The sequence below is a fragment of the Salmo trutta genome, chromosome 32 (genome assembly GCF_901001165.1).
Source record: "Salmo trutta chromosome 32, fSalTru1.1, whole genome shotgun sequence".
Taxonomy (NCBI): domain Eukaryota; kingdom Metazoa; phylum Chordata; class Actinopteri; order Salmoniformes; family Salmonidae; genus Salmo; species Salmo trutta.
The window spans coordinates 19,661,293-19,732,447 of NC_042988.1; the positions used below are offsets into that span (position 1 = coordinate 19,661,293).

Consider the following 71,155-nt stretch of genomic DNA (forward strand, 5'->3'; position numbering starts at 1 on the left):
TCGCTTAGCCTAATCCTACCCTGTACAATATCAAGTCCATACCATTAAGTCTCTCTCTTAATCCATTTAGTTCCGCTACAACAAATGAACAATGGGTAGGGTTAGGGTTGCCAAGTGGTGATGATGGGCTCGCTTTATGAAATTACTAAAGAGAGGCGCGAAATTATGATTTATCGTCAACAGGTTTATTGCAATTGTAGTGATCACATGACCAATACGACGCGCGCCCCTCACTTGCGCTCTGCTACCCTCACTGTTCAGTTGCCCCCTCGAGCAACGAGCATCAGACCGTTTTTATACAGTTGATTGACGACCAGTCACGCACAAAAGAGCTCTCAGCAAGGGAGGAGTGGCGTAGGATAGCATTAATTTTCTCAGAGTAAGAAAATGTCAGGTATTTTTTGTTGTTGTTGTGGTTTATAGATATTTCGCCTGGATTTAAACTGGAAAGGATAAGGTAGGCTACGTAAGCGGGAGGCTATGTTATGTAGACATAACGGTTCTTGTTCATAACCCGATTATAGGCTTGACGATGCAATGCATGGAAATAATAGCCTAATAATAATGTATAATTTCGAGAGTGAGTGAAAAATGTAATGATGTCCATTTAGTATTATTTCTGTAGCTGGCATGTTCTCCAATTACATGGGGTAGAATGTCAGATGAACCAGTCAACGTCAGCCTTCAAACTACACAACATAGTTGAAAGGTGGACCCGGTTAACGTAACTTCTTGCTCTTTGGGAACATGGACTAAAGAAGAGAATGATAGGCCTACAATGTTTATTTTGTCGATGCTCTCGCTCACCTGGGCAGAGACAAACGCCCGTTAACTCTCCGTACAGTTAGTTCACTGTCGTTTTAAAGTGCTGAGGGTATTCGCCAATGTTGTCCTGCTCTTTGACCTCAAATAACTCCAAACGGACAGGAACTGATTTGATGGTGTCGTAGATCACTAAAATGATTTGATAGTGAAGAATTGATCAGCTACATTGAAGAAGACGTTGTCATCTCACCGCTGTGGTAGCCTGTGTGATTGATACACAAGACACCAGATGGCTAACAACGACTCGATGCAAGTAAGTTTTCCAAGTTAGCATTGGACAGGGGTTTTCCTTGATGTAACATATTATGTTAGTCTGTGTTTGTCCTATTCGAAGTGATGCGTGCATGTCATATTTGTAGGCTATTTCTTCTAATTGGGTTCGTGGTGACGTCTTTGCACGACAGGGACTGATGGTAGACAGGTACCCTACTAGTACATCGGGCCAAAGTACTATGGTGGTTTTAGACAGGTAGTAGCCCACTATAACCTACTGAGCCTTTAGTCCACACCCACACCATCACCTTGAAACTTTAGGTCTGTGTTTTCTGTCCCTCATGTTTGCAATGCTCAAACAGGGCATAATAATGGCAGGTGCTTACAGTGTGTTACCAAAGCAGTCTGACATATTTGTGCGGGTGTAGACACAAGTAATGACGTATTGATGATGTGTAGACCAACAAATACTGTACACACACATGTGTACTTTTTATACCTCACCCGCCATATGGACGAGAAATCACCGGTATGGAGCATTAGAGGGCCATTTCTTGTGGTACACAGTTGTTCCACTCAGGTGAGTTCCAGTGGAGGGAGTCAGAGTCAAGGACCTAATTAAACAGGTCATGTTACCTTATGCTGCTTACACAGGTGTCATCTCAGTTCAGGAAACTGCATATGAGGGAATTGTTACAAATTAGAGGCCAGGTTGAACTCACGCCAGAACCCAACATTAATATCTGTCTGCTGCAGCCTTGCAGGTAACCCACTGAGTTTGGGTCAGACCAAAGTCAGTGGTCCAGTACAAAGTTCAAATAATAAGATACATAAAATGCAGCCTTTTTTCTTCTAAACTAAATTGAAATAGAAAAAAACTTTGTGTTTACTCATGTATTTGTTTGAAAAAAACAACAAATTAAAAGGGTGTAATGGTGCCAATATATTTCACCACATCTGTTACTACAAGGCATTTGTGCCTTTTGAGGGCCTTAAGCAAAATTATGTTGGTCCCCACCTCACGGAAAAACATTTTAATGGCCCGCCTTTTGACAGTGTAAAGAAAAACGTTTTAGAGATAATTTCCTGCAATTTGACAAATGTTGCCATGGGGAAACATGTTTGCATGCATTTTTTACATTTTGCCATGGAGAGGAGAGAACATTTGGCAATTTTCTAACAAATTTCATGCAATTCTACTAATTTGCCATGGGGCGGAGGGAAAAATGTCCAGTTTTACAGCTAATTTCTTGAAATTCAAAAAATGTTACCATAGGGTGGAAGGACATTTTTGCAGTTTTAAAGCTAATATCCTGCAACTCTACACATTTTTCATGACTTATACCATGTTAATATGATATCTGAGTGAGAGTGACTAATAAAATCAATGGGGGCCCCTGGAGGTCAGGGCCCCTGGGCACGTGCCCTTTGTGCCTGGTCTGTAATTTGACCATGATTACTACAAGTTTAGATAGCTGGCTAGACATGGCTAATTGAGTGACTGTCAGTGATTGACATAGCAAGAGAAAAACTGCTGATGCAGAACAACATTTCTAAAATGCACCATGTGAATTATACTATTCTAACTCACAACAATAAGTTGAGACCCTGACTGAGTTTAAAAAAAAAAAAATGTTTTTGGCCGGGGCCCCTTAGCGGCCGGAGGCCCTAAGCGACCACTTATGTTGCTAATGCCCAGGGCGGGCCGGTGCAACATCATGTGAAGTATGACCTACTGAACACTGAGTCAGCAAGTAGCCTAAGCCTATATCACTAGGTGTCAGTGTCAGGTAAGCATCCGGTATCAAGGACACGTAAGCTACAGTAAGTTCCTTCCAGTGGTGCCACTATCAGACTTCTTTCCTCCAGAAACTTTAGATCAATCGTTTGTTTTAAATGTACTCAATAAAATGGCATGTACATAATAATGCTTATGACTATAAAATTGGGGAGGGCCTCTTGACTGCCCTAGGCCAAGTTAGTGTTTCCATGAAAGAGAAGGTTTCCTGATTCCTGGAAAGCTAGCACTGACTGTGGACAACACATCAGAGGAGGGAAACAGGGCCTAAATGTTCATTGTTCCTGTTTTGTATTCTCTTGTTCTACCTCTAGGCCTAGATTCTTCTCTTCTTTTTCTGTTATGTTTAGCTCGTTTTTCAATGAGAGAGAAAATATTGCTTTGGATGGAAAAGATACATGCATTGACTTTGTGGAAATAATAATAGGCCCTGCAGGACTTTCATATCTTTTAGGGATCTTTACTGCCCTTTCAGTTTATTGAAAAACACCCACAAGCATTTCAATGGGGTTTAATTTATCCAGCAAACAATCCTCAATTTCTGTTTTTACACTGGTTAAAAATATTAACGCAACATTCACCGATTTCAAAGATTTTACTGAGTTACAGTTCATACAAGGAAATCAGTCAATTGAAAAAAATGCATTAGGCCCAGATCTATGGAATTCACATGACTGGGAATACAGATAAGCATCTGTTGGTCACAGATACCTTTAAAAAAAAGATAGGGTCGTGGATCAGAAAACCAGTCAGTATCTGGTGTGACCATTTGCCCCATGCAGCACAACACATTTCCTTGGCATAGAGTTGATCAGACTGTTGATTGTAGCCTGTGAAATCTTGTCCCACTCCTCTTCAATGGCTGTGTGAAGTTGCTGGATATTGGCGGGAACTGGAAAACGCTGTTGTACATGTCGATCCAGAGTATCCCAAACATGCTCAATGGGTGACATGGCTGGTGAGTATGCAGGCCATAGAAGAACTGGGACATTTTCAGCTTCCAGGAATTGTGTACAGATCCTTGCGACATGAGGTGATTGCGGCAGATTAATGGCACATCAATGAGTCTCAGGATCTCGTCACGGTGTGTCTGTGCATTCAAATTGCCATCAATAAGATGCAATTGTGTCCGTTGTCCATAGCTTATGCCTGCCTGCCCATACCATAACTCCACCACCACCATGGGGCACTCTGTTCACAATGTTGACATCAGCAAACCATTCGCCCACACGCTGTCATGTCTGCCATCTGCCCGGTACAGTTGAAACCGGGATTCATCCGTGAAGAGCACACTTTTCCAGCGGGCCAGTGGCCATAAAAAGATGACAATTTGCCCACGTTACGCCGCTAAACTGCAATCAGGTCAAGACCCTGGTGAGGACAACAAGCACGCAGATGAGCTTCCCTAAGATGGTTTCTGACAGTTTGTGCCGAAATTCTTTGGTTGTACAAACCCACAGTTTCATCAGCATGAGAGTATGGCTGATCTCAGACGATCTTGCAGGTGAAGAAGCCGGATGTGGAGGTCCTGGGCTGGCATGGTTACATGTGGTCTACGGTTGTGAGGCCGGTTGGACATACTGCCAAATTATCTAAAACAACGTTGGAGGCGGCTTATGGTAGAGAAATGAACCTTAAATTCTCTGGCAACAGCTCTGGTGGACATTCCTGCAGTCGACATGCCAATTGCATTCTCCTTCCTTCCTTCAATACCATCTGTGGTATTGTGTTGTGTGACAAAACTGCACATTTGTAATGATCATGCTGTTTAATCAGCTTCTTGATATGTCGAACCTGTCAGATGGATGGATTATCTTGGCAAAGGAGAAATGCTCACTAACAGGGATGTTAACCCATTTTTGCACAATATTTGAGAGAAATAAGCTTTTTGTGCGAATGGAACATTTCTGGGATCTGGGATTTCAGCTAATGAAACATGGGACTAACACTTTACATGTTGCGTTTCTATTTTTGTTCAGTGTAGATTGTAGCATGTTATCTCCAGGAGCAGTAGATTGGCTACACATAGATACTGAGAGATTGCTGATTCAGATCAAGCAGACACGTTGGCAATGACAGACATCCCTGTCGGAGCAGACCTATACTCTGCATAGTGACTGGGCTTGATTGTTCTATTTCCTCTCAATACCTCATCAAGGCTTTACTGGGGGGCAGAATGTTTTTTGTTGTTGAAAGGGACACATTATCCATATTATCCAGTGCACATAATAGGGCTTAGTCCATCAGGGTGTATTGGTCTCTCTCTCTCTCCCACTTAGTCGTCCGCCGTCTCTCTCTCTCTCTCTCTCTCTCAATTCAATTCAATTCAATTCGCTTTATTGGCATGACGTAACAATGTACATATTGCCAAAGCTTACTTTGGATATTTACAATATAAAAAATACATAAAAAAGAGAATCAAAAATTGTCAACGGGACAACAGTAACAACAATAACCAACGGTCAATATAACCATACATTCAACAATAACAATAATCATACAGTTGAGGACATGTGCAGGTTTATTGGTCTGTCAGACACTGTCCCTCAACTTATGGCAGGCAGCAATGTAGTGCGCTGCCAACCCACAGCTCTCTGCGTCCTCCCCCAACAGGATGGGTAGCCTATCCTCATCAGAGAGGTCTTTAAAACCTTGAATAAGGATTTCAAATTTGGGGAAATGACACTCTCTAATTGTTTTATATTTTTGACATTTTGTCAGGAAATGCAGCTCCGTCTCAGGTTCTGCTGTTGTGCAGTGGTTACACAGCCTTTCCTCTACAGGGAGCCAGGTTTTCCTGTGTCTACCCTTCTCAATGGCAAGGCTGTGCTCACTGAGCCTGTACTTTGTCAAGGTTTTTCTAAGGTTTTGATCAGTAACCATGGTCAAATATTTAGCCATAGTGTACTGTCGATTTAGGGCCAGATAGCACTGCATTTTGCTTTGTGTTTGTGCTTGTGTTTCCCAATAAGCAATGTAGTTTTGTTTTGACTGTGTTGTAATTTGGTTTATTCTGATTGATTGGATGTTCTGGTCCTGAGGCTTCAGTGTGTTAGTAGAACAGGTTTGTGAACTCAGCCCCAGGACCAGCTGGATGAGGGGACTCTTTTCTTTGCTCAGCTCTTGGCATTGCAGGGCTTGGTAATGATATGAGAGGGGGTCACTGTATTTTAGATGTTTCCAAAACTTAATTGCTCTTTTTTGAGTTTTTATTATTAGTGGATATTGGCCTAATTCTGCCCTGCATGCATTGTTTGTAGTTTTCCTCTGGACACGTAGGAGAATCTTACAGAACTCTGCATGTAGGGTTTCAATGGGGTGTTTGTCCCATTTGATGAAATCTTGTTTTGCAAGTGGACCCCACACCTCGCTGCCATAAAGTGCAATTGGTTCAATGACATATTCAATTAGTTTTAGCCAAATTTTAATAGGTATTTCAATTTGAATTTGCTTTTTAATGGCGTAGAATGCCCTGCGTGCTTTCTCTCTCAGTTCATTCACTGCCTCATTAAGGTGTCCAGTTGAGCTTATTTTTAAACCTAAGTAATTGTAGTGTGTACAGTACTCTATATATTTTGTACCAATTGAGAACTTTGGTCTAATTCCCTGAGATCTGGATCTTCTCTGGAAAATCATTATTTTAGTCTTTTTGGGGTTTACTGCCAGGGCCCAGGTCTGGCAGTACTGCTCTAGCAGGTCCAGGCTCTGCTGTAGGCCAGGTGCTGTGGGTGACAGCAGGCATAGGTCATCTGCGAAGAGTAGGCATTTAACTTCTGAATTGTGGAGACTAACACCAGGGGCTGAGGATTTTTCTAGAATAGTGGCCAATTCGTTAATGTAAATATTGAAGAGTGCAGGGCTCAGATTGCAACCCTGACGAAGGCCCCGCCCCTGGTTAAATAATTCTGTCCTTTTCTTACCAATTTTAATGCTGCATGTATTGCCAGTATACATTGATTTAATTATGTCATATGTTTTACCCCCTACACCACTTTCAATAACTTTGTAGAACAGTCCTGTATGCCAAATAGAATCAAATGCTTTTTGGAAGTCGATAAAGCAAGTGTATATTTTGGTATTATTTTGGTGGACATGTTTATCTATCAGGGTGTGTAAGGTGTAAATATGATCAGTTGTGCGATGTTTTGGTATAAATCCAATTTGGCTTTACTCAAGACATTGTGCTTATTAAGGAAGTTTAGAACTCTTACATTGATGATACTACAGAAAACCTTCCCCAGGTTACTGTTCACACAAATGCCTCTGTAATTGTCTCTCTCTCTCTCTCTCTCTCTCTCTCTCTCTCTCACTCCCACTTAGTCGTCCTTCGTCTCTCTCTCTCTCTCCCACTTAGTCGTCTGCTGTCTGTCTGTCTCTCTCTCTCTCTCTCTCTCTCTCTCTCTCTCTCTCTCTCTCTCTCTCTCTCTCTCACTCCCACTTAGTCGTCCTTCGTCTCTCTCTCTCTCTCCCACTTAGTCGTCTGCTGTCTGTCTGTCTGTCTCTCTCTCTCTCTCTCTCTCTCTCTCTCTCTCTCTCTCTCTCTCTCTCTCTCTCTCTCGCGCTACTCCCACTTAGTCGTCTCCGTCTCTCTCTCTCGGCTCGCTCTCTCTCTCTCTCTCTCTCCCTTAGTTCGACCTCTCATCTCTCTCATCTCTCTCTCTCTCTCTCTCTCTCATCTCTCCTCGTCTCTCTCGCTCTCCTCTCTCTCTCTCTCTCTCCCCTCTCTCTCCCTTTATTCGTCCTCCACTCCTCTCTCTCTCTCTCTCTCTCTCTCTCTCTCTCCCACTTAGTCGTCCTCCGTCTCTCTCGCTCTCTCTCTCTCTCTCTCTCTCTCTCTCTCTCTCCCTCTCTCTCCCACTTAGTCGTCCTCCATCTCTCTCTCTCTCTCTCTCTCTCTCTCTCTCTCCCACTCCTCCTCCATCGCTCTCTCTCTCTCCCTCTCTCTCTCTCTCTCTCTCTCTCTCCCACTTAGTCGTCCTCCATCGCTCTCTCTCTCTCTCTCTCTCTCTCGCTCTCTCCCTCTCTCTCCCTTAGTCGTCCTCCATCTCTCTCTCTCTCTCTCTCTCTCTCTCTCTCTCTCTCTCTCTCTCTCTCTCTCTCTCTCTCTCCCACTTAGTCATCCTCCATCTCTCTCTCTCTCTCTCTCTCTCTCTCTCTCTCTCTCTCTCTCTCCCACTTAGTTGTCCTCCATCTCTCTCTCTCTCTCTCTCTCTCTCTCTCTCATGTATTGATTTGATGTTTGTTTATTTGCTTACTCCCTGCTCTCCAGACAGTTTCACTGAGTGTACAGCAAGAATCCCCCTGGGTATTTGGGTCTTGTGCATTGATAACACACCACTCTTATAGATGTACATTGCAGCCATACTCTCATGCATTTTTTATATCTTTTGGTTTTCTGCCGTCCTTATCAAAGCTGAAGAAGATCTCTGTGAGTGGTTGCAGCCAGCTGGTCATTATGTATGTTCAACGATTCTCTGCCTTTTTTTGCTTTTTGCCAAATGGCTTTTTATTGATCACGCCGAAGAGTGGAAACATTTCCTTTGTCAGTACATTTCTTTAATGGCATCAAAGACTTCCTCCACACTCAGGCTACTGAGCCCCAGACACCTGTTGCTCTGTATATTAAAAAGAGAAAAAAACACTATGGTTCTTCTTTAGAAGGGCCAGCTCCTCATCACGCAAACAAAACCTGTTTTGGCTCCAGCTGTCGTTGCTGATAGCTCCATTGATAGGATTAGGAGACCCTGGACATTTCTGTCTTGGCCCACTCCCATGGTGGCATTACATACTAGTTTTTCATTTTGATGATTGTTAGTTCTCAAAGATGATCTTATTTCAAATATATAGATCCATTATCTTTTTTGCATACATTATATCTGGTTTTAGTCGTTGAATTTTACACTGAAAATGTTTTACCATCGCGAAAAGTATTATTTTATATAAATACTGAACAAAAATATAAACGCAACATTCAACAATTTCAACGTTTTTACTGAGTTACAGTTCATATAAGGAAATCAGACAATTTAAATAAATTCATCATGCCCTAATCTATGTATTTCACATGACTGGGCAGGGGCGCACACATGCATGGGCCTGGGAGGGCATAGGCCCACCCACTTGGGAGCCAGGCCCACCCACTGGGGAGCCAGGCCCAGCCAATCAGAATTAGTTTTTTCCCCACAAAAGGGCTTTATTACAGACAGAAATACTCCTCAGTTTCATCAGCTAATCAGTTGGCTGGTCTCAGACGATCCCGCAGGTGAAGAAGCCGGATGTGCAGGTCCTGGGCTGACGTGGCTACACTTGGTGTGAGGACGGTTGGACGTACTGCCAAATTCTTTAAAATGACATTGGAGGCGGCTTATGGTAGAGAATTAAACATTCAATTCTCTGGCAACCTCTCTGGTGGACATTCCTGCAGTCAGCATGCTAATTTCACACTCCCTCAAAACTTCAGACATCTGTGGCATTGTGTTGTGACAAAACTGCACATTTTAGAGTGGCCTTTATTGTCCCTAGCCCAATGTGCACCTGTGTAAAAATCATGCTGTTTAATCAGCTTCTTGATATGCCACACCTGTCAGGTGGATGGATTATCTTGGCAAAGGAGAAATGCTCACTAACAGGGATGTTAACAAATTTGTGCACAGAATTTGAGAGAAATAAGCTTTTTGTGCACATGGAACATTTCTGGGATCTTTTATTTCAGCTAATGAAACATGTGACCAACATTTTACATGTTGTGTTTATATTTTTGTTCAGTATATAACTGTTTGTACTTAGGTGGCCCTAAACAAAAACCCTGGAGTGGTTATGTTAAGCTAGTATACATGATCCCAACCCATGTCCCCATGGGCATGTCACAAAGCCAAACCTACCTTGCCCATCCAGTCAGTCTTAACAAGAGCTGTTCCTTTGTCAGTCCAGCTATAGTTCTGCTCTGTTCTGCCATGCTGGCTAAACACCCACTGGCTTGCCTCACAGGATTAGTTATGATTACTGCCAACCCACCCTGATCATGGATGGATCATGAAAGACTGTCCTCCACGGTGGTATGGGGCAGCCACACCTGTTGTTTGTGACTATACTGCTCAGTGCAGTTGTGATGGATGTTGTGCAGGTTATTGTGAATGACGTTTTGAGTGTTTTGAGGCCTGGGGTCTCATGGGATTGCAGTGGTGTTATAGGATTGAGGAATGTGTTACAACGAAGAAAGGCCTGAAACAATGTTATGTGGGGGCATCATATTTCACTCCAATTGGCCAAGCATAAGCACCATTTTAGAGTGAGTGGGAAATTAGGTTGCTGATTGGAGTCATGTAGGAGCCAAAGTTTTATCTCTGCAGAAATGGGCAGTATTCAGTGGCTTTGTAATCCCAGCCAGAGACAGCATTCTGACTGACTGACTGGCTGACTGGCTGACTGACTGACTGACTGACTGGCTGACTGACTGGCTGACTGGCTGACTGGCTGGCTGGCTGGCTGACTGACTGGCTGACTGACTGGCTGACTGGCTGGCTGGCTGACTGGCTGGCTGACTGGCTGACTGACTGACTGGCTGACTGACTGGCTGACTGACTGACTGGCCCAGCTGTGGTGCTGAAATCGCAAACGGATAGCTTTCATAATTCAGTAATCTTTTTCTGTAATACTTTATTTTAGTAAATACAAGGTCAAAAAAATAAAGCTTTTTGACTTACCTTGGAAGTTTTCCATGGGTCAAGGGGCACTACCAACCTACAAAAATGCTTCCATTACTTGGGTACAGCCACCAGAGGCTATCACAGATCAACCTCAAACAATGTCGCTAAAGGACTTTGTTTGAATTTAGTTGATTTTGACATTCAATGCTTAAAGATAGTATCCGCAGTGGGGGGAAACAGCGCCACTGGCTGCCCCACCACCGTTGTTATTGATTTGTGCAGCATGGTAAACATTGCCGTACATATTGTGCTCTTCTGGAAAAACAGTTTGCAGGAACGTCTTTGTTGTTGTAATATCGCAAACGGATGTGGCTGCTTCACCATTAAGGATTCCAGCTTTAAGTGGAAGCTATGCTGAGTAGCATTGTTTTAGTGTGCTCTTTGGCTGGGAGGGAGGCACCATTTTGAGCTGTGAAGGTGAGACATTCCCCAGTGCTGTGACCACTGGGACTGTGAGCAAGTCAAGTCTGTTCTAGGAAGATAAGAGCAAGGCCAGGCCATGTCCATGCAGTGACCTGATTGTGGTTACCTAGGGTAATGGTGATGAGGTAGCCTTCCGGTGAGGTCATGTGATAGCTTCTGCTCTGTGGGAGTGGTGTAGGGTGTAAGAGGAGCACAGACACAGTGCATGATGGGTGCAACGACGGCCCTGCCATCCCAACAGTGGACTGTCTGTTCTGTCTGCCCAGGGGCCAGGGGCCAGGGGCCATTAATGTGAGCCGAGGAAGAAAAGCATCTATTATCAGTCTGTCTAAAAGTAGAGAGACGTGACCTGGCTGTAAAACAACAGAAGAGCACAAGACCAACTGTACCTCTCATGATTCTCTTAAAACACAGACTTTCAGACTGGGTCAGGTAGAAATGGTGAGGATCAAACAGCAGTCCTTTTCACATGCCATGAAACATGGTGCTTAGAATAAGTCACTGCCTGTAGAGACAGAGAGAGAGACCCATATTTATGCTTATTTATTTTCCCTTTTGTACATTAACCATTTATACATCGTTACAACACTGTATTTATACATAATATGAAATTTGTAATGTTTTTTTTCTTTTGAAACTTTTGTATGTGTAATGTTTACTGTTCATTTTTATTGTTAATTTCAATTTTGTATATTATCTACCTCACATGCTTTGGCAATGTTAACATGTGTTTCCCATGCCAATAAAGCCCCTTGAATTGAATTGAGAGAGGGAGGGGGGTGAAAGTAGAGAGAGGGGAAATACATGACAGTAAATGACTGTTTGGTTGTGAGTTAGATTCCTAATTGAGCTGACGAGAGAGAGAGAGAGAGAGACAGAGAGAGAGAGAGAGAGAGAGAGAGAGAGAGAGAGAGAGAGAGGGGAAATACATGAGGGTTGGAGGGTACAGTAAATGACTGTTTGGTTGTGAGTTAGATTCCTAATTGAGCTGACGAGAGAGAGAGAGAGAGACAGAGAGAGAGAGAGAGAGAGAGAGAGAGAGAGGGGAAATACATGAGGGTTGGAGGGTACAGTAAATGACTGTTTGGTTGTGAGTTAGATTCCTAATTGAGCTGACCTTGCAACTTGTCATCTTGATAATTGCTGTGATTTCCCATCGGTGGTATGGCAGTTATAACCACCCTCCATCTCTCCTTCCTGCTTCCTGTGGGGTCTCAACCACACTGTATAGATCGGTTTACTCCTTCACTTATTTTAGCTCCCCAATTGTACCCCACCTTGCATCAATCACAGTAGGGGAACTTAGGGTATTTTGAAGTGGTGTTCCTGTTCCCATGGTTGACTAGGCGTCTGTCTTAGTGTACTGTGAGTAATGAATGATGCACTTTGCTATACTTTACTATTTTATTGTTTTCTAGAACACACAACAGTACTGTGCTCATTAGTCAGTTGGGAACATTAGTCAACAACATACAGCCACACATATTGGTGCTGTCTTTGCCTTCCTGTTTGCGGACGCCTGTAATCGTCAGCAGAACTAAAGATGGATAATCATCCGCTTTATAGGACGCGCTCTTATCCCCTCTGCCATAATCATTTTTAATCTGCTCTCGGTGTCCATTCAAATCTGTTTCCAATTCCTTCTTTTTTCAGAGCTTTCGGTGCAGTGTGCAGCGTCTTTCCCTGACGACTCTAGGTGAGGGAGCTGTAGCATTAAGCCTATAAAGCATGTTAGTGAAGCCCTTATCGGTGGAGTCAGGAGCCAGGCAGAGAGACAGGGAGATGACAGAGGGCTGGATATACAGAGAACCAATACTGTTGCTGCTCAGACCTTAGACCAACAAAGTGTTGAAAGAAGATTTGCCACAACACAAAAATCTAAGTAGATCTTAGCACTGCATTGCTTCTCTCTCTCTCTCTCTCTCTCTCTCTCTCTCTCTCTCTCTCTCTCTCTCTCTCTCTAACAAACATAGATTTTGAGTTATTTCCGTGGTACTCGGGCGCAGTCACAGGCAGACGCCCTGAGTGGGGCATTAGTCACAGCTGAGCTGTGGCAGATTTGAATCGGTCTGCTGGAAAATCACTCCCTTCCCTGTTTCTTTTTCATGCACCACTGTCCTGAGGCTGTGGAGTGGAGTTCACAGTCTAACACAGCATGGTTCTCAGTCTGTCATTCAGACCTCCTTTCTCTCTCTCCCTCTCTCTTTCTTTCCCTACCCCCCACTGGGCCTTAGTGAGTGGGAGTATGTAGCTATCGACCCTGGACAAGCTCACTGCGGAAATCCCCACTCTGAGTCAGAGCCAAGAGTCACACAGCTTGGAGCCCCAATTTCCCTGGAGTCAAAGCACAGAGACATACACAACCCCATGGGCCAGGAGTTTGTCTCTCGCTCTCTGTCTCTCGCTCTCTGTCGCTGTCTCTCGCTCTCTGTCTCTGTGTCTCTCGCCATGTTCTAAGCTGCTGACTAGATAGGATCAAAAGAATGACATCAGTTAACATGGCTGTAAATCTATCGTCCCATAAAGCACCTCAGTAATTCTCCCTCTGCTCTGTGTCATGACCATATTCAGGAAGACTGTTGTAGGTCACCAACTGTGTTTGCAATGTGCTGCTTTATGCAGGTGGGTTCAGTAGAGCATTGATAACAACGTAGTCTACTTTAATAAATGATTCCCTGGTAACGTCAGGATTCTCCATCCACTGCTCTACATGAGTGGGACACAGAGAGACACATTTGTACTTCCCTTTGGATGTTGTTTGGAAATAGTAGTCTTCAACCCTCTGAGGCCTGAACAGAGAGACTGATTGTGGTGGTGCTCACAATGGACGGAGTCAGCAACACAAACACAAGCATTTATTGAAGTCTCTTGAGAAGATGGACCCCTCCACAATGCTGCTTTTCATGGGGATAGACTCTTCCCCAGCTGTGGACCGGGCACTCCTGGCATACACACACACACACACACACACACACACACACACACACACACACACACACAGTCTTGTACAACTAACCTTGTGGGGACACAAAATTCAATCCCATTCAAAATCCTATTTTCCCTAATCTTTAAACTCTAACCTCTAAATTCTAACCTCTAAACTCTAACCTCTAAACTCTAACCTCTAAACTTAACCCTAACCCCAAAACCTAACCTTAACCATAACCCTAACCCTAGCTCCTAACCCTAAACCTAATTGTAACCCTAACACTAATTGTAACCTCAACACTAAACCCCATAGAAATAGCATTTGACCTAGTGAGGACTAACAAAATGTCCCCAGTTGGTTAGCTTTTTGTTCGTTTACTATACTTGTGGGGACTTCTGGTCCTCATAAGTATAGTTAAACATGCCCACACGCACACACACATAATCTCCCGTTATACTTACAGGTTAAAGTTGACTATTTATTGACTCAGAGTTTGGACATCCTCTATTATACAGTATTTTTATACAAAGCATACAGAAAAAGGCCAAAACATACAAAGTTCAAAGTTCAATATGCTGATTCGGAGGCTTAATTATACAATCACACTTAAACCTTCAAATCAAATCAACTCAAATTGTATTAGTCACATGCGCCGAATACAACAGGTGTAGATCTTACAGTGAAATGCTTACTTACAGGCTCTAACCAACAATGCAGTTAAAACAAAATATGGATAAGAATAAGAAATAAAATAACAATTAATTAAAGAGCAGCAGTAAAATAACAATAGCGAGACTATATACAGGGGTACCGGTACAGAGTCAATGTGCAGGGGCACTGGGTAGTTGAGGTAATATGTTCATGTAGGTAGAGATATTAAAGTGACTATGCATAGATGATAACAACAGAGAGTAGTAGTGGTGTAAAAGAGGGGGGGCAATGCAAATAGTCTGGGTGGCCATTTGATTAGATGTTCAGGAGTCTTATGGCTCGTGGGTTGAAGCTGTTTAGAAGCCTCTTGGACCTAGACTTGGCGCTCCGTTACCACTTGCCGTGTGGTAGCAAAGAGAACAGTCTATGACTAGGGTGGCTGGAGTCTTGGACAATTTCTTAGGGCAACTTTCCACTGGTATATGGTATTATAGGATTAGGAGGCCACTACAGTGCACTAGCAAAGCCTTTCTGTACACTACAGTAATGACACCCCTCTAACTGTTTTGTACACTCTGTACCCCAACTCTGTCCCTGCTGTTTTATTCATAACTCTGCAGTTGGTGTGTATATTAATTATCTGAGTGGTAGCTCTCTCAATGTGATGTGTTTGTCTGCTGTGGACAGTGGTTAAGCAGCACATCAAGGGGAGGAGGGAGGAGGGGAGTGAGTGAGTGGTAATTGGAATTCACTGTTGCTCCCCACCAGGCCCTCTTAACCCAAATCCCAGCCACTGCATGCCTGCTGCCTGCTGAATGGGGCTGTGTGGAGATGAGAGGATGTGAGGGGAATTCAGACAATCTCACATATCTCTCCTATTTCCCTGGAACCTTTTGCTCTCTCTCTCTCTCTCTCTCTCTCTCTCTCATTCTGTCACTGTCTGGGTCTCTAGATGGCAGTGCAAAGGGAGAACACACTATTAGACATAATACCTCACTGATATAACTTTGGCAACAAAATCACTTGGGATTACACGACAAAGTGTAGTCACTAGGCCATGAAATTGATGGATAATAGTGATATTGAGAGAGTTCTGTACTGTTTTAAACACTCTTTCTGTCACGGTTGTCGTAAGGATTTGACCAAAATGCAGCTGGAATATGTGTACTCATCTTCTTTTATTCGGCAGAAAGAAGGAAAACCGAAACAAAACACACGTATACAAAAACAACGACGATAACAGTCTTGTCAGGTGCACAAACACTAAACAAGGAACAACTACTCACAAAATCCCATAGAAAACACACCCCTCTTAAATAGGACCTTCAATTAGAAGCAACGAGGAGCAGCTGCTTCCAATTGAAGGTCAACCCCATTAACTAAACATAGAAATAGAAAGACTAGAACGAACATAGAAATATACTAACATAGAACATTAACCACAAACCCCGAAACACATAAAACAAACACCCCTCTTACATAAGAACATAGCCCAACAAACCCTGAAACACTCTAAACAAAACCCCCTGCCACGTCCTGACCAAACTACAATAACAAAAACCCCCTGCCACGTCCTGACCAAACTACAATAACAAATAACCCCTTTACTGGTCAGGACGTGACACTTTCTCTCCTCACCTTTACTTTCTCACTATCTCTATCGCTTTGTTTTTTAGGAACTTGTGGTGATGCTCATGATTACCAATGTTCTCTGCTGACCCCAGAGGTCACTGTTTCTCATCCTCTGACACTTATAGCACAACATGATGTTCATTCTCTCTCCTTCAGGGGCAACTGCTATCAGCACACCTGACCCTTGTGGCACACCTCTCTGTGCTTTTGACAGCTTTCTCTAGGAAGACCTTGATGGGTCATCTACAGGTCACTGTCTGTCACCTGTCTGAACATCCACTCCCACACAGTGGCTTCACATTGCTTCTGGTTTAATCCCTGACCCCAACTCCAAAACATGTCATCGTCATCCTCCAGCGTGTTCCTGGAACTGCCAATCCCCCAGCAGTTCCCCCATCCCTCATTTCTCTTCCCCCAAAATATCCCATCAGAGCACACATGACTGAGCTGGAAAGAACATTGTTATTAAATGATAATGACTTATACATTAGTGCCTCATAGCCTGTCAATTAAGCAGCAGCACTATGCTTTCTCATTTCCCTGTCATTGTCATTATTGATATTTGCTTATGCATCACCAAGCATCACAGGTGTGAGGGAGGGAGTTGGGAGGGAAGTGGGGCAGATAGACAAAAGTACTTCCCTTAAAGTCAATGAGATGGGCTTTATGTTTATTTATAGAGGCAGGCGAGGCAAACCGGCAGTCAGGCCATTAACTTCATCAAAGGGATGGCTTTCAGTCAATGGCTACATCGAGCTGAGAGGAGCTACTACATACTGGGGCCCAGCCACAGCATGGCAGATAGACTGCCTGAGGGATGACGGGAGAGAGGAAGAGGGGGAGAGAGGAGAGGGTTGAGGGTGACTCCCATTTTCTTGTTTCTTTCTCTCTATGGCTGTCTTGTGTGTTACATACATCATACATACATACATCATACATACATACATACATACATACATACATACATACATACATACATACATACATACATACATACATACATACATGACCTCTCTATAGGAAGTCATTCTATGGGACACTTTTTTTTCACTTCCTCTGGTGATGGGCAGCATTTGCCCTGTTACTGAGTAGGCTGTCCTGTGTGTGTGTGTGTGTGTGTGTGTGTGTGTGTGTGTGTGTGTGTGTGTGTGTGTGTGTGTGTGTGTGTGTGTGTGTGTGTGTGTGTGTGTGTGTGTGTGTGTGTGTGTGTGTGTGTGTGTGTGTGTGTGTGTGTGTGTGTGTGTGTGTGTGTGTGTGTGTGTGTTGTGTGTGTGTGTGTGTGTGTGTGTGTGTGTGTGTGTACACATCTGTGTGTACACATCTGTGTGTTTATGAGAGAGAAAGTGTTTTGACAGTGTGTGCCTGGTCTGACATGTGTGCCTGGTCTGACATCCTGAAGGTGACCTAGGGTAGCCTCTGACATGGCTGTGAGCCATCCTGAAGGTGACCTAGGGTAGCCTCTGACATGGCTGTGAGCCATCCTGAAGGTGACCTAGGGTAGCCTCTGACATGGCTGTGAGCCATCCTGAAGGTGACCTAGGGTAGCCTCTGACTCAGGGCTTCAGACTGACACAACCTCACTGAATCAGTCACTGACAGGAAGAGGCTGGAGGCAACATGGACGCTGTGGCTGTTCTGCTGGGTCACTCCTCTCACTGCTGTTTGTCTATAAACTTTACCTGTTTGTTATGGTTATTCAGCCTCCCTAGTAGGGCTGGGCGATATTTGAAATGTATTTTATTCATTCAAATGTATGTATTTGCACGATATTCGAAATGCCTGTATCTCAAGAATTTAGTTTTTTTGTATTTTTCATTTTTATGAGTGTTTAAGTCCGCTTGTTCTCATGTTGTGTTTTTGATCTTGTCTCCTTTGCGCCTTCTGTGCTGTGTGCACCTTCCCATTAACACACATTGGGCTTATTTTCAGCTGTGTGCACCTTCCCATTAACACACATTGGGCTTATTGTCAGCTGTGTGCACCTTCCCATTAACACACATTGGGCTTATTTTCAGCTGTGTGCACCTTCCCATTAACACGCATTGGGCTTATTTTCAGCTGTGTGCACCTTCCCATTAACACACATTGGGCTTATTTTCAGCTGTGTGCACCTTCCCATTAACACACATTGGGCTTATTTTGGACGTGAAACCTCTCACGTCGCCTCTTCCTCTCTGATTACACACACCAAGCCCCTCCCCCTGCCACTCACACCAACAAAGTTGAGAGATCACATCTTCCTCTCTGTTTACACACACCAAGACCCTCCCCCTGCCACTCACACCAACAAAGTTGAGAGATCACATCTTCCTCTCTGTTTACACACACCAAGCCCCTCCCCCTGCCACTCACACCAACAAAGTTGAGAGATCACATCTTCCTCTCTGTTTACACACACCAAGACCCTCCCCCTGCCACTCACACCAACAAAGTTGAGAGATCACATCTTCCTCTCTGTTTACACAGACCAAGCCCCTCCCCCTGCCCCTCACACCAACAGAGTTGAGAGATCACATCTTCCTCTCTGTTTACACAGACCAAGACCCTCCCCCTGCCACTCACACCAACAAAGTTGAGAGATCACATCTTCCTCTCTGTTTACACACACCAAGACCCTCCCCCTGCCACTCACACCAACAAAGTTGAGAGATCACATCTTCCTCTCTGACATGCGGTTTCATCTCGCTATTTGCATTTGAGGTTTGGTCCAACAGAATTGGTCATATGGACACATTGAGACATTATTTTATTGTAATAGGGGATAAGTTAACCTTTAGCGATACCGTTTGTATGTCTCAACTACTCAAATTACGCACAGAGCAAACACTTCTAACATTGATTCTGGAAAATTCATGCTCAGTTTGTCATTACCACGTACCGCTATCAGCATTTTAGTCAAATCATGTTATATTAGCTATCTAGTCTGTGTTTTATCAAATGTGCAATAGTCATAAAACACAATTATATAAACATTTGGGGAAAAAAATGGAGATATGATTTTTAGCCCATATCGCCCAGCCTTACTCCCTAGGGTTGCACAATTCCGGGAACTGTCAATAAATTCCCTGGTTTTCCAGAAATCCTGTTTGGAAGATTCTGGATTTCCTGCTTATTCCCTCCTGATTCCAGAATCCTCCAACTGGGATTGCGTGAAAACCAGGGAATTTATTGTAAGTTCCCATTTTGCATCCCTAATCCTCCCTCCCTCTCACTCTCATGATACAAAGCCTGTGACATAGTTTAGTTCCACTTCCTGTTCCCTGTTCTGTGAAGCAGCTGTGCCTCTGTTTCTCTCCATGGGTGTTCTTCTCCATGTGGCCTGATGCTATTTATGACCAACATGCTTCTGTTGTAACATGATACATACAACGACTGCTGTGCATCAATGTTTCCCTGTTTGGACAAAAGACAAGAATAGCTATTGATTCCCTTAGCTTTTATTATTAGGTGTAATTAACTATGTATGACTGCTTTTTCAGTGACTGATTTGAAAGCTTTTTGTGGTTTCCTGGTTGTGATATCTTGGCCTTTGACCGTTTTCACTCAGCTGTGCTCTCTACATCCTTCTGTGCCTCTCACCTCTCCCCCAAATGAACACACACACACAGGTTGCATCACGTCCTGTTACGGGATTAGTTCCGTCCAATGACTGCAAGGCCCTTCAGCGGGTGGTGAAGATGGCCCAGTACAGTGCATTCGGAAAGTATTCAGACCCCTTGGCTTTTTACACATTTTGTTGTTACAGCCTTATTCTAAAATGTATTAAATAATTTTTTTCCCTCATCAATCTACACACAATACCCCATAATGACAAAGCAAAAGCAGGTTTTTAGAAATGTTTGCAAATTTATTACAAAATAAAAAACGGAAATATTACATTTACATAAGTATTCAGACCTTTTACTCAGTACTTTGTTGAAGCACCTTTGGCAGCGATTACAGCCTTGAGTCTTCTTGGGTATGACGCTACAAGCTTGGCACACCTGTATTTGGGGAGTTTCTCCCATTCTTCTCTGCAGATCCTCTCAAGCTCTGTCAGGTTGGAGGGGGAGCGTCACTGCACAGCTATTTTCAGGTCTCTCCAGAGATGTTCGATCGGGTTCAATTCCGGGCTCTGGCTGGTCCATTCAAGGACAGTCAGAGACTCGAAGCCACTCCTGCGTTGTCTTGGCTGTGTGCTTGGGGTTGTTGTCCTGTTGGAAGGTGAACCTTCGCCCCAGTCTGAGGTCCTGAGCGCTCTAAAGCAGGTTTTCATCAAAGATCTCTCTGTACTTTGCTCTGTTCATCTTTCCCTCGATCCTGACTAGTCTTCCAGTCCCTGCCGCTGAAAAACATCCCCATAGCATGATGCTGCCACCACCATGCTTCACCGTAGGGATGGTGTCAGGTTTCCTCCAGACGTGTTGCTTGGCATTCAGGCCAAAGAGTTCAATCTTGGTTTCATCAGACCAGAGAATTTTGTTTCACATGGTCAGAGTCCTTTAGGTGCTTTTTAAGCAATATCCAAGTGGGCTGTCGTGCCTTTTACTGAGGAGTGGCTTCCATCTGGCCAGTCTACGATAAAGGCCTGATTGGTGGAGGGCTGCAGAGATGGTTGTCGTTCTGGAAGGTTCTCCTATCTCCACAGTGAAACACCTCCCTGACCAAGGCCCTTCTCCCCCAATTGCTCAGTTTAGCTGGGCTGCCAACTCTAGGAAGAATCTTGGTGATTCCAAACTTCTTCCATTTAATAATGATGGAGGCCTCTGTGTTCTTGGGGATCTCAATCCTGCAGAAATGTTTTGGTACCCTTTCCCAGATCTGTGCCTTGACACAATTCTGTCTTGGAGTTCTACAGAAAACTCATTCGACCTCATCAAGTTGTAGAAACATCTCAAGGATGATCAATGGAAACAGGATGCACCTGAGCTCAATTTCGAGTCTCATAGCAAAGGGTCTGAATACTTATGTAAATAAGGTATAAAAAAAATCTAAAAACCCGTTTTCATTTAGTCATTATGGGGTATCGTGTGTAGATTGATGAGGAGAAAATAAATGTAATCCATTTTAGAATAAGGCTGTAACGTAACAAAATGTGGAAAAAGTCAAGGGGTCTGAATACTTTCTGAATGCACTGTACATCCCCGTGCTCCCACCCATCCAGGACATCTACTCGAAACAGTGCCTGAGGAAGGCCCGCAGCATCATCAAGGACCCCACACATCCCAGTCATGAGCTGTTCACTCCCTTACCGTCAGGCAGACGTACCGGAGCATGAGGTCTGATACCAACAGGCTCAGAGACAGTTTCTATCTACAAGCCATCAGACTGCTGAACACTTTAACTGGACCTGCTCTGATTCTTCACACCTTAGCACACATGCACTGACTCTCTCACACACACACACACACACACACACACACACACACACACACACACACACACACACACACACACACACACACACACATTAATTCTACACACACTTCACAACTGCTGCTACCAGACTCTTGTTATGATTGCCATACTGCACAATTGAAACACTTGTCCCCGAATCTCCCCTTCCCCAAAACATATATAAATATTGGACTCTAAATTGTACCTTCCTGTATTATACTTATGCTAAAATGTTTATTCTATTCTACTGAGCCATTTACTTTATATTCCTATTCTTATCTTTTATTATTTCTTATTGTTGTTGCATTGTCCGGATTGAACCTGCAAGTAAGCATTTCTTTGGATGGTGTACACGAGGTGTATCCCGACTAATGAAACTTGAAACACACACAGCATCTGGCAGTGTGTTTGATGTGATCAGTGTCTATCACAGCAGCCTGTCGCTATGCTAAGAGCAGCCAACAGCAGGAAGCAAAGTGGCATTGCTCACTCGCTTACAAAACCACACCACTCTCCTCTGTATGTGTGTGTTTCTGTAGTGTTACTGTTAGTCTCTCACTCTCTCTCTAGGCTAGAGAGCAGGACAGGAAGCAGTGGGGTGGGGCTGGGGCTGTGTCGCTCTCTCTCTTCCTACCTCTTCCTCGCTCACTTGCTTCAGATTGAGTCTCTTTTGATTCCTGGCGGGAAGGAAGCACATCCCGGATTTGAGGAGGCAGGAATAGCTCTGTGTACATTGAGTGGCGGTTCTGGTGTGAGAGTGTGTAACGGGGCAGAGGGGAGGGGTTGGGCAACACAGAGAGACCCAGGGTGGGCCATGGCCAGCGAGGAAGCTTTGGCGGGCTGCCCAGGGGAGCACACAGCTGCAGACCACCCCACTCAAACTGAACAGGACCAGGGGGACGCCGAGTCTTCGGTAGGCACACTCTGTCTGGGCACCATACAACATGGCTGCCTTTCACACTACAATGTGTTTGTGAGTTTCCTCTCCGCTTTCTGCTTCATGTTCACTTCCTTCTCAGTCCATGCCATTTCTGATGACTCATGCCAGGGCTGCTTTTAGTATTGTCACATTGTTTTCAGCCCCATCTGAGTGGAGAACTGCCTCTATTCAATTTCTCTGTATTGTTCCACTGGAGGGCATTGCTAAATGGCTATAAATGTATAGTAGTGAGTCACATGGTTAATGGTCCGGCCCTTTCCTCCTTCATCTTATGTTGTTGTCTCTGCTATTCTTCTCTCCTCTGTGCCACTGTTGCTCACCTCCTGCCTCACTATTAGTGGCTGTTCATTTTAAGACGAGTGTGTGTGTCAAACTAGTGTGTCGTGTGTGTGTCTCAGTTCTGCTCAACAAGTGGGTGTTCTTTCTGTCTTAGTCCTACCAAGGCTCTATTCCTCCCTCATCTTTCTCTCTCCTTGTATGTTCTCTACCTCCATCTCTAGATGATTTTATTGCAGAGAAGGACAGGACTGGGAGCACAATGAAGCTACAGCCTTGGTGTTGTTAGGACAGTGACACCATGCTCCAGCTGACTGGGCCATTTGGCCCACAACTTGTGATCGTGTTGATACCAACAGTACTAAACTCAGCAAAAAAAGAAACGTCCCTTTTTCAGGATCCTGTCTTTCAAAGATAATTCGTAAAAATCCAAAATAACTTCACAGATCTTTGTTGTAAAGGGTTTAAACACTGTTTCCCATGCTTGTTCAATGAACCATACACAATTAAGGAACATGCACCTGTGGAACGGTCGTTAAGACACTAACAGCTTACAGACGGTAGGCAATTAAGGTCACAGTTATGAAAACTTAGGACACTAAAGAGGCCTTTCTACTGACTCTGAAAAACACCAAAAGAAAGAAGCCCAGGGTCCCTGCTCATCTGCGTTAACGTGCCTTAGGCATGCTGCAAGGAGGCATGAGGACTGGATATGTGGCATGGGCAATAAATTGCAATGTCCGTACTGTGAGACGCCTAAGACAGCGCTACAGGGAGACAGGACGGACAGCTGATCGTCCTCGCAGTGGCAGACCACGTGTAACAACACCTGCACAGGATCGGTACATCTGAACATCACACCTGCGGGACAGGTACAGGATGGCAACAACTGCCCGAGTTACACCAGGAACGCACAATCCCTCCATCAGTGCTCAGACTGTCCGCAATAGGCTGAGAGGCTGGACTGAGGGCTTGTAGGCCTGTCGTAAGGCAGGTCCTCACCAGACATCACCGGCAACAACGTCGCCTATGGGCACAAACCCACCGTCGCTGGACCAGACAGGACTGGCAAAAAGTGCTCTTCACTGATGAGTCGCAGTTTTGTCTGACCAGGGGTGATGGTCGGATAAGCGTTTATCGTCGAAGGAATGAGCGTTACACCGAGGCCTGTACTCTGGAACGGGATCGATGTGGAGGTGGAGGGTCCGTCATGGGTTTCCCGTGTGGCTCAGTTGGTAGAGCATGGTGTTTGCAACGCCAGGGTTGTGAGTTCGATTCCCACGGGGGACCAGTACAGGGGAAAAAAATGTATGCATTCACTACTGTAAGTCGCTCTCGATAAGAGCGTCTGCTAAATGACTAAAATGAAAATGAAAATGAATGGTCTGGGGCGGTGTGTCACAGCATCATCGGACTGAGCTTGTTGTTATTGCAGGCAATCTCAACGCTGTGCATTACAGGGAAGACATCCTCCTCCCTCATGTGGTACCCTTCCTACAGGCTCATCCTGACATGACCCTCCAGCATGACAATGCCACCAGCCATAGTGCTCGTTCTGTGCTGTGTTCTGCCATGGACAGCAAAGAGTCCGGATCTCAATCCCATTGAGCATGTCTGGGACCTGTTGGATCGGAGGGTGAGGGCTAGGACCATCCCCCCAGAAATGTCCGGGAACTTGCAGGTGCCTTGGAGGAAGAGTGTGGTAACATCTCACAGCAAGTACTGGCAAATCTGGTGTAGTCCATGAGGAGGAGATGCACTGCAGTACTTAATGCAGCTGGTGGCCACACCAGATACTGACTGTTACTTTTGATTTTGACCCCTCCCTTTGTTCAGGGACACATTATTCCATTTCTGTTAGTCACATGTCTCTGGAACTTGTTCAGTTTATGTCTCAGTTGTTGAATCTTGTTATGTTCATACAAATATTTACACATGTTAAGTTTGCTGAAAATAAACGCAGTTGACAGTGACAGGACGTTTCTTTTTTTGCTGAGTTTATTTCACCTGTATATCTAACGCTGTGTTCCTTCACAACAAACATTTCAGTGAGCCATTTGACACAACATTAGGCCATCAAGTCCGCTGTGAGAAATATTTCCACATTACCATGACTACTCTGCACTGTTGTTGTGCCATGATTCCTGTTTAATAGCCTGTGTAAGTAGCCCTCGAAGGCCCAATAGCTGGGCTTGGCCACGAGGGCTGGCTTGGCTTGGCTGCAGCCTGTATTGTATTGCAGATGGATTATGGTTCTAATGAGAGTCTGCCTGGTAGGAGCCGGGCTCTGCTCTGTTATGCCTGGCGTGGTGCTGAACAGGCCAATAGGGACGCTGCTGTAATCAGATCTGCAGGCTGGAGCCAGGCCCAGGTCTCTGAGTGGCCTACAGCAGTCAGTCAGTCGTTATGAGAGGAGGGACTGCTCTGTCTGTCTGTCTCCATGTCGTAGGATCTGGGCTCTGTTCAACTCTAATAATGAGCTGTCTCTGTTTGATTGTTGCTAATGTCTGCTGTTGGGGATTTACTGTGATAATGTTGCATGCCGGTTTTTGTGTGTGTGTGTGTATGTATGTATGTGTGTGTGTGTGTGTGTGTGTGCATGCAATGCCGTTACATGCATGTATGTGTGTATTTGTGCCTAATGTCTATCACACTGTCGTGTATGTGTGTGCTGTATCTGTTTCAGTGTGGCTGGCTGAGAGCTGGCGTGCTGACAGCGTGTCTGTGTGTATCAGTGGCTCTGAGCAGGAACAAGCCCTGATAGATTTTAGTCTCTATTAATTCTGCCCTAATCTGCTCTGATCTGGTTACCAGCAGGAGGGGACGTGAGCTCTCAGGCCTTGACTCACTTAACGTCTCAGTCTCACTCCGCTGCTCTTAGAGACTCAGTTTTCTGAAGGGAAGCGCTCACCTTGCACTGACTGCTCCTCTCTCTGTCACAACTCCTTTTTACGTCACTGACTCCGTCTGTCCCTTTCTGTTGCTGTCTTGGCCTCTGTTATATCTAGTCTAGCCATGAATCTACATTACCTCTACTCTTTGCTGCACTGCAGTCACACAGGATGTGAGCTGAAATGTTGGGCTCTTTGGTTTGGGCACCTGCCCCCGGGTACCCCATGGAATCAGTTAAACCTTCTGACCTACAGGGCTGTGTGGGAGACATCTGGTGTCAAAGGTGAACACAACCTAGTCCCCTGCACCTCCACTCCTCCAAAACCCCTAATTAGGCCCTTTTCCCAGAGAGTGGTTTTGCATTGAATTGGAAATACAGCAGACCTTTGTCTATCGTCTCTCTGCTATCACCGCAATATAATCTTGGCACAATACATGTCGCAATGTATGTGACCGATGCTAATCTATTATCCATTCTCTCTCCCCCTCTCCTCTTCCTCTCCCCCTGTCAGAGTGACCCAGGTGGGCTGTTACTGCTGGAGCAGCTGGGTCTGGACCAGAGCTCAGACTTCTCTGACTCCAGCATTCAGCAGCGGCTGGACGAAGCGAGGGATCACATCCGCCGGGAGATCAGGTTAGCATTACTATTTAATTACTCATTTACCTTTCAATCATTTCTATGATGTATTGATTAACTACTCATTGTGTGATGCTACAACTTATGAAAAGTCCCTGTGATTTGACTGGATCAGGAAGGAGCTGAAGATCAAGGAAGGAGCAGATAACCTGAGGAGAGCCACCACAGACAAGAAGAATGCCCAGCAGGTGGACAGCCAGCTCCGCAGCTCCAACCGCAGACTGGACAGCCTGCACTCTAAGTTACAGGAGCTGGACGCTTACATTGTGGTCAAAGGAGGGGACGACAACAACACAGGTATCACTGATGGGATGGAACTATGAAGCGAATGGAGCGTAGCCTTATACCATTGGATGGATTCAAACAAAAGTTGAATGTAGAAACATGTTGGCCATTGTTAATGATTATAATAACTGTCAGTTAATACCATGACCTTTGACCCTCAGATGCCCCCAAGTCTCCCGGGGCGCGCAGCCGCTCGGCCAATCAGGACCGGATCACGGCTCTGGAGCGCCAGCTCAACATCGAGCTCAAGTGCAAACAGGGAGCAGAGAACATGATCCCCATTTATGCCAATGGAGTCACCAAGGTACTGGACCTGACTGGACCACCTAACCCCTCTAATATATACATCTACTGTAGCCTATGTACAATACAGCCAGCCCCTCCACAATCTCTCTTTCTCACTCTTCTGAGTTCATGTCTTTAGTCAGATCTTCTCCCAGCCTGATTCTTCTCTGAGTAGTGGAGGTTAGCAGGGGTGTGTATTTGTGAGCTGTCTGCTATTTCACTGTCCTCACTGTACGGTGTCGCTTATAGGACAAGAAGATGCATCAGACGGCCCAGCAGATGCTGCAGGACAGCAAGACCAAGATCGACATCATCCGCATGCAGATCCGCAAGGCCATGCAGGCCACCGAGCAGACTGAAGATATCCAGGGTAAATATCTGTCTGTCTGACTGTCTGTCTCTGCCTGCCTGCCTGCCTGCTTGCCTGCCTGCTTACCTGCCTGCTTGCCTGCCTGCTTGTCTGTCCGTCTTCCTGTCTGACTGTCTGTCTTTTCATCCCCCTGTGTCTGTCTGTCTCTAATCTGTACATCTATCGTTAAATGTTTTATGAAGTGTGGGTAACAGATCAATGCCCTCCTCAGAAGTGCAGAGTGGACATTATAACCTGCTCCACTCCATACACCACACTCACACTCGGGCTCACTTCCACACAGAGCCCAGGTTAAGGCCTTATTGATGTTCCTGCATCCCCATGATGTTGTCCAACAGCAAAAAGTCATGCTTCATTTACCCGAGGTTAGAGACAGAGGGAAAAGGTAGAGAGAGAAAGATAAGGAAACAAATAGTAAGAATTGGAAAGCAGAAAGAGAGAACGAGAAAGAGTGTGAGAATATGAGAAAAGCACAGGAAGTAAAGATACAGATTTAGGACCATATCTTTATTTGGATTGCTGTGTCTATTTCCCTCTCCCTACCGTCTTCTCTCTACCTTCCTCCCTCCTTTGGTTTAAGAATAGATCAGAGCTGCAGGGCATTTAGCCTCATAAGTCATGAACCATCCCTAACTTAGGACACACACAGACGCACACAAATCCATCAAAACCCCATCAAAATCTCACATTATCTTGATTTTGATTTACAGTACAGATTACTTTATCATATTATGAAAGATAACTGTATACAGTGCATTCAGAAAGTATTCAGACCCCATTACTTTTTCCAAATGTTATGTTATAGCCTTATTCTAAAATTGATTTAAAAAAATGTCTCATCAATCTACACAATACCCCATAATGACAAGACGAAAATAGGTTCTTCGAAATGTTTTCAAATTTATTACAAATAAAAAACAGAAATACCTTGTTTATGTAAGTATTCAGACCCTTTGCTATGAGACTCCAAATTTAGCTCAGGCGCATCCTGTTTCCATTGATCATCCTTGATGTTTCTACAACTTGATTGGAGTCCACCTGTGGTAAATTCAATTGATTGGACATGATTTGGAAAGGCACACACCTGTCTATATATGGCCCACAGTTGACCGTGCATGTCAGAGCAGAAACCAAGCCATTAGGTCGAAGGAATTGTCCGTAGAGCTCAGAGAGGATTGTGTCGAGGCACCGATCTGGGGAAGGGTACCAAAACATTTCTGCAGCATTGAAGGTCCCTAAGAACACAGTGGCCTCCATCATTCTTAAATTGAAGAAGTTTGGAACCACCAAGACTTTTCCTAGAGCTGGCTGCCTGGCCAAACTGAGAAATTGGGGGAGAAGGGCCTTTGTCAGGGAGGTGACCAAGATCCCGATGGTCACTCTGACAGAGCTCCAGAGTTCCTCTGTGGAGATGGGGGAACCTTCCAGAAGGACAACCATCTCTGCAGCACTCCACCAATCAGGCCTCTATGGTAGAGTGGCCAGACGGAAGCCACTCCTCAGTAAAAGGCACATGACAGCCCACTTGGAGTTTGGCAAAAGGCACCTAAAGGACTCTCAGACCATTAGAAACAAGATTCTCTGGTCTGATGAAACCAAGATTGAACATTTGGCCTGAATGCCAAGCGTCACGTCTGGAGGAAACCTGTCACCATCCATATGGTGAAGCATGGTGGTGGCAGCATCATGCTGTGGGGATGATTTTCAGCGGCAGGGACTAGGAGACTAGTCAGGATCGAGGGAAAGATGAACGGAGCAAAGTACAGAGAGATCCTTGATGAAAACCTGCTCCAGAGTGCTCAGGACAGACTGGGGTGAAGGTTCACCTTCTAACAGGACAACAACCCTAAGCACACAGCCAAGACAGTGGCCCAGCCAGAGCCCGGACTTGAACCCGATCGAACATCTCTGGAGAGACCTGAAAATAGCTGTGCAGCGACGCTCCCGATCCAACCTGACAGAGCTTGAGAGGATCTGCAGAGAAGAATGGGAGAAACTTTCCAAATACAGGTGTGCCAAGCTTGTAGCGTCATAGACAAGAGGCTGTAATCGCTGCCAAAGGTGCTTCAACAAAGTACTGAGTCTGAATACTTACGTAAATGTCATGTTTAATTATATATATTTTTTACATTTGTAAAAATGTCTTAAAACCTGCTTTTGCTTTGTCATTATGGAGTATTGTGTGAAGATTGATGAGGGAAACATTTATTTAATCCATTTTAGAATAAGGCTGTAACAACAAAATGTGTAAAAAGCCAAGGGGTCAGTAAATGGTTTGTTATCACGCTCCCCAGGTAAGCCAGACACGTGTGGGGTGGAGCTGCGTGTGGAGGAGCTGTGGCATCATTACCGTGTGGAGCACGCCATGGCTGAGGGAGCCAAGAACATGCTGAGGCTGCTGGGAGTAGGGAAGGTCCAGGACAAGAAGGCCATGTCAGAGGTCAGAGTTCACACACAAGACTACTGTATGGATCTCACACATGAACGCACATTTAATACACACACACAAACACACAAAAAACACACACCATTTAGGGCACATTTAAATGCACACACACACAAACACTCACACCATTGTAACCCCCCCTCTCTCCTCTCTCCCCCCAGGCCCAGTGTGGTCTGAGTGAGTCGTCCCAGCGCTGTGACCTGCTGAGAAGCTCTCTGGAGCAGCATCTGCTGGAGTTGGCGGACGACCACCCCAAGGCCTGCCTCATCAAGGAAGAGCTGGTGCTGGCCTCCTCCTCAGCCTTCAGCTCCAGACACGGAACCCCCTATGTACACAACCAGTACAGCACCCTCTGCAAGCCCTCCCCACTCACTGGTACATACACTCATAGTCTATCACTGACTCTTACAGGCTCTCTATACCCTATCACTGACTCTTACAGGCTCTCTATACCCTATCACTGACTCTTACAGCCTCTCTATACCCTATCACTGACTCTTACAGCCTCTCTATACCCTATCACTGACTCTTACAGCTTCTCTATACCCTATCACTGACTCTTACAGCCTCTCTATACCCTATCACTGACTCTTACAGCCTCTCTATACCCTATCACTGACTCTTACAGCCTCTCTATACCCTATCACTGACTCTTACAGCTTCTCTATACCCTATCACTGACTCTTACAACCTCTCTATATCCTATCACTGACTCTTACAGCCTCTCTATACCCTATCCCTGACTCTTACAGCCTCTCTAAACCCTATCACTGACTCTTACAGCCTCTCTAAACCCTATCACTGACTCTTACAGCCTCTCTATATCCTATCACTGACTCTTACAGCCTCTCTATACCCTATCACTGACTCTTACAGCCTCTCTATACCCTATCACTGACTCTTACAGCCTCTCTAAACCCTATCACTGACTCTTACAGCCTCTCTATACCCTATCACTGACTCTTACAGCCTCTCTAAACCCTATCACTGACTCTTACAGCCTCTCTATACCCTATCCCTGACTCTTACAGCCTCTCTAAACCCTATCACTGACTCTTACAGCCTCTCTAAACCCTATCACTGACTCTTACAGCCTCTCTATACCCTATCCCTGACTCTTACAGCCTCTCTATATCCTATCACTGACTCTTACAGCCTCTCTATACCCTATCACTGACTCTTACAGCCTCTCTATACCCTATCACTGACTCTTACAGCCTCTCTAAACCCTATCACTGACTCTTACAGCCTCTCTATACCCTATCACTGACTCTTACAGCCTCTCTAAACCCTATCACTGACTCTTACAGCCTCTCTATACCCTATCCCTGACTCTTACAGCCTCTCTAAACCCTATCACTGACTCTTACAGCCTCTCTAAACCCTATCACTGACTCTTACAGCCTCTCTATACCCTATCCCTGACTCTTACAGCCTCTCTATACCCTATCACTGACTCTTACAGCCTCTCTATACCCTATCACTGACTTTACAGCCTCTCTATACCCTATCACTGACTCTTACAGCCTCTCTAAACCCTATCACTGACTCTTACAGCCTCTCTATACCCTATCCCTGACTCTTACAGCCTCTCTAAACCCTATCACTGACTCTTACAGCCTCTCTAAACCCTATCACTGACTCTTACAGCCTCTCTATACCCTATCCCTGACTCTTACAGCCTCTCTATACCCTATCACTGACTCTTACAGCCTCTCTATACCCTATCACTGACTCTTACAGCCTCTCTATACCCTATCACTGACTCTTACAGCCTCTCTATACCCTATCACTGACTCTTACAGCCTCTCTATACCCTATCACTGACTCTTACAGCCTCTCTAAACCCTATCACTGACTCTTACAGCCTCTCTATACCCTATCACTGACTCTTACAGCCTCTCTATACCCTATTACTGACTCTTACAGCCTCTCTATAGTTTATTACTGACTCTTACAGCCTCTCTATATCCTATCACTGACTCTTACAGCCTCTCTATACCCTATCACTGACTCTTACAGCCTCTCTATACCCTATCACTGACTCTTACAGCCTCTCTATACCCTATCCCTGACTCTTACAGCCTCTCTATACCCTATCACTGACTCTTACAGCCTCTCTATACCCTATCACTGACTCTTACAGCCTCTCTAAACCCTATCACTGACTCTTACAGCCTCTCTATACCCTATCACTGACTCTTACAGCCTCTCTATACCCTATTACTGACTCTTACAGCCTCTCTATAGTTTATTACTGACTCTTACAGCCTCTCTATATCCTATCACTGACTCTTACAGCCTCTCTAAACCCTATCACTGACTCTTACAGCCTCTCTAAACCCTATCACTGACTCTTACAGCCTCTCTATACCCTATCACTGACTCTTACAGCCTCTCTATACCCTATTACTGACTCTTACAGCCTCTCTATAGTTTATTACTGACTCTTACAGCCTCTCTATATCCTATCACTGACTCTTACAGCCTCTCTAAACCCTATCACTGACTCTTACAGCCTCTCTATACCCTATCACTGACTCTTACAGCCTCTCTATACCCTATCACTGACTCTTACAGCCTCTCTATACCCTATTACTGACTCTTACAGCCTCTCTATAGTTTATTACTGACTCTTACAGCCTCTCTATATCCTATCACTGACTCTTACAGCCTCTCTATACCCTATCACTGACTCTTACAGCCTCTCTATACCCTATCACTGACTCTTACAGCCTCTCTATACCCTATCACTGACTCTTACAGCCTCTCTAAACCCTATCACTGACTCTTACAGCCTCTCTATACCCTATCACTGACTCTTACAGCCTCTCTATACCCTATCACTGACTCTTACAGCCTCTCTATACCCTATCACTGACTCTTACAGCCTCTCTATACCCTTATCACTGACTCTTACAGCCTCTCTATACCCTATCACTGACTCTTACAGCCTCTCTATACCCTATCACTGACTCTTACAGCCTCTCTATACCCTATCACTGACTCTTACAGCCTCTCTAAACCCTATCACTGACTCTTACAGCCTCTCTAAACCCTATCACTGACTCTTACAGCCTCTCTATACCCTATCACTGACTCTTACAGCCTCTATATACCCTATTACTGACTCTTACAGCCTCTATATACCCTATTACTGACTCTTACAGCCTCTCTATACCCTATCACTGACTCTTACAGCCTCTATATACCCTATTACTGACTCTTACAGCCTCTCTATACCCTATCACTGACTCTTACAGCCTCTCTATACCCTATCACTGACTCTTACAGCCTCTCTATACCCTATCACTGACTCTTACAGCCTCTCTATACCCTATCACTGACTCTTACAGCCTCTCTATACCCTATCACTGACTCTTACAGCCTCTCTATACCCTATCACTGACTCTTACAGGCTCTCTATACCCTATCACTGACTCTTACAGCCTCTCTATACCCTATCACTGACTCTTACAGCCTCTCTATACCCTATCACTGACCAGGTATGATTCTCTCACTTCTACTCAAACATCACATATCATCTCTCTCTATCTCGCTCCTAGGTACCCTGCAGGTGCGTCTGCTGGGCTGTGTGGGGGTGTTGGAGGTGGTCCCGGGGCGCAGTAGAGGAACCCCGGTGGTCTTGCCGTGCTACAGCCCAGGGGACGGACGCTCCTTCAAACTCAGTGGTCTCTACAGCCGCAGCACCAGCAGCATGAGCCTCAGGATCCCCGGCAAGACCGACGAACTCTCCTGTAAGTGTGTGTGTGTGGAGGGGGTTCACATATCTGTCCATTTGTGTTGTGTAGTGAGTTTCTAAACATGTGTTATGGTATTGTGTTGAACAGCGGAGGTGAGTGCGGTGTTGAAGCTGGAGAACACAGTGGTGGGACAGACGTGCTGGAAGACAGTGGGAGAGCAGGCCTGGGACCAGACATTCACTGTAGAACTGGAGAGAGTAAGATATTACATTACACTAACACAACACACACAGAGAGAGAATGTTAACATATGTTTCCCATGCCAATAAAGCCCCTTGCATTGAATTGAGAGCGAGAGAGGCACATTGAGAATTGAGAGAGCGGGAAAAGAAGTGTATGTACACCTATGGATGAAACAGTATGTGTGTTGACCTGTGTTTCGTCCCAGTCCAGGGAGATGGAGATAGCAGTGTACTGGAGGGACTACCGCTCCCTGTGTGCTCTCAAGTACCTGAAGCTGGAGGACTTCCTGGACAACCAGAGACACAAAGTTCAGCTGGAGCTGGAGCCTCAGGGCCTGCTGCTGGCAGAGGTACACACACCCCGCCATGAATACACACGTGTATACACACGCACATACACACATGCACGCATACACAGACAGAGACATGCGAACATGCACACACACGCACCAACACATACATCCCTGCTCAATACTGAACTATACAGTACCAGTCAAAAGTTTTGATACACCTACTCATTCAAGGGTTTTTCTTTATTTTTACTATTTTCTACATTGTAGAATAATAATGAAGACATCAAATCTATGAAATAACATATGGAATCATGTAGTAAGCAAAAAAGGGTTAAACAAATAAAAATATATTTTAGTTTTTAGTAACCACCCTTTGCCTTGATGACAGCTTTGCACACTCTTGGAATTCTCTCAACCAGCTTCATGAGGTAGTCACCTGGAATGCACCTGGAATGCATTTTGTTAAAAGTTAAGTTGTGGAATTTGTTTCCTTCTTAATGCGTTTGAGCCAATCAGTTGTGTTGTGTCAAGGTAGGGGTGGTATACAGAAGATAGCCCTATTTGGTAAAAGACCAAGTCCAAATTATGTCAAGAACAGCTCAAATAAGCAAAGAGAAACGACAGTCCATCATAACTTTAAGACATGGTCAGTCAATATGGATAATTTCAAGAACTTTGAAAGTTTATTCAAGTGCAGTCGCAAAAAACATAAAGCGCTATGATGAAACTGGCTCTCATGAGGACCGCCACAGGAAAGGAAGACCCAGAGTTACCTCTGCTGCAGAGGATAAGTTCATTAGAGTTACCAGCCTCAGAAATTGCAGCCCAAATAAATGCTTCACAGAGTTCAAGTAACAGACACATCTCAACATCAACTCTTCAGAGGAGACTACGTGGATCAGGCCTTCATGGTGAATTGCTGCAAAGAAACCACTACTAAAGAACACCAATAAGAAGAAGAGTCTTGCTTACTAAGAAACATGAGCAATGGACATTAGACCGGTGGAAATTTGTCCTTTGGTCTGGAGTCCAAATTAGACAGTTTTGGTTCCAACCGCCGTGTCTTTGTGAGACTCGGTGTGGGTGAACGGATGATCTCCTCATGTGTATTTCCCACCGTAAAGCATGGAGGTTTTATGGTGTGGGGGTGCTTTGCTGGTGACACTGTCAGTGATTTATTTAGAATTCTAAACACACTTAACCAGCATGGCTACCACAGCATTCTGCAGCAATACGCCATCTCATATGGTTTGCACTTAGTGGGAATATAATTTGTTTTTCAACAGGGCAATGAACCAACACACCTCCAGGCTGTGTAAGGGCTATTTTACCAAGGAGAGTGATGGAGTGCTGCATCAGATGACCTGGCCTCCACAATCCCCCGACCTCAACCAAATTGAGATGGTTTGGGATGAGTCGGACCGCAGAGTGAAGAAAAGCAGCCAAGTGCTCAGCATATATGGGAACTCCTTCAAGACTGTTGGAAAAGCATTCCAGGTGAATCTGGTTGAGAGGATGCCAAGAGTGTGCAAAGCTGTCCTCAAGGCAAAGGGTGGCTGCTTTGAAGAATCTCAAATATAAAATATATTTTGATTTGTTTAACACTTTTTTTGGTTACCACATGATTCCATATGTGTTATTTCATAGTTTTGATGTCTTCACTATTATTATACAATGTAGAAAATATTTTTTTAAAAATAAGAAAAACCCTTGAATGAGTAAGTGTGTCCAAACTTTTGACTGGTACTGTATGTGTCAGTGGCGATCAATGCTATTTAAGATAAGGGAGGATGCATATTTTGTTTTATGAGCATGGCCTTATTTCTATTACAGCATATTGGATGACTGTCATTCATATTCCATTCACCCAGCTCAATGTAACATCGATGGGTTTCGGCTACTACATGATTCTCAAATTTTCCTTATACCCATCATAAGGTTGCTACAACCTAGCCTATGAATGAAAGTTTACAACGTAGGTGTACAGGTCGAGATAAATTTGAGTTGAGGTGACAGACAGTGACACATTCAATACCACCTTGCACACTCTTGCCAGCATCTAGCTGATCTAGGGTGTAATCATTAGTCCAACAGTTGCAAACAAGAGTTTCTATTGGACAAATTTAAATATGTTTATCCCCATTTCGTTCCGTTTGCTTCCATTTAAGAATGCTTTTCAACTGAATCGGCGGAATGAATGCACCCCTGATCACCTGCAAACACAGGTCACTTTCATAGCAGCCACATACAAACAGTATGATCACTTTGATCGTTGTAGCTTTAATTGCATCCATGTGCTCTCCTCCTCTCACCCTTTCCCTTCGCTTGTGGACTTCAGTGCACCACAAACACATCAGCTGTCTGTGACCAAGCGAAAAAATCTTTCTAAGCCAAACCTTCATATCATAACCGCTACACACAGCCTACATCATTGTCACCATTATTAGCTAACATCATAGTCAACATAGCTACTAAAACTAACACGTTAGTTAACCCACTACATACAGTGTAGTCAGCAAGCAGTTTAGCAGTTACACCGGCGGGCACCGGTGGCAGTAAATGAATAAAACCAAAAGCTTACCTTGACTTGGAAGAGTTCCAGTGTTGGATCTCCATAGCCAGCTAGCGAACATGGCATCCCTCTCTGTTTGAGTCGGGTGTTTAAGTAGACTAAACTAGCTAGCTGCGTTCGCTAGCTAAGTAAGTGAAAGTGAAAAAAATATGAAATATCTCTATCTTGCTTCTTCATTTTTTAAGAAATGTATTTGTTCAATTTTTTTCCCTCTGAGTCAACTACTCATTACATTTGTTTTAAGCACTGCAGTGCTAGCTAGCTGTAGTTTATGCTTTACTAGATTAATTATCTTGCAGTTCATGCTGCAAGAGCTCTGATAGGTTGGAGGACGTCCTCTGGATGTGTAAGTCTATGGAATGTGGTGAGAACCATGAGCCTCCTAGGTTTTATATTGAAGTCAATGTACCCAGAGGGTGGAAACTACCGGCTAGACTATGGTGCTACCCTACAGAGTGCTGTTGAAGCTACTGTAGACCATTGCAAAGCAGTGTGTTTTAATCAATTATGTGGTTACGTGAATATATGTAGTATAGTTTTCTCTAAAAAGGATAACTTTTTTTAGATGTTTCACTTTTTTTTTTTTTTATTAAATTCACTGAGGAGGATGGTCCTCCCCTTTCTCCTCTGAGGAGTCTCCACTGATATGTGTATTTCAGGTAATGTTCTTCAACCCAGTCATAGAGAGAGGCCCAAGACTGCAGAGACAAAAGGTTTTCTCCAAACAGCATGGTAAGATAAGTTTTTCTCAGAACAGTGTGTTGTGTTAGTATGTGTAAACTCTTAGATAAAGCCCCATCTTGTTCTTTATGTTGTCAGCAGCTGCCAAGCCTGGCTCCATGTATCCCAGCATCCCTATAGGGCTCACACCTGCATCATCTCACTGACGCCCCACTGCTTCCCCACTGAGTAGCATGGAGTTGCCCCCTAGACACTGATCTACAGTCAGTTTAGTGTTTCACCCCTAATGGGTCACATTAGGATTGGGGGAGGTTCTAGATATGTGACTACATGCAACCTCCACCCAGAACCCACTTTGTAACTTTGTATCTCTCTGTGCTCTGTATTGCCATCTAGTGTTGGAATTAGCAGTGCTGTGGATTCATCTGATGGGTTCAGGTGGTTTAATGCTTTGGAGTATGACAACTTGAGTGCGTCAGGGTTGAAACTTCTTCAGTGCAATCTGGGCAGTCCTAATGGATTGAGTAAACCATGTTAAAAGTTTCTGCGTGAACAGGATAGATTGCATTTCAGGGGGATTTGTGTTTATCAGTATATCTTATTGCCTTGTGTTTATGTTGTGCTGTGTGTGTGTTGCGGTTACTGCCATGTGTGTGTTGGGTATGTTGCAGGTAAAGCGTTCCTGCGTGCTCGTCAGATGAATGTTGACATCGCCACCTGGGTCCGCCTACTGAGGAACGCCATCCCTACTGGAAACAACGTTCCCAGCTACACCCCACACACACACTCACGCTCACATTCTGGGTACTGTACACACACACACAGAGATACCCTTTCTCACACCTCTTTAATGCTTCAGACAGCAAGCACAACATATACTGTACATGGGAAACTGTTGACGGGTGTTTCTGTGTGTGTCGTAGGGAGATCTCAGTGGAGAAGCTGACTCTGGAGAGCGACTCTCCTCCGAGACCTGAGATCAGGAGAGACGTTGTTGACACACCCCACCTGGTGAGAAGAAGAGAAGGAAGGGATGAAGAGAGGGATGGGAGGATGGGGGAGGGAGGGAGGATGTGGCAATGGAGTGATAATCATCTGATAGCCATCTCTGTAGTATCACATTCCCTTTGGCCGTTCCCTCCAGAAAGCCTTTGACTAGAAAACAGTGGTTCAGTCATATTGGACTATTAGCCTAGGATGAATCTGGAGCTAGACAGAGCAGGGCCTGGGAGGAAGGAGAGGAGAGAGGTAACAATAAGAGGGGAAAGGGAGAATTCCATACTAATTAGACCAAATTGGATTGAAGGAGTTTTAATTCGATCAAAGCCCAATCTGTGTTAGATTCCCAGTGTGTAAAACATGATTGTCATGAGAGGACAGAGAGAGAGGGACAGAGGGAGGGAGAGGGTGAGAGATGCGGAGGAAGGGAGGGCCTTGGTAACAGATGGTATGGTCAGTGGGGCTGGGGGATTACTGGATTAGTTACTCTGGTGTTTTTAGAGAACTAATTAACAGTAATGAGGGAACGAGGAAGAGGAGAGGGGATTGAGCAGCCAGCCTGCCAGCCAGCAGGGAACAGGCTACTAATAATGATGAGGGACAAAATTACTGTTGCCCTGTCTCTGTTTTTCCTTCTCCCTCTCTCACCTTCTTCCTCATTCTCTCTATCTATCCCTCTTCCCTCTTTCTCTCTCTCTCTTTCTCTCACTCTCAGGAACAGCCTGTGATTGAGCCCTTGTCCCCTCCGGACCTCGCCCATGAGCGGCCAACCAGAACCCTATCCACGAGTTCCCTGCACAGGTACAGCACCATGCAAAGTTGGCACAGTGTGTCTTCACACTCACACCTGAGTACATCCTCTCACAATATGGCCCCCACAGTATGATGCTGGGGAAACACACCCACTCACAATATGGCCACATGACCTGACCTCCTCCATAACACGTTACTGTAGCCACGGAGACATGTAAAACAGCAACATGCTCTCTATAGAAGTGCTAGGTCGGCACAAAACAGATAATACTGCATCCTGTTTCTTCAGCTAGCAGATGACCATTCAACATGGTAAAGTAAACACTATTTCAGTGATTGTGATCATTATTATTTTCTTTGTGTCCTGGTATTAGACAGAGCAAAGGCCCTCTGTGTCTGCAGGACTTCAAGCTGATCGCTGTGCTGGGCAGGGGACACTTTGGCAAAGTATGTGTCCTCACATTTTAAATATCCCCCCTTTGTTAGGAGGTTGTCCATCCAGAGGATTTAGGTAGAGATTCAGATGAACCACTGGTGTTTTCCAGGTGTTGTTGTCAGAGTACAAGAGGACAGGCAGTGTGTACGCTATCAAAGCCCTGAAGAAGGGAGACATTGTGGCGCGGGACGAAGTGGACAGGTATGGATCAACACTAGAATGCAACACAGGCCAAGACAGAACAAAGGCCAACTATATCATGCCTCTCTCTGACAATATATGACCTCCATCATGGTGAAATTACTATGACTGGATTGTCTAGTTTTATATACAGTGTGCCACAAAATAATTGTCAACACAAAACTGATCAGCAACAAACCATGGCAAACATATACACTGTACAATTTAACTGTGTGTTTACATACTGTACTTGACATTAGACAATTGCCTCTCTTTCCTGTTGTCTTCTATCATTCTCTCCTCTCTCCCTCTCCTCTCTCCCTCTCCTCTCTCTCCTCTCCTCTCTCCTCTCCCTCTCCCTCTCCTCTCTCCTCTCTCCTCTCCTCTCTCCCTCTCCTCTCTCCTCTCCTCTCTCCCTCTCCCTCTCCTCTCTCCCTCTCCTCTCTCCCTCTCCTCTCTCCTCTCTCCCTCTCCTCTCTCCCTCTCCCTCTCTCTCTCCCTCTCCTCTCTCCCTCTCCCTCTCCTCTCTCCCTCTCCTCTCTCCCCTCCCTCTCCTCTCTCCTCTCTCTCTCTCCTCTCCTCTCTCCCTCTCCCTCTCCTCTCTCCCTCTCCTCTCTCCCTCTCCTCTCTCCCTCTCCTCTCTCCCTCTCCTCTCCTCTCTCCTCTCTCTCTCTCCTCTCTCCTCTCTCCCTCTCCTCTCTCCCTCTCCCTCTCTCTCTCCCTCTCCCTCTCCTCTCCTCCCTCTCCTCTCTCCCTCTCCCTCTCCCTCTCTCCCTCTCCTCTCTCCCTCTCCTCTCTCCTCTCTCCTCTCTCTCCTCTCTCCCTCTCCTCTCTCCCTCTCCCTCTCCCTCTCCTCTCTCCCTCTCCTCTCTCCCTCTCCTCTCTGCCTCTCCTCTCTCCCTCTCCCCTCTCCCTCTCCTCTCTCCCTCTCCCTCTCCTCTCTCCCTCTCCTCTCTGCCTCTCCTCTCTCCCTCTCCTCAGTCTGATGTGTGAGAAGCGTATTTTTGAGACGGTGAACAGCTCCCACCATCCCTTCCTGGTCAACCTGTTTGCATGTTTCCAGACCCCAGAACACGTGTGCTTCGTCATGGAGTACACGGCTGGGGGTGACCTCATGATGCACATCCACGCAGACGTCTTTACAGAGCCCCGAGCCGTGTGGGTACCGCTGTGTGTTGCTGTGTTCTACTGAATGTGTAACGGAACATGGGGGAGGAGCAGGCATGCTTTTAGATATGTATATTTCTGTTCATATGGTTGTGTACTGTATGCGTACTCATATCCATCCACGGTCTGCTGTTACTGTCGTGTGTGTATGTCTTGACTATTTGTGTGTGAGTCTGTTTGTCTGTTTGTCCTGCAGGTTCTACGCTGCCTGTGTGGTTTTGGGCCTTCAGTTTCTTCATGACCATAAGATTGTGTACCGGTGAGTATTCTGGGTAGACATGAAAGACAGGCACCCTCTCATCCTCCTACCCCTTCATCCTCAGAGTACTCATCAATTTTGAATGAATCTTCATCCCTCCTCCTCAGGGACCTTAAACTCGATAACTTGTTGCTAGATACACAGGGCTATGTGAAGATCGCAGACTTCGGGCTCTGCAAAGAGGGTATGTTCTCTATAACTTATTCATCATGTCTCCAGAGCTCTGTAAGGATGCAAGGTCATAGCGGTTGTAGTTTAGAGTACTTTTGAGTCTTTTTATTGAAGCCTCTTTTTGCTAATGTGCTCATGTTTTTCTATATTTCTGACAGTTTGTGTCTCTCTCGCTCTCCTTCCTCTCTCTGTTTTTCTCTCACAACAACCTCTCTCTCACTGCTTCTCTTTTCTTCCCTTGTCATTCCTGATCTCTCTCTACTTCCCCAGGTATGGGCTATGGGGACAGGACCAGTACGTTCTGTGGTACTCCTGAGTTCCTGGCTCCAGAGGTTCTGACAGACACCTCCTACACCAGGGCAGTGGACTGGTGGGGCCTGGGAGTACTGGTGTATGAGATGCTGGTTGGAGAGGTAAGAAACTTGACTCTAAAAACCTCTTCAGAGAATTATATAAATATGACCTCATACATATCTAGCCTTATTATTAAGACATGCTCTGGAACTTTGGCGACTATTAAAATATATTTTAAACCTCCAGCTTTGGGCTGGATGTGTCAATGTGTAGTTCATACATGCATAATTAATTCGGAGAATAACTGTCTTACATCAATTAGCCACGAAATCCCTACTTCTGGAAGCTGTGCTATACCATTTTCCCCTCACATGGTCCAGCCCCCTAGCAAAATCGAGTTCAACCAATGAGCTTCAGCCCCTCGCCATATGAGTGACAGCTAGCAAGAGGCACCCATAGCAGAGCGAGAGAGGGGCAATTTCAGGGGACCACTTTCAGAACTACTGGCTAAAAAGTATACAAACGTACCGGAGAATCCCTTTAATGAGTTAAGCCCTCACCTTTAAAGAAATATATACTTTAAGCCAGTAATATATACTTTAAGCCTTTAGTCTATATTACATAAAGTGGTGTGTGTTTGAGCCATATGTTACATGAACTAATATAGTGTAACGACTCACTAGGCATGGCTGGTTGGATGGCAATGATGAGTAATAATGACAGAAGTCCAACACAGAGGCACAACTTAAGCCAAGCTGGCATATTTATTCAAAATAAAATGGTCACAAAGATAGTTCTCAAACTGTAACTGAAAACACAACACTCTCCCACACAGGGCTTAACTGAACTTAAAACTAGCTGGGCTGCTACCCAGCTTACCAGCTTCACAATGTCCATGGGCTTCAAACAAATGTCTATAGAGCTCAGCCGTCGGCATCCAGCCAGGAGCTTTTCCCAAATGTCTGTAACACTCAGCCTGCAGAATTCAGCCAGTAGCTCCTCTTCTCGTGCTGAACTGAACGTGCACCTTATATGCCCCAGGTGTATTGCAGCCTAACGAGGCTGAGTGGCTTCAGGTGTGGGGCTTGGCACTGCAGCCTAGCTTGCTGCAGCCTAAACATGCTGGTTGTGGGGTGTGGCTTACACTCCAAACAGTGGCATTCCCCGGCCACATCACCGGGGCGCCATAATAGGTTAAATGGATGGCTGTGAGCGTGACAGTGTGGTCTATGTGTGTCAGTCTCCATTCCCAGGTGATGATGAAGAGGAGGTGTTTGACAGCATAGTGAATGACGAGGTGCGCTACCCTCGCTTCCTCTCCACAGAGGCCATCGCCATCATGAGACGGGTAAGCTCCTCCCCCAACATTCACATCCCACCAATCACCAGTGGAGCAAGAGAGAATCTCATTGATTGACATGGTCAGTTTGGTCACTGTAAAGGTGGAGCCATTTTGCTTCTAGTTTTCAGTCAGTGGGTTTTCTGTGAAAGTGTTTCTGATGTTTTTTCAGCTGTTTGCCATCTGTGTGTGTTGCTAGCTGATGTTGGGTCTGTGCTGAGTTGTTATGTCTGGGTTGAGGTGTTTGTTGTTTTCTGTTTCCAGTTGTTGAGGAGGAACCCGGAGCGGCGCCTAGGCTCTGGTGAGAAAAATGCTGATGAGGTCAAGAAACAGCCTCTCTTTAGGGTGAGTCTCTCTCAAGTTCCCTCTCTCTCGCTCTCTTTCTCTCTCTCAAGTTCCCTCTCTCTCGCTCTCTTTCTCTCTCTCAAGTTCCCTCTCTCTCGCTCTCTTTCTCTCTCCCTCAAACACAGACACACATGTCATTAGTTAACATTCCTTATAAACCACTGATTAAACTCTTGTTATGTAATCAGTGAGCCTGTAAAATAGCTCCAGCATCTGCTCCAACTCTATGTGGTACTGTCACGTCACGGGCTGCTGTTTTCAGCTGCATAGATGATTCTATGAACCAATCTGGTCTCTCTGTTCCCCCTCTCAGAGTATGGACTGGGAAGCGCTGCTGCAGAGGCGGCTCCCGCCCCCGTTCGTCCCCAACATCAGGGGGAGGGAGGACGTCAGCAACTTTGACGAGGAGTTCACCGCCGAGACCCCCGCCCTCACGCCGCCCCGCGAACGCCGCACCCTCTCCCGCAAGGACCAGGACTGCTTCAAAGACTTTGACTACGTCTCTGACCTCTGCTAAGGGTCAAGGTCAGACTCTCCCTTTTAGACTGTGAGTGGAGCTGAGGAGGGACTCTGCACTGCGAGAGGGATGTTACCAGGAGAGGCTCACTGCTGTTCTGTCCTGTCTGAACTGTGAAGAGGCAGAAGAAAGTTACGGGAGGATGTGAATGCGTGCTGCGGAGATACATTGTCAGGGATCTACTGACCTCTATGGATTTCTGGAGGGCCTTTTATCGGATGATACATGAAGATAATCTGGATGATGTAACGCTCAGTGGATGAGTGCTGGGGCACAGTGTCTGTGCAGCATAGCAACACTGGAACTGAGTGACGTTTTATTTCTCTATAGAAATGAATGGAGCCCACTTAAAAGATGAAAAGGATATTCTCTGTAGAAGACAATACAGTTGGTGCAGGGATCATCAGATATGATTACTCTCAAATTGACCTCTCTCTATTGCCTCTCTGCCTGCTATCTCTCCTCTCCCTTTATCGTTTGAGGCTGCTTACTGTTTCTGTGTGTAAATTCTGATCCTGCCTCAGTCTGTTCCCATTGCTGTCGTCTAGAGTCCTGCACCTCTCATAAATGACCACAGGGTGGAGCCATAGAAAAGGTCAAGTGTTCCAAAGAAATTGAGGAGATGAGTGGGATGCAGATTCAGTGTATGACGAATGTCAAGGGATGCTAGTGAGGATGATGAGGGTGGAAGGTTTCGGTGTTTTTCTGTGTTTGTGCTGGGTCCTCACCATGTCATGTTACCCCTCGTCTTCAAATGGGATACTACTCTCCTCGCTCGGTACGTCAGTGAGTTTTATCCTCAATCATTTAGAATTATTTTTCAAATTGTTTTCTGTGATTTTAGTTTCATTCTGGTGTTTGATTTGTCAATCAAGCCGATGTTCTGTCTGGAATTGTGACTTAGTAAAAATGTGAACCCAATGGACTGCCTCACAGCTTTGTGACTCTTCAGCCCAATTACCATTCAGCCAGCCACATTAGCAGGAATTCTTTTTCAATATGGTGATATAAAACCTACAACATGAGTACAGTAGTGTATATAGTTTATGGATTGTTTCACACAATCCAAACTAATATAACTACATTTGTTTGTCATCCAGGATTGTCTGAACTCGTTTTAAAGCAATGTTAATGCCTGCCGTTCTGTGTATTATGCTGAGTAATAGGAGAACAGAGCGGTGTGCTGCACATCACCAGACACTGTTAGCAGTAGTGGGTACACCATGAAGACACTATCAGTCCTAATGGGCCAAACACGTCTACAGCAGGGCCTTTTCTTTTCCGTGTGTGTGTGTGTGTGTGTGTGTGTGTGTGTGTTCTCTCCAGGTCAGAAACACACTGTGGAATTTGGAGTCTCTCTGCTGTAGATTCACATAAACAATGAATGTCTAGGCCTAAGATCAACGTAATGCAATATAATGAAATGGATGAGAATGAAACAGTCAGCATAGCAGGGCCTCCATAGTGGTGCAGCGGTCTGAGGCACTGCATCGCAGTGCTAGAGGCGTCATTACCGACCCGGGTTCGTTCCCAGGCTGTGTCACAACCGGCCGTGATCGGGAGTCCCATTGGGCGGCGCACAATTGGCCCAGCGTCATCCGGGTTAGGGGAGGGTTTGGCTTTACTTGGCTCATCGCGCTTTAGCGACTCTTTGTGGCGGGCCGGACGCTTGCAGGTTGACCTTGCTAGTCAGTTGAACGGGGTTTCCTCCAACACATTGGTGCGGGCCGGTGTTAAGAAGCACAGTTTGGCGGGACATGTTTCGGAGGACGCATCACTCGACCTTTGCCTCCCGAGACAGTTGGGGAGTTGCAGCAATGAGACAAGATCGAAATTGGGGAAAATAAGGGGGTAAAATACAACCAAATTAAAAATAAGTCATCATATTATGTCATCACAGAACAATAGTTACAGCAGTGCTCAGTGATCTCAGGGGGCTGGAACTATGTCTGAAACAGAGTAGACTGTGACACAGTGGGCCACCAGTGCAGGTAGGTGTAGAGATGGTGACATATGGCAGAACAGAGCTGAGTCTGATACTGTACAGCAGGAGAGGATGTGGTCCCAATGTTATTATTCAATGTGCTAATGACAATACTGTGCCCTGGAGAAGAGGAACAGGAGAATGAAAGACAGAAGGAATAATGTGTCAGATTATCATTTTGATGCAGAAAAGGAAAAAAAAGAGAGACAGGGAACATCATTGTAGATTTTTTTAAAAAGGGAGAAAAGATGTGGAGGGGATGGGGTTAGATGAGGAGAGATGAACGTGTTGATGGTGTGTGGAGAGATGAGCGTGTTGATGGTGTGTGTGGAGAGATGAACGTGTGGATGTGTGTGGAGAGATGAACGTGTTGATGGTGTGTGGAGAGATGAGCGTGTTGATGGTGTGTGTGGAGAGATGAACGTGTGGATGTGTGTGGAGAGATGAACGTGTTGATGGTGTGTGTGGAGAGATGAACGTGTTGATGGTGTGTGTGTGGAGAGATGAACGTGTTGATGGTGTGTGGAGAGATGAGCGTGTTGATGGTGTGTGGAGAGATGAGCGTGTTGATGGTGTGTGTGGAGAGATGAACGTGTGGATGTGTGTGGAGAGATGAACGTGTTGATGGTGTGTGTGGAGAGATGAACGTGTTGATGGTGTGTGTGTGGAGAGATGAACGTGTTAAGTGGTGTGGTGGAGAGATGAACGTGTTGATGGTGTGTGGAGAGATGAACGTGTTGATGGTGTGTGGAGAGATGAACGTGTTGATGGTGTGTGGAGAGATGAACGTGTTGATGGTGTGTGGAGAGATAAACGTGTTGATGGTGTGTGGAGAGATGAACGTGTTGATGGTGTGTGGAAAGATGAACGTGTTGATGGTGTGTGGAGAGATGAACGTGTTGATGGTGTGTGGAGAGATGAACATGTTGATGGTGTGTGGAGAGATGAACGTGTTGATGGTGTGTGGAGAGATGAATGTGTTGATGTGTGTGTGTGGAGAGATGAACGTGTTGATGGTGTGTGTGGAGAGATGAACGTGTTGATGGTGTGTGGAGAGATGAACGTGTTGATGGTGTGTGTGGAGAGATGAACGTGTTGATGGTGTGTGGAGAGATGAATGTGTTGATGTGTGTGTGTGGAGAGATGAACGTGTTGATGGTGTGTGTGGAGAGATGAAACGTGTTGATGGTGTGTGGAGAGATGAACGTGTTGATGGTGTGTGGAGAGATGAACGTGTTGATGGTGTGTGGAGAGATGAACGTGTTGATGGTGTGTGGAGAGATGAATGTGTTGATGTGTGTGTGTGGAGAGATGAACGTGTTGATGGTGTGTGTGGAGAGATGAAAGTGTTGATGGTGTGTGGAGAGATAAACGTGTTGATGGTGTGTGGAGAGATGAACGTGTTGATGGTGTGTGGAAAGATGAACGTGTTGATGGTGTGTGGAGAGATGAACGTGTTGATGGTGTGTGGAGAGATGAACGTGTTGATGGTGTGTGGAGAGATGAACGTGTTGATGGTGTGTGGAGAGATGAACGTGTTGATGGTGTGTGGAGAGATGAACGTGTTGATGGTGTGTGGAGAGATAAACGTGTTGATGGTGTGTGGAGAGATGAACGTGTTGATGGTGTGTGGAAAGATGAACGTGTTGATGGTGTGTGGAGAGATGAACGTGTTGATGGTGTGTGGAGAGATGAACGTGTTGATGGTGTGTGGAGAGATGAACGTGTTGATGGTGTGTGGAGAGATGAATGTGTTGATGTGTGTGTGTGGAGAGATGAACGTGTTGATGGTGTGTGTGGAGAGATGAACGTGTTGATGGTGTGTGGAGAGATGAACGTGTTGATGGTGTGTGTGGAGAGATGAACGTGTTGATGGGTGTGTGGAGAGATGAATGTGTTGATGTGTGTGTGTGGAGAGATGAACGTGTTGATGGTGTGTGTGGAGAGATGAACGTGTTGATGGTGTGTGGAGAGATGAACGTGTTGATGGTGTGTGGAGAGATGAACGTGTTGATGGTGTGTGGAGAGATGAACGTGTTGATGGTGTGTGGAGAGATGAATGTGTTGATGTGTGTGTGTGGAGAGATGAACGTGTTGATGGTGTGTGTGGAGAGATGAAAGTGTTGATGGTGTGTGGAGAGATGAACGTGTTGATGGTGTGTGTGGAGAGATGAACGTGTTGATGGTGTGTGGAGAGATGAACGTGTTGATGTGTGTGTGTGGAGAGATGAACGTGTTGATGGTGTGTGTGGAGAGATGAACGTGTTGATGGTGTGTGGAGAGATGAACGTGTGATGGTGTGTGGAGAGATGAACGTGTTGATGGTGTGTGGAGAGATGAACGTGTTGATGGTGTGTGGAGAGATGAACGTGTTGATGGTGTGTGGAGAGATGAATGTGTTGATGGTGTGTGGAGAGATGAACGTGTTGATGGTGTGTGGAGAGATGAACGTGTTGATGGTGTGTGGAGAGATGAACGTGTTGATGGTGTGTGGAGAGATGAACGTGTTGATGGTGTGTGTGGAGAGATGAACGTGTTGATGGTGTGTGGAGAGATGAATGTGTTGATGGTGTGTGGAGAGATGAACGTGTTGATGGTGTGTGGAGAGATGAACGTGTTGATGGTGTGTGGAGAGATGAATGTGTTGATGTGTGTGTGTGGAGAGATGAACGTGTTGATGGTGTGTGTGGAGAGATGAACGTGTTGATGGTGTGTGTGGAGAGATGAACGTGTTGATGGTGTGTGTGGAGAGATGAACGTGTTGATGGTGTGTGGAGAGATGAATGTGTTGATGTGTGTGTGTGGAGAGATGAACGTGTTGATGGTGTGTGTGGAGAGATGAACGTGTTGATGGTGTGTGGAGAGATGAACGTGTTGATGGTGTGTGGAGAGATGAATGTGTTGATGGTGTGTGGAGAGATGAACGTGTTGATGGTGTGTGGAGAGATGAACGTGTTGATGGTGTGTGGAGAGATGAACATGTTGATGGTGTGTGGAGAGATGAATGTGTTGATGGTGTGTGGAGAGATGAACGTGTTGATGGTGTGTGGAGAGATGAACGTGTTGATGGTGTGTGGAGAGATGAACGTGTTGATGGTGTGTGGAGAGATGAACGTGTTGATGGTGTGTGGAGAGATGAACGTGTTGATGGTGTGTGTGGAGAGATGAACGTGTTGATGGTGTGTGGAGAGATGAACGTGTGATGGTGTGTGGAGAGATGAACGTGTTGATGGTGTGTGGAGAGATGAACGTGTTGATGGTGTGTGGAGAGATGAACGTGTTGATGGTGTGTGGAGAGATGAACGTGTTGATGGTGTGTGGAGAGATGAACGTGTTGATGGTGTGTGTGTGGAGAGATGAATGTGTTGATGGTGTGTGGAGAGATGAACGTGTTGATGGTGTGTGGAGAGATGAACGTGTTGATGGTGTGTGGAGAGATGAACGTGTTGATGGGTGTGTGGAGAGATGAACGTGTTGATGGTGTGTGGAGAGATGAACGTGTTGATGGTGTGTGTGTGGAGAGATGAACGTGTTGATGGTGTGTGTGTGGAGAGATGAACGTGTTGATGGTGTGTGGAGAGATGAACGTGTTGATGGTGTGTGTGTGTGGAGAGATGAACGTGTTGATGGTGTGTGGAGAGATGAATGTAATGATGGTGTGTGTGTGGAGAGATGAACGTGTTGATGGTGTGTGTGTGGAGAGATGAACGTGTTGATGGTGTGTGGAGAGATGAACGTGTTGATGATGTGTGTGTGGAGAGATGAACGTGTTGATGGTGTGTGGAGAGATGAACGTGTTGATGGTGTGTGTGTGGAGAGATGAACGTGTTGATGGTGTGTGGAGAGATGAATGTGTTGATGGTGTGTGTGTGGAGAGATGAACGTGTTGATGGTGTGTGTGTGGAGAGATGAACGTGTTGATGGTGTGTGGAGAGATGAACGTGTTGATGGTGTGTGTGTGGAGAGATGAACGTGTTGATGGTGTGTGGAGAGATGAATGTGTTGATGGTGTGTGTGGAGATGAACGTGTTGATGGTGTGTGTGGAGAGATGAATGTGTTGATGGTGTGTGTGGAGAGATGAACGTGTTGATGGTGTGTGTGGAGAGATGAACGTGTTGATGTGTGTGGAGAGATGAATGTGTTGATGGTGTGTGTGGAGAGATGAACGTGTTGATGGTGTGTGTGGAGAGATGAACGTGTTGATGGTGTGTGTGGAGAGATGAATGTGTTGATGGTGTGTGTGGAGAGATTAACGTGTTGATGGTGTGTGTGGAGAGATGAATGTGTTGATGGTGTGTGTGGAGAGATGAACGTGTTGATGGTGTGTGTGGAGAGATGAACGTGTTGATGGTGTGTGTGGAGAGATGAACGTGTTGATGGTGTGTGTGGAGAGATGAACGTGTTGATGGTGTGTGTGGAGAGATGAACGTGTTGATGGTGTGTGGAGAGATGAACGTGTTGATGGTGTGTGTGGAGAGATGAACGTGTGGATGGTGTGTGGAGAGATACATGTGTTGATGGTGTGTGAGGAGAGATGAACGTGTTGATGGTGTGTGGAGAGATACATGTGTTGATGGTGTGTGTGGAGAGATGAACGTGTTGATGGTGTGTGTGGAGAGATGAATGTGTTGATGGTGTGTGTGGAGAGATGAACGTGTTGATGTGTGTGTGGAGAGATGAACGTGTTGATGGTGTGTGTGGAGAGATGAACGTGTTGATGTGTGTGGAGAGATGAATGTGTTGATGGTGTGTGGAGAGATGAACGTGTTGATGGTGTGTGTGGGGAGATGAATGTGTTGATGGTGTGTGTGGAGAGATGAACGTGTTGATGGTGTGTGTGGAGAGATGAACGTGTTGATTGTGTGTGTGGAGAGATGAACGTGTTGATGGTGTGTGTGGAGAGATGAACGTGTTGATGGTGTGTGTGGAGAGATGAACGTGTTGATGGTGTGTGTGGAGAGATGAACGTGTTGATGGTGTGTGTGGAGAGATGAACGTGTTGATGGTGTGTGGAGAGATGAACGTGTTGATGGTGTGTGTGGAGAGATGAACGTGTGGATGGTGTGTGGAGAGATACATGTGTTGATGGTGTGTGAGGAGAGATGAACGTGTTGATGGTGTGTGGAGAGATACATGTGTTGATGGTGTGTGTGGAGAGATGAACGTGTTGATGGTGTGTTTGGAGAGATGAATGTGTTGATGGTGTGTGTGGAGAGATGAACGTGTTGATGTGTGTGTGGAGAGATGAACGTGTTGATGGTGTGTGTGGAGAGATGAATGTGTTGATGTGTGTGTGGAGAGATGAACGTGTTGATGGTGTGTGTGGAGAGATGAATGTGTTGATGGTGTGTGTGGAGAGATGAACGTGTTGATGTGTGTGTGGAGAGATGAATGTGTTGATGGTGTGTGTGGAGAGATGAACGTGTTGATGTGTGTGTGGAGAGATGAATGTGTTGATGGTGTGTGTGGAGAGATGAACGTGTTGATGGTATGTGTGGAGAGATGAACGTGTTGATGTGTGTGTGGAGAGATGAACGTGTTGATGTGTGTGTGGAGAGATGAATGTGTTGATGGTGTGTGTGGAGAGATGAATGTGTTGATGGTGTGTGTGGAGAGATGAACGTGTTGATGGTGTGTGGAGAGATGAACGTGTTGATGTGTGTGTGGAGAGGGGGCACTCAAGCAGTGGGAGTGGGGGGTCAGGGTGTTCCTGGAACACACTTCTCTCCTCCCTCGTTCTGTCCTTCTTTCCCTCACTCCTTCCTTGCCTCCCATCTTCACTGGAGCCTAGTTTAAAAGGAGACTGCGGTTTCATTTTTTCCTGCACTTTTCTGGTCAAAGCCAATATAAGAAACCATTACCAGGAAGAGATAGGAGTCTCCTATTTTCTCTCTCTCTCTCTCTCTCTCTCTCTCTCTCTCTCTCTCTCTCTGTCTCTGTCTCTGTCTCTCTCTCTGTCTGTCGGACACACTGTAGCAGCCTAGGACACCATCGCCAGTGAAGACCAACATGGCCTTACAAGGAACAGACCAACAATAACTGCCTTATTGTCATTGTTAGAACCAATGTGGAAAAATATGAATGTCACCGATCCAGAAAATATGCTAAACGCAATGACAAACAGGTGTAGATAAAGAGCATCAGGTTGCTACACATCAACGTCACCAACGTGGCCTGCTGAAGGTCCTACAGCTCAAATTCCCCTGCTGCATGTTCTTCAGTCTGTTTATCAAGCCTGCCAGTCCAATTTACTCTGATCTCTTTACATAAGAAACCAGGACAGATAAGTGGTTGTTGGAGCAATAGTGGGCCTTTAACTAGCAATGGTGCGTAGAGAGACGAGTGCATGCAATTATAGATATTTTCCCTGGCTTGGTCTGCCTCAGAGTCCCACTCACATTAACCATCCTCATACACTTTGTCTGCATTTCCATTTGGCTCTTTCCTGGTTCTCTGAACATCTTTGCGCTGTGTTCATTAGTGGTAAAGCAAACATTTTTAAATGTGACAGGCAGTACCTCTTGACCGAAACATCAGTCTTCACTCAAAATATTTAGAGCCATTTAATTAACAAATATTAGCTTTTAGTGGAGAATTCTGATTTGGGATTGGACAATCTGGCCTGTATTCAAGGAGGTAATGGTGTTCCATTATATCTGGACTCTGTCAAGACTTGTTAACTCTGTCCACTTTTCAGAAACCACCCACTCACAAAATTACATTTTTAAGTAGAGTTTTGGCCCATAGTGTCAATCCAAAAGTGCAGAAGTCCACAAAGCGTCAGTCCACAATGTAGAAGTAGACCTACACACTTACACAGTAAATCAAGGAGAGGTGAAATGTAGAATTAAATTGACTCTACTGAAGTTATCTTAACCCTCAACAGAGTGATGTGTTCCCTGGAGTTAGTGCTGATAACTGGAGTTAATTGGGACTGTATATTTTGAACTCCTTTAAGAGTAACCAGAGACAGGGAGTTAAAATTACAGAGTATCTACAGATGTGTCATATTTCTCAGCTTGCTCTGTTCCAGGTAGATTTTTACAAATGGTTTGTTTCAATATGTGTTTTTGCGTGTACATTGATTGATTGTTTTTGATCTAATGCTACTCAATGATATGTAACATGCATTTTCTTAAACTAATCTGTAAGTGTTTGGGTTTATGGCATCCATTACTGAGAAGGCTGTTTCAGATTACATGATGTAGGTAGTCTCTAGCAACATTACGCTCTGCCTTGCTCTGACATAGATTCTGAATGTAAGTTGTAGGTGATGTAAAATTGCTGGACATCCTCCCTCTTTGCAAGCCACCATAATATGACACATTAGGAAATATGCAAATGAGACTTTACACCTTTATACCTCAAATGGAACCATATAAACCCCAAAATAGTGTTGTTTGACTACATAAGAGTTGAATTAACTCTTGCGATTGTATTGCGAGTAAACGTTACTCTAAATAATTAACTCTAGAATACTGAACAACACTGCAGAGATTAAAAATAATTATTTTGAATTAATACTGTACAGAGTGAAACCCAATGAAGCAGAGTTAAATATCAACACTAAATTGAGCTTACACAACTCTGAAGAAATAACTCAATTGCCAGAGTAGGTTTTACATTATTTTCTGGTCAAATCCCTAAACCCTGAGTCTTCTTAGGAAGTGGAGGCACTGTTGCACTCTGCAGCAGACACTTTACTTGGACCTTCCAGTTCAGTACATTGTCCATGTGTGCACCCAGCTACTTGTAGGAACTAAGCTGTGCTGTGTTAGCATTGTGGACAACCACAGGCAGGTGGTTTTGGGGTCAAACACCATCTCCTCTGTTTTCTTTACATTGAGGATACGATAGTGTTCATCACACCACTTGACAAACCTTTGAATTTCTGACCTGTACACGGTAGTATCAGCATCTTTATACATCAGACCAAGGATGGCGGTGTCATCAGAAAACTTGACAATATAGTTATCAGGATTACTGCTAGTGTATTCAATTGTGTACAGTATGAATGAGATGGGTGAACTCCCACAACCCTGCGGGCCCCAGTGCTAATGCCTCTAGCCTCAGAGAGGATACTGTTAACACTAACCTGTTGAGTACAGCTAGTCAGGAATGAGTGGTACCACCTTATGATACAGGGGTTAACACCCGTCTGCTTTAACTGTCTGAGTAGGACATGTGGCTGTATTGTGTTAAACGCTGAACTGAAATCATGAAATAACAGTGTAGCATAGGCCTTGGGGTTTTCCAGATGCTTAACAATGAGATGCACTATGGTGTTGATTGCATCATCTTGTCTCGCAACTTTTCTTATAGGCAAATTGCTAAGGATGTAACACAGGGTTCACATCTGAACGGAGCTCGCACACCATGATCTTTTGCCTTATTCTTACAGGTGTGCTTGAAGACTCTAGTGACAATTATAGGGTTGATTTCCAACCTATGAACACAATAATCAATAACAATGGAGCCAATCACATTAGCACACTCAACAGAGAAGTCATGTACATCAAATCTTGTATAAAAAAAACATTTCATTCATTGGCTTTGGTCAGCTCATCTGGTGTGTGCAAGGATTTATTTTGCAGGGTTCATGTTGGTGATTGTTCTCATCGATTCCCACAATTTGTTTTTGTTCTTTGTAAGGAACTATTTGTTCCCACTGATTCCATGTGTTGTTTCATTGTCTCTCTGAGCATTTGGTTGAGCTCCTTTTGCACCCATTTCAGTTGTTGTTTGTCCTTGATTTTGAATGGTTGCCTCTTGCTTCTTGCCTCTTGCAGTTGTTCCAGTCCTTGACCTCATTTGTGATGTAGGGTGTGTTGTTTGGGTATGCCTTTTGTCTTTTGGGGTATCAGAGTCAACACAGAAATGTATGTAGTCTGTGACAACCTCTGCTAACTTGGGCATGTCTAACTCATGAAAAATGCCCCAATCTGGACACAGAACATCCCTTAAGTGATTCTATACTGTCCTCATTCCAGACATTCACAGATTTCACAAGGGGTTTACTGTTCTTGAGAGCTGTATGGTAGGTGGGGATGAGCTGGACAGTGTTGTGATCAAGTTAGACAGGGGGGGTTTGGCTCTAGCTGTGTAAAGGAGATTGAGGATGTACTGAGAGCTTCTAGTGAACAGAGAACCTAGCCTACAAGAAAAGGATGGCTATGGAAGGAAAAATGCATTTTCTATTCATAGAAAGGTGGAAATTAAAGAAGGCCTGACTGAGACTGAAAAGTGAGTTGGTTAGGACGAAAACAAGTCAGCAATGGTGATGTTTTCCCTCTGTGGAAAGAGTTCTACATGGATCCTAAAAGGGTTCTACCTGGAACCAAAAAGGGTTCTTCAAAGCGTTCTCCTATCAGGACAGCCGAAGAACCCTTTTAGGTTCTACAGTACATAGTGTATGTTCACATAAATTGCAGCCAAGACTGGAATTTTCATTTAATTTCCGTGGCCATACTTCTTTTCATAGATAGATTGCATGTCTGCTCATTTTATTCTCAAGCTACCAGCATAATATTTGATAGACATCGTATACCAACTGGGGTCATTTTGACCCCACAAAGAAACTATTGGAAAAAGCATCAATCACAGCAAAATATCAACTTATGTTTTATCAAAACATCATAAAACATTTGATACATGTTATCTGAAATAAAATATGAACAGAATAGACTGTTATTTTAGCAAAATTACAGTTAATCAGCATATTCTGTCAAACATATATATGCATTTTTCCTTTATAAAATGTGCAGCTTTTTCCACATTAGTACAATCCACATTAGTACTAAAAAGCTAATTTACCGTAATTTAATTATAGTATCATTTAGTTTTCAGAATTTTTAAGTAAATATTAATTGTGTCATATTCATGTGGTCAAAATTATCATACTTTAAAGGGGCAGTAAAGCAACATTTTAAATTCATTTTATTGACAAAAAAGGATTCAATTCACTTCAAAAAGTGATTCTGAGAGACAATGACCAAAACTATAGCAAAAAGCATGCCCACATCTAAGTCACTACAAACCAAAGTATATAGCACCAAACATATACTTCCAAGTTGCACATATAGAATATTGGAGGATATTATAGGAATTCTGGTATTTATATCATATTTTCAGTAGAATACGTATTTTTTGGAGAATACACACCAATACAACACTATGTGTACATTTAGAGGGTAGCTGGTTTCTGTATTATAGTTTTACCAAGTATTCATAGCATTGACATACTTTTATCAGCTGTTTTAACAACAACTAAGCATGTATGTGTTACCTAGTTATAACCATTTATAACCATAGGCCCTAAAATAACTACATTTCAGGGGATATACACACCAATACAGCTCTCTATGTAGATTCAGAGCCTATCTGAGTTCTGTATTTCAGTTCTATCAAGTATTGATACCATTGCCAGACCTTGTATACCTTTGGCAAATTTTATATATAAAAAATAAGGTCATTTTGGTTTTGAACACGGTCATATGATGCGTGGTATAGAAAAGTTACATCTTAGGAGAGTACCTAGGGAGCTCTGCAGATGATCTGTCTAGCTGGTCAAAATCCCTGACACAGGTCCCCCTCCACTCTCTGGTGGTATGGTTAACAGGTCCCCCTCCACTCTCTGGTGGTATGGTTAACAGGTCCCCCTCCACTCTCTGGTGGTATGGTTAACAGGTCCCCCTCCACTCTCTGGTGGTATGGTTAACAGGTCCCCCTCCACTCTCTGGTGGTATGGTTAACAGGTCCCCCTCCACTCTCTGGTGGTATGGTTAACAGGTCCCCCTCCACCCTCTGGTGGTATGGTTAACAGGTCCCCCTCCACTCTCTGGTGGTATGGTTAACAGGTCCCCCTCCACTCTCTGGTGGTATGGTTAACAGGTCCCCCTCCACTCTCTGGTGGTATGGTTAACAGGTCCCCCTCCACCCTCTGGTGGTATGGTTAACAGGTTCCCCTCCACTCTCTGGTGGTATGGTTAACAGGTCCCCCTCCACTCTCTGGTGGTATGGTTAACAGGTCCCCCTCCACTCTCTGGTGGTATGGTTAACAGGTCCCCCTCCACTCTCTGGTGGTATGGTTAACAGGTCCCCCTCCACTCTCTGGTGGTATGGTTAACAGGTCCCCCTCCACTCTCTGGTGGTATGGTTAACAGGTCCCCCTCCACTCTCTGGTGGTATGGTTAACAGGTCCCCCTCCACTCTCTGGTGGTATGGTTAACTTGTTATTATGTCTCCAGAGAAACCTAGATTCAAATAAAGGTATGTATCCAATTACTATAGGCAGAAGTATATGTTTTTGGCTGAGGTCAAAATTATCCCAAATTACTTACATTTTTAAATAGTCCATATTGATACAGAAGCACTAAACAATTATTTTGATTTGTTAAGAACAAGTTGATTGACAAAGTCATAAAACATTTGAGGAATTTAATAAACAAACTTTGGGCTGTAATAACAAAAATATGCCCCTGGGGTCAAAATGGCCCCAGTTGGTAGCTTAAGAGTTAAAAGACTGATCTATTCTCAGACTGATCTGGAGAGAGTAGAGTACAACTTCACCAAAGAAAAAGAACATTAGAAACTGTTGTCCACAAAACAAACATACTAATTTCCCCATGATACGATTTCAATTTAGATTGAATATGAAATACTGTACTGGACAGCCTGGAAACATTGTTATTTATTTCAGATAAAAAATGTGTATCTGGGATATAAATCAACCAGAAAACATATCAGTGATAACATATCCAACAACAATTTCATGGCATGAAATAAGTATCCCTGCGAAATAGAATTGAGCAAAGAGGACTTAAAAATGCATGTTAAACACAATCATGACATTATACATATTGAGTACTTTTTGAATTCTTTCTGAACTTTCTCAATTTGGATATAAATCTGTGTAATTTCACCCACACTTCAGAGAGAATATATGTTAGCCTACACAGTAAAAAAAGAAGAAAAAACCCCAGAAGGGCACGAAATGTAGCTAATGTGTGAACTTTGGTTCACTCAACAATCTTTACTCACAGTGATATGAATGTATAAAAACTTGTTGAGTGGAATTACTAATTCATGCGTGCCCTTGAAAGGCATCACTGTATGTTGGTTCAGCTATATGCCCAAATGTTGAGCAAACACACAATGCTATTGCAGCCTTACAGTTGTATGGTGAATCAACAAACTCTGCTCAAAGTGAGCTGAATTTGAACAACCTTGTTGAGTAAAATTACAAATGTATGTTTGCTCAAAACTACTCAAAACCATTTCCCAGCATGCTCTATTGCAGGTTGATTTTCAGAATTGCTTGTTTCAATACCTGTGTGTTTGCATTGATTGGTTGATTAATCTTATAATCTTATCCTACACAAACATAAATAACATACATTTTTCTAATCTAATCCAAGCTGTTAGTAGTCTTAATAATTCATCTTCCATACACCTACCCTGGCCATCATTCTCAATGCAGTTTGCAGGTAAATAAATGTTCCAATTGTTGGATATCCTCACTCTGGCTGGATTCTAAAAGGGATTAAACAAAACTTTGGCAAGCCAGAATGTGACTTAATACAGCCTATAAACCAGGAGTTTCAGACCACTGTGTTGGGGTGTAACTATGCCCTCAAAGAAAAGCCTTATGATATATGTAATGTATTGTCATAAAGAGTTTCATTTTACACTGGGAAATATGCAAACAATTCTATGTTGAATCAACTGGAATGCTATTTTGTTGCGCAAACTCACAATCCTGTTGCAGCTGGAAGCCTTACAATTGTACAATGAATAAAAATAATTACAGTGTACTTTATGGTCTAATTATTTTTCTCCATCTCTCATTTGTCTCTCTTTCCTTTCCCTCCTCCTCTGCATTTCTCTCACTTTGCCTCTCCAACTTCTCAAGTCCAGCCTTCCGTTCCTATTTATTTACCCTCCCACCATCCCTCCTCTTCCCCTTTACGCTTCGTCCTCTGTCACTCTCTTCTTCCTGTTGCCTTCTACGTTTCTGTGCGTTTTTAGAAACGATTCTCTTTTCTCTCGCGCGTCTATCGCCCCATTCCTTGCCCCTCCCCTGTCTTTTATACTATTTCGCGGCAATCTCTTTAAATTCCGTATCCCACCTCTAAAAACAATAAGCTGTCTTAACTCTTGATTTCTTTGGCTTATCGGAAAGTATGATGTCAAGGCAATACCCCATCTGAAATGCCATCCAGTGCGTCTCTGGACGCCTGAAGCAGCACATAGATTTGGTAATGGCAATTTTCCGTTATTTTCTCTAGTATTGAAAGAGGGGACAGGGGGTGTGTAGCCCGCTGTGATATACGCCAATACAGTCCTGTGGTCACTGGTCTTAACCAATGATTGAATGGTCTTAACCTGAGAATCAATAGTTGATCTCCAGTCTGCTTTCAACGTCCAGCTCCACGGGAACTGTCACCGGTGAGTTACGACTTTATTATAGCCTGTATTCAGAAGTCAGGAGAGATCTTCGAAGTGCTGTGAGTTGTGGTCCGTTTAAATTGAATCATTGTAGGTTTATTGACTATTTTATTCGTTTTTTAAATAAAATATTTCTAGTGAATTCTGACTGGGCTAATGCATTTTCTCTTCGAATGACGTTCTAAATATTTGTCATGAATTAGCCAAGGGATTCAGCAACATGAGACAAATAATATAAAAACTGTTTTGAATGACACTGTTAGAGAAGAATATATAGTTTATTCGTCTGCAACATCATAGTACCCATAAAGGCCAATCAATTGTTCAATTATTGTTTCCGGCCCCATTGGCCGTTATTTTGCAGTTCGTGGTGAGTTCTTTCTGGGAAAGTTTGAGTAGAAGAGAGATTCGTTTTTCGCGCCAGTTAATGACATGTCATTATTCAATGAGTCGGTGTGTGTTGTCTGAACGTCCTCTGATCCTTATTCTGATCCTTATTTTTTGTATTTATTTAACTAGGCAAGTCAGTTAAGAACAAATTCTTATTTACAATGACGGCCTACCCTAGCCAAATCCTAACCCAGACGACGCTGGGCCAATTGTGCGTCTCCCTATGGGACTCCCAATCACAGCCAGTTGTGATACAGCCAGCAATCGAACCAGGGTCTGTAGTGATGCCTCTAGCAATGAAATGCAGTGCCTTAGACCACTGCGCCATTCGGGAGCCCACCCAAGGACAATAAACTGGTTCTGAACAATGACCTCCAATTCAGTCTCACAGCATTATATGATGTGTGTCACTATCAGAAGCAGAATAAAGATATGCACATGACAATTATGAGATAAGTGGGTATATGACCTTTGATCATATTGCATTGTGTACTCAACAAGGCTAAGGAAAGATGTACAGACCTATTTGTATTCTATATAAACAAACAATGGTGTCAAAATATGTTTAATACTATCGTGTCAATCTCACTGAATGTTAGACCTGATTGCATGGTACACAAAGCTCCTATCAATTTGAGAGTGCTTACTTTTCCTCAGCCCCTCCCTCATCTTATCAGTCAGGCGTTTTGAAATCACAGATTATGCCTTTAAAGCATGTTATTGACAAATGTTTGAGAGTTGCAATTGGCAGAACACCGAGAAGAAACATTTCACCAAGAGTGTGATACTGTCCAGAATGGGAGAAGAATGAGGAAGTTCTGATAATGCAGTGATAATGAGAATCCAGTGGGAGACAGAACTTTGTTATGATGTTTGTTCCCTGGATAAACTCTGTCCTTGCTCTAATGTTTGTTCCTCCTCTATTTGGATACATATTATCCATCCGTTCTCTCAGCCTGTCCAATATAACATTATGTACACAGAGAACTTGGTCTCTTGTTAAAGACTCCGTCTAGACCACTGCATTAATCACTCTCTTTTCCCCCTCAGGATGTCGCATGAGGGACTCTCCCATTGAATTCACTCCTGGAGAATAGTCATGATGGTGTCAGAGACAGGGTGGATTCTCTTCTGCCTCTTTCTACTGGGGGAGAGAACAGCACGTAAGGGAAACAAGATATTTACATTTTAGTCACTTAGCAGACGCTCTTATCCAGATTGACTTCCAATTAGTACATTCATCTTAAGATGGCTATGTTGGACAACCACATATCGCAGTCATAGTAAGTACATTTTCCTCAATAAAGTAGCTGTCAGTAAAGTCAGTGCTAATATCTTTAAGATATTCTTTGAAGAGGTAGAAGACAGTTATAGAGGTACTGTTAATTCTACGGGATGTTTCCATACTGAATAGTACAACTTTACTACTTTCTCTCAAAAGTACCTCCCAGAGTGACTCTGCCTTCAAAGAGCTATGTATCAAATGTCAGATTTTGGTTTAGCAAAGTGAAAGTGGAATATTCAGAGGCGTAAAAAAAAAAACTTTGAAAGTTCAGTCAGGGGGCACTCCCCAGTTAGCTCTGTTCAGTCCGAGAACAACAAGCTGTCTTTTAGTAATAGTGGGCCAACAGCCACTGACTGGAAGAAGAGAGCAAGAACCAGAGACAGACTGAGACGTAGACAGAGAGGCTGAGTGAGAGGGCTCGTCTGGGACTAGAGCAGTCGAGTGGAGCACTAGTGTGTTTATGTGGCGGATTGACAGAGACTTGTTGCTCCTGTTTGTCAGTGAGAGCAGAGAGTCTGCTGCTGACCCCGTCCATCCTGCCTATTACCAAACCTCATACCAAGTTCAGATGGTCTCACTGTGATGTCTTTTTCAGGGACATCAAGTGTTTTCTTTTTCATTTTATCTCTCCCACCAGAGACCCAATCTATATGAGTTTGTCCTCAATGTTCCCTGTAAACAGAGTATACAGCCGTAGCTCCATTTGACTGACCTCTGGTTGTCTTTGCAACTGTGCAGTTGACTGTGGAGAACTGCAGTGCTCTCTGTCTCCAGCGGGGGAGCATCACCCTGTGCAGGGGCTGTTGGAGCGCTTTCAGGCCGGCCCGGGCTGTGCAGCCAGAGAGAGCGGGGAGAAAGAGATCCATGTGATCGCTGTGGGGAGAGGGACACGCAGCCCTGACAAACAGGTGCTCCCTCTCTGTTCCTCACAGTAGGACACACCCACACCCACAATCACTCCCAATACGCTGTGCCTCCCTGCCCTGACCCCCTCACTTCCCTTCTAGGTGACTGTGCTCCTGAGACCCCTGTCTCTGACTCATCCCCCCCGTCAAACCCTCATCCTGGTACTGAGCTCCAAGAAACCAGTGCGCTGGTGGCTGGAGGCTGAGAGACTACCCCCGGATCTGCCTGTGCTGGTGCAGGTCAGTCTGTGATGACATGCTCGTGTGGTGTGTGTGTGTGTACCTCTTTTAGTCTTTCATCTGTCATTCACCCCCCAAAAAAACAGTTTTGATGAGAGTATTTGCTTCCTCCCGTGAGGAACGGATAAAAGTACTGACCCCTCCAGTGTGTTTGTGTGTATGTCTGTGCAAGTGTGTTGTTTTAGAAACATAGGCCCCCACAAATGAATGTTTCTATTACTATGTGTTATCATGTGTCTCTCTGTAACCACAGTGCCCCCCCTTTGCCCCAGGTCTCTCCTAACTCTACAGTGCAGCCCTACAGTCTGGCCGTGCAGGTGCAGCCTGTGCCCTCTCTGCCTTTCCGTCCGCAGGCTTTGCTGCGCTGGGCAATGCATCGCCATGGCTCCCTGTCCTCCCTCACACACACAGCCAGTGCCAACCGCATCTACGTCCGCGTGGGCGAGGGTGAGCCAGCCCCACACACACACACACATACAACTAATACACGACCCTGGTCTTTCTGACCTCTCTCCCTCTACAACCAAGTCTCCCCTCTGCCCTCCAGATACCACCATGCCCCGCGTGTGCCAGCTGCAGTCTCTGTTCCTGTCACACAACTACCTGACCTCTGACCTGCAGCCACAGGAAGTACAGGGCTGTGCTCCATGTGGCGGAGGCGACCCAGAAGTACATGTCATCAAGCTCCATTCAGCAGGGTCAGGGCTTTGTGGGTAAGTTTAGGACGTCTTCAGCATGTGAAGAAAATCATGTGGAGTATATCAATCTCTGAAGCTGTTCAAGTAATATAATGTTGAGCTATTGAGTTATCCCTTAATCATTTTATAAGCATTTTCTCCCTCTGTGCTATTCGGTGACCTGTCTCTTCCTCTATCCCAGCTCTCTGCAGGTGGAGGTGACTATTTCTCTGGTGCCCCCAGTGGCCAATGCTGGGTGGCACAAGTTGGTGCTGATCCTCAGTAGTGCCGTTCCAGTCAACTGGGCTCTCACAGTCCCAGGGCTCCGGGGACACATCTCTGTCTATGTGAGGACCCTGTCCACTAAAACCTGACACATTATGGTATTTCTCTTATCATGTGGGCTAGAATGGGTCCTTCACCTGTTCTGGAGTTTGGTATAAGAGGCATAAAAGTGTTATAAGTAAAAAATAATGATGAAATGGACAAAATAGCTAAATAAATTAAAGGAGCAATACAATCATTGAGTGAAGGCCAAGCTAAACGTGATTTCAAAACCTCAAAGTGAGTTCAAAATATCAATGGACATATCTCTCAGGTTATCTTGTTGTCAAATAAACACATTCAACTTGGCTTTGACAGGGCTTGCCAGGTTATCTTGTAATACAAACATCCCATTTATGCATTTTCTGACCATTTTTCTATCTTCCTTGTTCTTTCCTCTCAGTCCTCCAACAGCGTGTCCCCACTCTACCCTCCGGAGCCTGGCCTGACACTGACTAGCATGCTCACCTCTGACCTCTCTACCACCCATGACCTTTTGAGCTGGGCCAATCAGAGTGGCTTTCCCAAAGTGGCCTCATACACAGAGGCTGACCTGGCCAATCACTTTGTGATCAGACTGGCTGGGGGAGGGACAGGTCAGGACCTGTGTGTGTCTCTTGTGTCCCTCATTGTGTGAGTGAACTGGATGGTTTATTTTGGGTTTCCTAACAGTGTGTTTGTGTTGGTGTTTCTCCTGATTAATTATGTTGTCTCCCTATATTGAAGGTCATGTTATCCCTAAAAAGGTGCTGTTCTGTGTGTTAGCACACCTCTTTCTCTTCCTCTCCCTCCACACAGAAGGTGGCCCCCCTGTGCGTATGCTGGATGGCAGGCCCCCTTGGGTCCAGGAGCGCAGGCTGAGACAGTGGCTGAGTGAGGGAGGTGGAAGGACCAGTGGGGGCTGGGAGGCCGTCAGTGTGCAGTGTCAGGATGGACGACTCAACGTGGCTGTGGACAGACACATTCTGCAGGTCACTTTCACTATGTGGTTGTACTGGTAATTTAGTGTGTTAGTGAGGTTATGGTTGTACTGGTAGTTTAGTGTGTTAGCGAGGTTATGGTTGTACTGGTAGTTTAGTGTGTTAGCGAGGTTATGGTTGTACTGGTAGTTAGTGTGTTAGCGAGGTTATGGTTGTACTGGTAGTTAGTGTGTTAGCGAGGTTATGGTTGTACTGGTAGTTTAGTGTGTTAGCGAGGTTATGGTTGTGCTGGTAGTTTAGCGTGTTAGCGAGGTTATGGTTGTACTGGTAGTTTAGCGTGTTAGCGAGGTTATGGTTGTACTGGTAGTTTAGTGTGTTAGCGAGGTTATGGTTGTACTGGTAGTTTAGTGTGTTAGCGAGGTTATGGTTGTACTGGTAGTTTAGCGTGTTAGCGAGGTTATGGTTGTACTGGTAGTTTAGTGTGTTAGCAAGGTTATGGTTGTACTGGTAGTTTAGTGTGTTAGCGAGGTTATGGTTGTACTGGTAGTTTAGTGTGTTAGAGAGGTTATGGTTGTACTGGTAGTTTAGCGTGTTAGGTGTTAGCGAGGTTATGGTTGTACTGGTAGTTCAGCGTGTTAGCGAGGTTATGGTTGTACTGGTAGTTTAGCGTGTTAGCGAGGTTATGGTTGTACTGGTAGTTTAGCGTGTTAGCGAGGTTATGGTTGTACTGGTAGTTTAGTGTGTTAGCGAGGTTATGGTTGTACTGTTAGTTTAGTGTGTTAGCGAGGTTATGGTTGTACTGGTAGTTTAGCGTGTTAGCGAGGTTATGGTTGTACTGGTAGTTTAGCGTGTTAGCGAGGTTATGGTTGTACTGGTAGTTTAGTGTGTTAGCGAGGTTATGGTTGTACTGGTAGTTTAGCGTGTTAGCGAGGTTATGGTTGTACTGGTAGTTTAGCGTGTTAGCGAGGTTATGGTTGTACTGGTAGTTTAGTGTGTTAGCGAGGTTATGGTTGTACTGGTAGTTTAGTGTGTTAGCGGGGTTATGGTTGTACTGGTAGTTTAGTGTGGTAGCGGGGTTATGGTTGTACTGGTAGTTTAGTGTGGTAGCGGGGTTATGGTTGTACTGGTAGTTTAGTGTGTTAGCGAGGTTATGGTTGTACTGGTAGTTTAGTGTGTTAGCGAGGTTATGGTTGTACTGGTAGTTTAGTGTGGTAGCGAGGTTATGGTTGTACTGGTAGTTAGTGTGTTAGCGAGGTTATGGTTGTACTGGTAGTTAGTGTGTTAGCGAGGTTATGGTTGTACTGGTAGTTTAGTGTGTTAGCGAGGTTATGGTTGTACTGGTAGTTTAGCGTGTTAGGTGTTAGCGAGGTTATGGTTGTACTGGTACTTTAGCGTGTTAGCGAGGTTATGGTTGTACTGGTAGTTTAGCGTGTTAGGTGTTAGCGAGGTTATGGTTGTACTGTTAGTTTAGTGTGTTAGTGAGGTTATGGTTGTACTGGTGGTTTAGCGTGTTAGCGAGGTTATGGTTGTACTGTTAGTTTAGCGTGTTAGCGAGGTTATGGTTGTACTGGTAGTTTAGTGTGTTAGCGAGGTTATGGTTGTACTGGTAGTTTAGTGTGTTAGCGAGGTTTTGGTTGTACTGGTAGTTAGTGTGTTAGCGAGGTTATGGTTGTACTGGTAGTTTAGTGTGTTAGCGAGGTTATGGTTGTACTGGTAGTTTAGTGTGTTAGCGAGGTTATGGTTGTACTGGTAGTTAGTGTGTTAGCGAGGTTATGGTTGTACTGGTAGTTTAGCGTGTTAGCGAGGTTATGGTTGTACTGGTAGTTTAGCGTGTTAGGTGTTAGCGAGGTTATGGTTGTACTGGTAGTTTAGTGTGTTGGCGAGGTTATGGTTGTGCTGGTAGTTTAGCGTGTTAGCGAGGTTATGGTTGTACTGGTAGTTTAGTGTGTTAGCGAGGTTATGGTTGTACTGGTAGTTTAGTGTGTTAGCGAGGTTATTGTTGTACTGGTAGTTTAGTGTGTTAGCGAGGTTATGGTTGTACTGTTAGTTTAGTGTGTTAGCGAGGTTATGGTTGTACTGGTAGTTTAGTGTGTTAGCGAGGTTATGGTTGTACTGTTAGTTTAGTGTGTTAGCGAGGTTATGGTTGTACTGGTAGTGAGTGTGTTAGCGAGGTTATGGTTGTACTGGTAGTTTAGTGTGTTAGCGGGGTTATGGTTGTACTGGTAGTTTAGTGTGTTAGCGAGGTTATGGTTGTACTGTTAGTTTAGTGTGTTAGCGAGGTTATGGTTGTACTGGTAGTTTAGCGTGTTAGCGAGGTTATGGTTGTACTGGTAGTTTACCGTGTTAGCGAGGTTATGGTTGTACTGGTAGTTTAGTGTGTTAGCAAGGTTATGGTTGTACTGGTAGTTTAGTGTGTTAGCGAGGTTATGGTTGTACTGGTAGTTTAGCGTGTTAGCGAGGTTATGGTTGTACTGGTAGTTTAGTGTGTTAGCGAGGTTATGGTTGTACTGGTAGTTTAGTGTGTTAGCGAGGTTATGGTTGTACTGGTAGTTTAGTGTGTTAGCGAGGTTATGGTTGTACTGGTAGTTTAGCGTGTTAGCGAGGTTATGGTTGTACTGGTAGTTTAGCGTAATAGCGAGGTTATGGTTGTACTGGTAGTTTAGTGTGTTAGCGAGGTTATGGTTGTACTGGTAGTTTAGTGTGTTAGCGAGGTTATGGTTGTACTGTTAGTTTAGTGTGTTAGCGAGGTTATGGTTGTACTGGTAGTTTAGCGTGTTAGCGAGGTTATGGTTGTACTGGTAGTTTAGCGTGTTAGCGAGGTTATGGTTGTACTGGTAGTTTAGTGTGTTAGCGAGGTTATGGTTGTACTGGTAGTTTAGCGTGTTAGGTGTTAGCGAGGTTATGGTTGTACTGGTAGTTTAGCGTGTTAGCGAGGTTATGGTTGTACTGGTAGTTTAGCGTGTTAGCGAGGTTATGGTTGTACTGGTAGTTTAGTGTGTTAGCGAGGTTATGGTTGTACTGGTAGTTTAGTGTGTTAGCGAGGTTATGGTTGTACTGTTAGTTTAGTGTGTTAACGAGGTTATGGTTGTACTGGTAGTTTAGCGTGTTAGCGAGGTTATGGTTGTACTGGTAGTTTAGCGTGTTAGCGAGGTTATGGTTGTACTGGTAGTTTAGCGTGTTAGCGAGGTTATGGTTGTACTGGTAGTTTAGCGTGTTAGCGAGGTTATGGTTGTACTGGTAGTTTAGCGTGTTAGCGAGGTTATGGTTGTACTGGTAGTTTAGTGTGTTAGCGAGGTTATGGTTGTACTGGTAGTTTAGTGTGTTAGCGGGGTTATGGTTGTACTGGTAGTTTAGTGTGGTAGCGGGGTTATGGTTGTACTGGTAGTTTAGTGTGGTAGCGGGGTTATGGTTGTACTGGTAGTTTAGTGTGTTAGCGAGGTTATGGTTGTACTGGTAGTTTAGTGTGTTAGCGAGGTTATGGTTGTACTGGTAGTTTAGTGTGGTAGCGAGGTTATGGTTGTACTGGTAGTTAGTGTGTTAGCGAGATTATGGTTGTACTGGTAGTTAGTGTGTTAGCGAGGTTATGGTTGTACTGGTAGTTTAGTGTGTTAGCGAGGTTATGGTTGTGCTGGTAGTTTAGCGTGTTAGCGAGGTTATGGTTGTACTGGTAGTTTAGCGTGTTAGCGAGGTTATGGTTGTACTGGTAGTTTAGTGTGTTAGCGAGGTTATGGTTGTACTGGTAGTTTAGTGTGTTAGCGAGGTTATGGTTGTACTGGTAGTTTAGCGTGTTAGGTGTTAGCGAGGTTATGGTTGTACTGGTAGTTTAGCGTGTTAGCGAGGTTATGGTTGTACTGGTAGTTTAGCGGGTTAGGTGTTAGCGAGGTTATGGTTGTACTGTTAGTTTAGTGTGTTAGCGAGGTTATGGTTGTACTGGTGGTTTAGCGTGTTAGCGAGGTTATGGTTGTACTGTTAGTTTAGCGTGTTAGCGAGGTTATGGTTGTACTGGTAGTTTAGTGTGTTAGCGAGGTTATGGTTGTACTGGTAGTTTAGTGTGTTAGCGAGGTTTTGGTTGTACTGGTAGTTTAGTGTGTTAGCGAGGTTATGGTTGTACTGGTAGTTTAGTGTGTTAGCGAGGTTATGGTTGTACTGGTAGTTAGTGTGTTAGCAAGGTTATGGTTGTACTGGTAGTTTAGCGTGTTAGCGAGGTTATGGTTGTACTGGTAGTTTAGCGTGTTAGGTGTTAGCGAGGTTATGGTTGTACTGGTAGTTTAGTGTGTTAGCGAGGTTATGGTTGTGCTGGTAGTTTAGCGTGTTAGCGAGGTGATGGTTGTACTGGTAGTTTAGTGTGTTAGCTAGGTTATGGTTGTACTGGTAGTTTAGTGTGTTAGCGAGGTTATTGTTGTACTGGTAGTTTAGTGTGTTAGCGAGGTTATGGTTGTACTGTTAGTTTAGTGTGTTAGCGAGGTTATGCTTGTACTGGTAGTTTAGTGTGTTAGCGAGGTTATGGTTGTACTGGTAGTTTAGTGTGTTAGCAAGGTTATGGTTGTACTGGTAGTTTAGTGTGTTAGCGAGGTTATGGTTGTACTGGTAGTTTAGTGTGTTAGCAAGGTTATGGTTGTACTGGTAGTTTAGTGTGTTAGCGAGGTTATGGTTGTACTGGTAGTTTAGTGTGTTAGCGGGGTTATGGTTGTACTGGTAGTTTAGTGTGGTAGCGGGGTTATGGTTGTACTGGTAGTTTAGTGTGGTAGCGGGGTTAATGTTGTACTGGTAGTTTAGTGTGTTAGCGAGGTTATGGTTGTACTGGTAGTTTATTGTGTTAGCGAGGTTATGGTTGTACTGGTAGTTTAGCGTGTTAGCGAGGTTATGGTTGTACTGGTAGTTTAGCGTGTTAGCGAGGTTATGGTTGTACTGGTAGTTTAGTGTGTTAGCGGGGTTATGGTTGTACTGGTAGTTTAGTGTGTTAGCGAGGTTATGGTTGTACTGGTAGTTTAGTGTGTTAGCGAGGTTATGGTTGTACTGGTAGTTTAGCGTGTTAGCGAGGTTATGGTTGTACTGGTACTTTAGTGTGTTAGCGAGGTTATGGTTGTACTGGTAGTTAGTGTGTTAGAGAGGTTATGGTTGTACTGGTAGTTTAGCGTGTTAGCGAGGTTATGGTTGTACTGGTAGTTAGTGTGTTAGCGAGGTTATGGTTGTACTGGTAGTTTAGCGTGTTAGCCTGTTAGCGAGGTTATGGCATACAAATACCAATATACTGCATGTAGACCTACAGTGTATTGTAGGTTCTTATGATGGTACTTAGTGTAGCTTTTGTGATGCTCTCTTTCACACAGACCCTGTCTCTCCCGGTGTCGGAGGTGACACTGCGGGATCCTCAGTGCCTGGCCCAGTCCAACAGCAGCCATTTCTTGTTGGCATTCCCGGTAATTTCCTGTGGGACTGAAGGGCTGCTGCAGGGAGAGCCCAGAGGGGTACAGTACAAAAATGCGGTAAGACAGAGAGGTGGTTTTAAGGGGTAAAATATCTGCAGAGAACATTTTAACATGTTTTGTGAAATGTTTCTGCAATGTTTGTGTCTCACCAAACTGGTAATTGAACCATGCGTGCAGTCGTTTACAAGTGATTCTGTGCTAAACAAGGTCAGCAGAAAGAGAAAGAGCTGTGTAATTGGGACGTCCGGCAGCCTCATCAGAGAGGCAGATCTGATGGGGAGATGGAGCAGGGATGGGCTTCCCTTAGGTGGGGAGGGGGAGAGGGACACGGAGGTCACTATGGAGCCCCTCACTGTGAGTGTGTGTCTCTGTCTGTGTGTGAGATTGAGAGAGATGGCGAGAGATGCACAGTAGAAAGGCAGAGGACGAGAGAAGAGAGTAGAAGAGCAGTGCTGTAATTGTTTTGTTGTTGGTTAGTGTGATCTGAAGGGCCCCTGAGGTTGTGTAAGTAGTCTGTCTTATCTCCCCCAGGCGCCACATGGGTGACCTAGTGTCCGGAACACTGCTGATCAACCTGAGTGTAGCTAGGCCTGGGGACGGGAGTGTGGGAGCAGGGGGCTGGAGGGAGGGAGGGTAGGTCTGGGAGGAAAGGGAGCAAGAGAGGAGGGAGGGAGGCAGTGAGACAGACATGTAGCATGTGAATGAACTACGATCTGCTAATATATCTACTGACCTCTCACTGACCTCTCACTGACCTATCTGCTCTAGTGTTTCAACTCTTACAGTACATGACTTGCCATGTTTTGTGTCTATCCATCCTCTCAGGTTTTGCTATGGAGAAACAAGCCTCTGGTTGCCGTGGGCAATGAGACAGACGAGGAGCCCACAGAGTGGACTCCACTGGTCATACATGTGAGATGATACAGGTTGTGTGTTTGTGTGTGTGTGTGTGGTCCATTTTCACCACATATTTGTGTGTGTTTGTGTGTGTGAGACAGAGACATGTATATCTATGCTTGTCCTTATCATTCCATACATCTCCCTCTTTTCCATTGTCCTCTTAGTTCAGCTGTTTTGCTGCAGTCCCCAGTGTCCCAAGCCTTCCTGTGGAGCAGCCCACTCTGCAGGGGCCGGAGCCCCTCCCAAGGGCCAGGGCCGGCCCACTGGTCTCATTGCAGCTGTTTGTTACAGAGGGCTATGAGCAGAGGCAGACCGGTCCTTGTGCCATCACCGCTGACAACCGTGTCTATGTGGAGGTCAGTTTGTCTGTCTGTCTAGCTGCTGATGTAGCTCCTGCTGCAAGTGCTACTTGTGTTTCTCCCTCTGCTAGTCTTCTACAGTATCAGCTGCCTCAAGCCCAGAGAAGACTTCCAGAAGGCTATTATAATCACATCTAGATATGTCACAATAAGTCCTTTCTATAAGAACTCTGTAGCCCTGCTATTATAGCATTAGAGCACAGCAGGTTGTAACAGAGTACTACAAATTACAGTACTAGTGTAATTACAATACTTAAATATCAACTCAGTAATAAGACCATGGTAAAGTAATGTGTTACCCATATTTTCTCTGACTGTTTTTGCCAAGCTTTCCGCCAAGAGGGCCCTCGGTGGGGGTGTGGGGGTGCGGTCCTGCATGGTGTCTCCCCTATCAGACCCCCGTGTGTCCCCTGGCTGGTCAGTCATTAGAGACGGCTGCTCCACTGACTCCTCACTGACACTCAGCAACATGACACATGGCCAAGAGGATGATGAGGAGGAAGAGGAGGATGATGAGGAATATTATGAAGAGGAGGTACCTACAGTCCTATCATTCAGGCATCCAGGAAGGGCTTGGAGGAACAAAGCAGGATTGGGAAAAAGAGAACACGGTGGGAAGAGGGGACGAGGAGGACGAGCCAAAAGGAAGGAGAGCGATG

The 71,155-nt window shown here is 44.8% G+C and overlaps 2 protein-coding genes across 8 annotated transcripts in view; both read left to right on the top strand.

Annotated features, from left to right (window-relative positions):
- The first annotated feature begins 257 nt into the window (after window positions 1-257).
- Window positions 258-44,557, top strand: LOC115170534 (serine/threonine-protein kinase N1). Of its 3 annotated transcripts, none has more exons than XM_029726758.1 (23): window positions 258-1,078; window positions 26,174-26,295; window positions 26,414-26,595; window positions 26,745-26,887; window positions 27,118-27,238; window positions 29,533-29,678; window positions 29,846-30,059; window positions 33,251-33,442; window positions 33,536-33,645; window positions 33,837-33,980; window positions 37,155-37,227; window positions 37,848-37,980; window positions 38,100-38,187; window positions 38,891-38,976; window positions 39,303-39,375; window positions 39,474-39,565; window positions 40,526-40,702; window positions 40,908-40,970; window positions 41,078-41,154; window positions 41,412-41,554; window positions 42,676-42,783; window positions 43,039-43,119; window positions 43,433-43,636. In XM_029726758.1, the coding sequence occupies exons 1-23, from the start codon at window positions 1,055-1,057 to the stop codon at window positions 43,634-43,636; spliced, it is 2,796 nt and encodes a 931-aa protein (XP_029582618.1). In that variant the 5' UTR covers window positions 258-1,054. The 3 variants fall into 3 exon arrangements, 2 of the variants coding, with proteins under 2 accessions (XP_029582618.1, XP_029582617.1); XM_029726757.1 differs by lacking the exon at window positions 258-1,078 and adding an exon at window positions 22,115-22,466 and having other exon boundaries at window positions 43,433-44,557; XR_003871052.1 differs by lacking the exons at window positions 258-1,078; window positions 43,039-43,119; window positions 43,433-43,636 and adding an exon at window positions 22,115-22,466 and having other exon boundaries at window positions 41,107-41,154.
- A 14,044-nt stretch (window positions 44,558-58,601) lies between these two features.
- The window catches only part of LOC115170536 (transforming growth factor beta receptor type 3), a 15,419-nt gene continuing 2,865 nt past the window's right edge, over window positions 58,602-71,155 (top strand). For 3 of the 5 annotated variants that reach the window (XR_003871053.1, XM_029726761.1, XM_029726762.1), the window contains exons 1-13: window positions 58,602-59,067; window positions 60,508-60,620; window positions 61,481-61,650; window positions 61,750-61,887; window positions 62,160-62,334; window positions 62,435-62,600; window positions 62,767-62,911; window positions 63,292-63,484; window positions 63,654-63,859; window positions 69,139-69,294; window positions 70,063-70,149; window positions 70,302-70,493; window positions 70,825-71,155. The exon at window positions 70,825-71,155 is cut by the window's right edge and continues 221 nt beyond it. Coding sequence is in view for 4 of the 5 variants with exons in the window: in XM_029726761.1 (XP_029582621.1) it covers window positions 60,557-60,620; window positions 61,481-61,650; window positions 61,750-61,887; window positions 62,160-62,334; window positions 62,435-62,600; window positions 62,767-62,911; window positions 63,292-63,484; window positions 63,654-63,859; window positions 69,139-69,294; window positions 70,063-70,149; window positions 70,302-70,493; window positions 70,825-71,155 (2,023 nt within the window). In the remaining variant the exon portion in view is untranslated. The remainder of the gene's footprint in view (window positions 59,068-60,507; window positions 60,621-61,480; window positions 61,651-61,749; window positions 61,888-62,159; window positions 62,335-62,434; window positions 62,601-62,766; window positions 62,912-63,291; window positions 63,485-63,653; window positions 63,860-69,138; window positions 69,295-70,062; window positions 70,150-70,301; window positions 70,494-70,824) is intronic. The other 2 variants (XM_029726763.1, XM_029726764.1) reach the window with 2 other exon arrangements.

Bases quoted from the DNA above. Each gene is read 5' to 3' on its own strand.
- LOC115170534 (XM_029726757.1), top strand. From the start codon at position 22,368: ATGGCCAGCGAGGAAGCTTTGGCGGGCTGCCCAGGGGAGCACACAGCT. The intron at 42,784-43,038 runs GTAAGCTCCTCC...TTCTGTTTCCAG, and splicing joins CCATCGCCATCATGAGACGG to TTGTTGAGGAGGAACCCGGA. The intron at 43,120-43,432 runs GTGAGTCTCTCT...TCCCCCTCTCAG, and splicing joins AGAAACAGCCTCTCTTTAGG to AGTATGGACTGGGAAGCGCT.